The sequence below is a fragment of the Chenopodium album genome, chromosome 23 (assembly GCF_948465745.1).
Source record: "Chenopodium album chromosome 23, dcCheAlbu1.1, whole genome shotgun sequence".
Lineage (NCBI taxonomy): Eukaryota > Viridiplantae > Streptophyta > Magnoliopsida > Caryophyllales > Amaranthaceae > Chenopodium > Chenopodium album.
The window spans coordinates 11,997,285-12,069,373 of NC_137856.1; the positions used below are offsets into that span (position 1 = coordinate 11,997,285).

Sequence of the window (72,089 nt, forward strand, 5' to 3'; positions counted from 1 at the left end):
GTACTTGAAATCACGCTTAATAAGATAATTATTAATTTGGTTTAGGCTAATGTGATTTTAACTCAAGTGATCGCCAATAATAGTATTATTTGTGCATTAATATTCAACCAACATAGGTTAAACAGGGTAGGTTCAATATGATGTTTGTATGTTATTCGAAAAGCGCACATGAATACGAGCAGAACAAAGTAGAGGCCTATTTTATAGGGCGGGTCCTTTCTTTTGTAGATTGGATTCGTACCCTCATCCCCGGACCCTATTTGGTTCAAGACCTTATGGAGTAGTTGATGGTCCTTTTGGATTGTCTTTTGGGTTTACAAGTTCCTAAAACTTGTTGGCGACTCTTTTTGCTCTTTGTCTTTCCCTTTGGAACGCCACCGTACTTTAGTGTATGATCACAGTGGGGTTCAAGTTTGGGGTTATCGTAATGCTTGAAATATTCCCTACAGTTGGGCATGCCTCTTGGCAAAAAGCACTTCTCTTTCTTCTACCTCGCCCGGTCGGACGCGCCTCAGGGCGAGGGCCTACCCGGTCCGGCGAGCTCTTCGGGCAACCAAGGATCTTCGATTGGGCCATATAGTTGGCCTAATATGGATTCCCTCTTTGGGGCCTTGAATACTTGGTCTATTGCCTCGAACTCTTCTTCGCCGAGCCCTTAACGCATATTAGTAATAAAATTGGCTCTAAATTAAAGAGCCAAAAATACTCCTAATTAAATATGACCAAGGGACGGGGGCCGGTAAAGCACTATATAAAATGGACATAGCAGCCCGGGGTCGTGGGTAGGTAAGGGTTGGGCTGGTTGGGGGAGGGCCGGGGGAAGAAGTGGGCGGGTTTTTTTTTTCAAATAGGGGTATTTTAGACATTTTTTTTTACCTCCGTTTAAATTATAATGGTTAATGTTAATTAAAATACTTAACTAATGTTACCGCTGAATTAGTTTTACAAATTATAGATTGCCGAAATAATTTGATATTTTAGTATTTACCATTGAGAAAAAAAGAAAAGTGGAGAGTACCATTGAGAATTTCCCAAAATATTAAGATTATTTATCTTGTATTTATTAAAAAAAAATCTACAACTGAAACAAGCAAAATATAGAACAATAAGAACTACTCTAAATAAATATTTTTTTCCTTTGCTTTAAATAAATAAGAAAAGCAAGATAACTGATAAAAAATCAAAAACAACAAGTAGAGTCATTGTAAATTAGTGATATTTTACCCTGTAAATTTATTAATCAATTCAACTGAAGTTTATTGGTCTAAAGGGAAAATTATCACTGAAAAACTTATTTTTATATATTAAGATCAGAAAATTTTCTAATTCCCTTGAATCTTCATCGTTAATCTATAAAATGGATTGTTTGTTTTCAACTAAAAACGGATTCCAACTCAATTTAAAATTGTCAACAAACTACAAAAATAGAGATAATCTATATTAACGTGTCTCATCTATTATATTTGAATAACGTAAATAGATTTTTTGTTTGAATGGGGACGTAAATAAATATTTAAATGTGTACAAAACCTATAAACAAATACAAGCTTAGCGTAATTTATAAAAATATTCTCATTTGAATATCTGAGCGTTGCTTTGGCAAAGAATAGAGATTTTTTTTTTATTATTTTTATTTTAGACAATTATCATTTCAAATGAGAATATTTATTATTTTTATTTTAGACAATTATTATTTCAAGTAGTTGACACGTTAATTTTTTTTTTTTTATTTTTTACTATTTACGTTGTAACTTTGACCATAGATTTTTAATAAGGTGAAATAAATTTAATTACTTCATCCGTTACATATTAGTTGCAAGTTTGGAATATTTTAAGAGCGGCGGGGGGGGGGGGGGGGAGTATGAAATATGTTGTTAAATAGGTATTAATGCAAAATTTTGTAATATATATCAACCTTGTATATTTAACTACAAATTAATTGGTTGTGTTCACCTTTTGGGGTTTGGTTGGCTAATTTTATTTCTTGTTACTCTTCGTCTGGTTCGGAAAACAAGGCTATGGCTTTATTTGCTATTCTTTGGGCTATTTGGCTTTTTAGGAACCAACTGATGAGGTTCAGGCAAGCAGTCTGGTCACTTGGTACAATTGAGAGTCTGGCTAAGGACTGGTATTATCGGTGTATTCAGCTCAGGAGCTGAAGAACTCTTTAATTTGTTCTCGTTCGGCTGCTGGTCCGGGTTTGTCGGCTGTCCCGTGGCTTTGCTTGCAGGGGTTACCTAATATTTTTCCCACATTGTGCTTGACTGTGGATGGGGCTTGGGATAGTTCTACATATAGAGCAGGGGCAGGCTGGGTTATCCGTGACCTTTGCTCGTTGGAGGTCCTGGGTGGTGGGAGTCCGGCTTTTATGGCGAGTTTTGCTTTACATTCTGAGTTACAGGCCTGTTTATGGGGGTTCAGTATGCAGTGCGCAAGGGTTTCTTGAAAATCCGGATTCATACGGATTGCGCTGTTGTCCTTTCTTTTCTCTCGTATCGAGGGTCTTTAGACATTTCGGTTTGGTGGCTCATTCAAGACTTGCGAGACGCCGTTCGTTCCCTGTTGGCGTGTCAGATTTGGAAAGTTTCTCGGGATTGGGTTTCACCAATTCACTGGTTGGCTTGGTGTGCTCGTCGTAGGCAATTGTTGAAATTTCAATATTAGCTTTCTTTCCTAGTTCTTTTGTAAAAATAAAAAAATAAAAAAAATAAATAAATAAAAATTGAAAAACTTCAAATTAATTCATTGACATGTACTCCCTCCGTCCCATAATTACAGGCAAATATATTATTTTGGGTGTCCCAAAATGATCCTCCTATTATTAAAAATAACACCCAATTATTACTTACTTTTTACCTTTTTCCATACAAATTACACACTTACCTAAAAAATCATTACTTACTTTTTCACTTTTTCATACAATATACACATATACCTAAAAAATCATTACCTATCTTTTAACTTTTCCATACAATATTCTCTACTTTTTATCAACATTCTTCACTCTTTAGCTTTTCCATACAATATTCTTCTACTTTTTCCATCATCCTTAAAAACCGCACTTTTTAGAATCATTTGCCTGTAATTATGGGACGGAGGGAGTATATCAAGTTTTACCGTATCAATGATTCTGGACGGATAGAGTATATTATAGACAAGGATATCTTGTTGACGACTTGACGTTAAAAAACGCAGCCAAGTTGAGCAATAACACAACAACTTGGACAGTACTAGTGTGACTTGCACATCCTTTTACCCAATAAATCAATTCCATACTAATTTATATATTCCCTCATTTGTTTTATTTACTCTTATCATTAATTATTGCCTTCTCTAGGCTGTAGTAGTCACTTCTTTATCTTCGGTTATCAGCAGTCTCTGTTTTCTCTATAAATAAACAAACCTCTGCACCTTTTATCCCTCTCTTTCTCTTCATATCTACTTCAGCAAACCCAACCTTAGAAAAAAGTAGTTGAATGTTGAAGATTAGGTGTTGAACATAATGTGTGGTGGCGCTATTATCTCCGACCTTATCGCCGCCAAGCGCGGCCGTAATCTTACCACTCACGATCTCTGGTCCGAGCTCGATGCCGACCTTCTTACCTCTTTTCCTCCTAAATCCAACTCATCGTGCTCTTCTCAACCAGCTCTTACCCCTCAACAAGGTAAGGCTTTTTTTTTTTTTTGTTTTTCTTTTTCATCGAGTTTATATTGTTTTTTAGTTTAACTTTTGTTTTGTAACATAAAATTAAAATATCAAAAAACAAAAGTATGAAAGAAATTAGAGGATTATAATGAGCTATAGTAGTTAATAAAGATAGTTTGTATTGCACCCAAAAAAAAAAAAAAAAATAAATAAATAAATAGTTTGTGAGTTTCATTACTCCGTATGTGTTAATGGATGTTATTTTATGTCTTATGTTATACGGATTTAATAACCTATCCTATTTCTATTTCGTTTGTATTGGTTGTTAGATTAATTTTGTGTTACAAAATGCAAACATTTTTATTATTGTATAAACTATAAAGCATTATACAGCCTAAGTGCAATGTTATTAGCTTCATATAATCATTTTTTTTCCACTAACCCGGGTCGGGAAGATTTGTGAGAGCTTTTAGCCCGGTAGGAACCTTTTCCTTACCAAAAAAAAAAAAAAAAAAAAAAAAAAAAAAAAAATACATATATATATATATATATATATATATATATATATATATATATATATATATATATATATATATATATATATATATATATATTTGTAAAATGTTATCACGTATAAATTTGAGAATTTTATGAAAAAATCACATAATTGGATTGATTAATGATCCAGTATAATTTTTAGAATTTGTAAGAAAAGTACACCTAGATTGGTGTTATTACTTACGTAGTTTTAATGTTACTTCTTTTTAGTATTTAATTTTTTAGCTCGTATATGTAGTACTTCAAATAATTTTCTATTTAAATACCCTTAAAGTAATTCGTTCTAGGTGCAAATTGCACAAGAATTAAGTTGAATAAACATTTTTTATGTGAATTTTTTTTTTTTTTTTTTTTTTGCGAAATAAATACTCCCTTTGTTCTAAAACAATAGCTCTTTTGGCCAAATTTTAGTTCCAAAATATTTATCCTATTTTTGCATTAAATAGCCTCCTATTTGCAATAATATTTGTGTAAAATTTCCTTCCTCATTTAAATATTTATCCTATTTTTGCATTAAATAGCCTCCCATTCTACTATACTACTTTCTCCCTCTACTTTTTTGAAAACCTGATATAAATTTATTTTTTCAATATACTTTTATTAGTTTTTCCTACATTTATACTTCTAAATTAAATTTCTTAATACCCATGAAAACTCCCAAAAAAGTCGTCGTTTTAGGGATGGAGGAATTACATTATTTCAACATCATGTCGACACAACTTTGGACAACCGAGATAAATTGAATAATAATTGATAAACAGTAAATGCCATTGAGTTGATAAGATAAATAAAATACATTATCATTATTTGTTTTTTGTTTACAACAAACAAAAAGAGAGCACCTTAATATGTTTGATTCTTGTTCATGCATTGATGCATGAACTTCAATTCATGTCAGAAGATAGCAGAATTAAGGAATCAACAAAATATTTGATCAACTAATACTCCGTATTACTTATATAAATAAAATGAAGTCATATTATAGAAATGGACAAATTTAATTTATTAATAAGGATCTAATATGATATAAGATGTTGTCATGTTGGTAATAGTTTTGTCTTGAATTCGTTAGGTTCGCCGTATGCCGATGGGGTGAACGCTCATCAAGAGGATGTCAACCGAGTGGAGCGAGTTGCAAACCCGAGTCAAATTCGGCGAACTCGGAAGAATATATACCGAGGTATAAGGCGGCGTCCGTGGGGTAAATGGGCGGCCGAGATCCGAGACCCACGGCAAGGCGTTCGGGTCTGGCTCGGCACCTTCAACTCCCCTGAAGATGCTGCCCGTGCCTATGATGTCGCGGCGAAGAAGATTCGCGGCGACAAGGCCAAGCTCAACTTCCCAGACACCCCACCACCACCACCGTCTCCATCGCCGACGGCACCGTTGGAGGAGATCTTCCTACCTGCTGCAAAGAGGCATTGCAGGTCGGATTTCACCGAGTCGTCAACCCTTAGCATTGAGTCGGCTCAGCTGAGTAGTGAGTCGACTCAGATGCCGGTGATGAGTATGGGATTCTACGGAGATGGGGTGGACCATCTTACTTCAGAAGAGGGTTTTGTGAATGGGTTGAATAATAATGAGCTGAGTCAGCAAATATTAGACCTTGAATCTTTACTTGGTCTGGACCACGGGGCTGAACTCGCTGAGTCGGACTCAGCGAGATTGCCCTGGGTCATGGATGAGTTTCCTATGATAAATGGTTATGATCAATTTAACTATAAGTTTGTTTTTTAATTTAGATGCTACTTTACTTTTATTAATGTGACGTATAGACGGGTTAATGTAATGTTTAAGACCTTTTACTTTGATACTTTCTACATGGTACATAAAGTTAGTATAGTATCTTGAGATAGTTGCTACTTTGCCCAAATTAAACTACTCGTAATACACTTTTGTTCAAAATTAATTATCACGTTAGTAATCAAAATTATACTAATAATGGCATCTTATATACTGGACCATTCACGGGAGTGTATAAAATATGAACTCTGAATTGAAAGTTAGCGTTAGTGCTAAATAAAAATAGTGAAATATGCATGTTTCAGTAATTCTGTTTGGAGTAATTGCATGCATGTGTAAAGATATGTACTCCGTATTACGGTGTTGCTTAAAAAAAAATAGGGTGCAGTTATCAAATTGTGTTTGATTTTGTTTTGAGTTAATTGAAGCAAGCGGCTTTTGTCATTTCGTACACCTGTCCTCACTCCTCACACTATGATGGTTGGCTGGCTAACATAGTTCACAAGTCTTATCTTTATTTATTTATTTTTTTTTTAGAAAAAAACTTTGAAAATTTTTGAGCTTATCATGCTTTTGATTTTACAAAATAAAAACTAAAAATACTCCGTAAAATGCGAAGCACTATTTTGTCAACTAAAATTTGAGTTATTAATTTTTTTTTCAATTGTTGTATTAGTTTTTGCATGTACAATGAATCCATCCTTTGATGACAGATGACTTGACTTTGTTTTCGTAGGAATATCGAAGAGATTGGTTGGAGTCTATAGGCGGACAATCTCTTTACTCCCTCCGTGTTTTTTTTAAGTGATACATATTGACCGGCACGTAGTTTTAGGCAATTTAATTGACTTAAATAAAATAAGAGGTAAGTAAGGTAGTGGAGTATTAAAAAATTATTAAAGAAAGATAGTGGGGTTAATAGTTTATTGAAAAGTAATATATGTGAGAGGAAAGATATAATAAAAAAGTAGTAATGGGTTTGGATGGGGACCATGAGAGGAGAGAGATATAATATTTTAATGTATTGATTTACCAAAAAAGGAAATGTATCACTTAAAAAAACACGGGCGGAAATGGAAAATGTATCACTTAAAAAAAAACACGAAGGGAGTATTATAAGTTTCTTAATTTTTTTTTTTTTTTTTTGGTGGAATAATACAAGTCGTACATGGTACATCTATAACTCTACGTACTCCAGGATCCGCCGACCCATATCGATTATATGTACAAAATTATTTTTTTTTTTTTTGGTGAAGTATTGTACAAAATTATAAAATAAAGGAAATTTTGTGTAGAACTACCCAAAAGATAGGGTCATTTGTGAACAACTATCCATTTTTTTTATTTGTTTAGAACTACCCACAAGTTTGAAAAAGTTTGAGTAGCACTACCCATGAACATTTTCCGTCCAATTAAGACGTTATTGTAGCCCACTTTTTTCACTTTTGCCACCCAATTAACTCTCCGAGTTTGTTTAAAGGTTTTAATTCACCTTAATTAACCTAATTAGGGTTTTAATTAGAATTCATTTTAGGGTTCATGAGTTTTAAATTCTTTGGGAATTTTGATTTCTAAGGTTTGGGGTTTTAATTGAATTGGGGTTTTGGCTTATTTTAGCATTAATTGGCCATTGTAATTGAGAAAAGTGAAAAATTGGGTCAATATAACATTTTAATTGGACGGAAAACATTAGTGGATAGTGCTACCCAAACGTTTCCAAACTTGTGGGTAGTTCTAAACAAATAAAAAAAATTTGGGTAGTTGTTCACAAATAACCCTATCTTTAGGGTAGTTTTACACAAAATTTCCTAAAATAAAGATAAAGTTGATATTTGTTCACTAAAGTCCCAACTTACAATGTTACAAGATTACAACTATTGGAAATGCTCTCGCTCCATAATTATTTCGATGCAGTGCGAAATCAACATCACTACGATCATAAAGTACAAGAAATAACGTACAAGAAATAAACATTAGTTAAGATCACGAAATAATATATACTTCCTCTGTTTCCTTTTAGTTGACACGTTTCTTTAGTCACGTTTGCCAATGCACTTATTCAATCATCAATATCTTTAATAATCGATAAGCAAAAATTATGAAAAGTTGATACTTTGAAAGTACATAACGTGACGAATCTAACAAGATCCCACATGACTATATTTTTGATTACGTATAGAGCACAAAATACGGTCAAAGGGAGGTAGATGAATAGTGCTAAAGTCAAAACGTGTCAACTAAAAAGAAACGGAGGTAGTACGTGATAGTACTTAATTGACAATTGACATACAACTGAATTTACACAATTTGCGCAATTGCTCAATTTTATATTCGGCTATTTCACCAAATGCCACTGACAAATTTAAAAATTCACCAAATGCCATCAGACTTTTCAGAATTCACCAAATGCCACCGAGTTTTTAAAAAATTCACCCAGTGCCATTAATGACTTACGACAGTTAACTCTGTTAGTCATTAAGGCTAATTATGCCATGTGGTGGCTTATGATTGGTTCACTTTATTATTATTTTATTTATCAAAAAAATTAAAATAAGAAGTTTTCAAAAAAAATAAATAAATAAATAAAAAAATTAAAATCAGAAAATAAAAAAAAAAACAACTAAACCCCACCCACTCTTCCCACCGCACCACCGCCCCTACGCCAGCCCAACCCCTTTCCCCCACCCCCACCGGCGACAACATCCTCTTTGTTGTCAGCGGCCACCCTTCCCCCTCCCCCTACCATCTCCATCCACTTCCCCCCATTAAACCACCATCCTCGACACCCTAAAACCCCAAAATTGAAATCTCCAAAAACGAAACCCTAAATTTCGTATTTAAGGTTTTTCGATTTTGGGGTTTAAGCGAGGTGGTTCAGGGTTTGGAGATGGGGGGGAGGGGCGGTTTTGGTTTTCCAGCGGGGAGGGATCATGGACGCCAGTAGTGGAGAGTGGAGGAGTTTTCGAATTCGGGATTTAAGGTGTCAAAACCCTAGATTTCGATTTTGGGGATTTTAATTTAGGGTTCCGGCGTGGTGGTTGAAAGGGTAGAGCTCGGAGGGGATGAACTTATTTGAGTTCTCCGGCGTGGGGAGGGGAGGGGGGTTTGGTCGTCGGCGGTGGGGAGGGGAGGGATTTTCGAGGGAGAAAGAGGGTTTGCGAATCGCGGGAATGGTGGCTGGATTGTGTCGTCGGTGCGGGCTGGCTAGCCTGGGTGGCCGGCGCGGTTCTTCAGGGATGGCCGCCGCCGCGGTGGGGACTGGCTGGAGGCGGGGATATGGTGGTGGCAGTGAAAGACGGTGGTTGGGGCTGAGTCATGGTGGGTGGTTTTTTTTTAAGTCTTTTATTAAGTAATTAATTTACTAATTTAATAAGCAACCAATCATAAGCCACCACGTGGCATAATTAGCCTTAATGACTAACGAAGTTAACTGCCGTTAGTCATTAATGGCACTGGGTGAATTTTTTAAAAACTCGGTGGCATTTGGTGAATTCTGAAAAGTCCGATGGCATTTGGTGAATTATTAAATTTGTCAGTGGCATTTGGTAAAATAGCCGTTTTATATTAATAGAACTTCCTTTAATCAGGTTGTTATAAAGGGGACAAAATTGGTGACCCAACATATAAAAAAAAATAAGGAAAATAAAAATCATGTATATAAGTATATTAGCTTATGGAAAGATGCATGAACCAAATGATTGAAATTTTTGTAGTGGAGCTTTCAACATCAGCTTTCAACATCAGCAACTAGTCCATATATTACGATAATTCGTCATGTATTAGTAGTTTACTCAATCATTCATATTATGGATTATTTTGTTAAAAAAAAAATTTCTTGATTATTTTTCTTCACATCTTTTATACTGTAATTGAAAGAGATCAAATTTTTGGGCAAATAGTCGTTGATTGTTAGATTCTTAATAAGCATATGTCAATAAACAAAAAATTATTAAAGATGTTAACGTTTTCAATCCTATTGTTGTAGACTTGTAGTTGGTGAAAGATCTAATACATTGTAGTCATGCTGTTTTGATTACATTTGAAAGATTAACAATGGAATTCGATCAATGTCTGTTTTTAATGTACTCCCTCCGTCCCAAAAAGAACGACCCATTTGGCCAAAACTTTGTCCCAAAAAGAATGACTCATTTGCATTAAAACACCCACCAATTTGCTACAATATTGGGAAGAAGTAGGGGTACACTTGGTGTACCAAAGAATATTGTACACAAGTCTCCTATTGGTTGATAAGGAATTTTTTTATTTTATGGACCATACAACTTTTCATTTAAATTTCAAAGTCATTTTCTGAAAAATTTGAAATTTGAATTTCAAATAAAACCCCAACCCTTCAAATACCCATTTTAAATAGTATATAATCCCATAAAAAAAAGGCCCTAATATTTTTTCTCTCTCCATCATTGATAGAGAGCAAATATAATTGAAGGCCAAGATTTTTGTACTACGTTTATCTTATATGTGAACAGATTTCCGAATTCTTATTTGTTGAACAAGATTTCTGTATTTCTTATATGAAGACCAAGGTTTGCCGTTGCAGTGTTGTCCCATCTTTGATGTTGCCGGTGTTTTTCTACTGTCGTGCCGACGTGTGGTGACCCATTGCCGTTGTTTATAATTAATACGATTAATTTGATGTTAATAATTTTTTGGAAATTTTGACTTTTGCTGCCTCACAAACACCTCGATTTCACTTTTGCTACCTCGGAAAAATTTTATTTTATTTTGCTACCTAACACTTGCCCTTTTTTTAAATTTTGCTACCTCTGAACGGAATCCGTTAAGGAATCCGTTAAGTGGGTCCATAACGACACGTGTCGTGTTATTATTGGCCCAAAAAAATTAAAAAAAAAATAAAAATAAAAATAAAATTAAAAAAAAAAGGAAAAACCTAAACTACCCAGCCACCACCCCCTTCCCCCCACCTCACCGCACCCCTCCCCGAAGCCACCAGCCGCGTCGCACCACCACCCCTTACCCACCGGAACCCTTCCCTTCCCTTTCCCGCAACCGCCTCGCCCCCAAAAACCACCAAACCCAAATACGCACCACCACCCCCTACCCAAAAACGACCACGAATTTGGCCTTAAAAGGCCGAAATCGGCCGATCAAGGCCACTGAGCCCCAAAATCGGCCATTTGTGGCCAAATTCGGGCCATTTCGGGATCTAGGGTTTTTGGGTTTGGTGGTTTTTGGGGCGAGGCGGTTGCGGGAAAGGGAGGGGAAGGGTACCGGTGGGTAGGGGGTGGTGGTGCGACATGGCTGGTGGTTTCGGGGAGGGGTGCGGTGAGGTGGGGGGAAGGGGGTGGTGGCGCGGGGGTGGTGGCTGGTAGTTTAGGTTTTTTTTATTTATTTTTTAAAATTTTTTTTTAAATTTTTTTTTTATTTTTTTTTATTTTTTTGGGCCAATAATAACGCGACACGTGTCGTTATGGATTCACTTAACGGATTCCTTAATGGATTCCGTTAAGTGGTAGCAAAACTTAAAAAAAGAGTAACTGTCAGGTAGCAAAATAAAATAAAATTTTTCCGAGGTAGCAAAAGTGAAATCGATGTGTTTGTGAGGTAGCAAAAGTCAAATTTCCCTAATTTTTTATAAAAATATGAACTTGTTAAATTATAATATTGTTGAACTTGTATAAATTTCGTTGAATTTGTTCATATTTCTTTGACTTTATTGTTGAAATTTGGTTGAATTTGTTGCCGGAATTGTAATTGGACAAACCACTCCGTTCAGGAAAAATAATTTCAAAATCAAAACAACCTAAGGTGAGAGATAAATAAATTAATTGAAACTGATAGTAGTAAGCTGTACTTTAATCTCTCAATCATAGTAAGGTGATCTATGTTTTCTTCTTTTTAAAAAAAAAAATAATTTGTAACTTACCCATATTTCTATATTCCCCTCCTAAAAAACGTTGTAAATTCTATAATGAATTCATACATATCACATGTACGATGTACCCCGCCCCACTTAAACTTAACTCAATTATCTAATGAATATAAACCATGTTTATGGATATGATTCTATAAATACATGAATAACTACATAAAACAATCATTTTAGTGAATGTTTGATACTTTAAATACATTAATGATTACAAACAATACTTTAGGTTAGAGTTAATCAAACATATATAGCAAGTTACACTAACTAAGGGTATGTTTCGATTTACAAAAAATAACTGAACTGAATTGAACAGAGGTGAAATGAATTGTTTATGAGAGAAGAAAATTAGAAACTGAACTGAACTGAACTAAACTGAAATTAAATGTAAATGGCAAGATACACTAACTATAGTAATGTTTTTTGTTTTTAAAATTAAAGTTCTATTTCAAAATTTACTACAAACACATATAATGTAAAAATAATTACAATTTGACCTCCCTACCAATAAATAACCGTTACTATTTCATATTATAATAGATTTAAAATTAACTCAGTTCAGTTTAGCGCAGTGTAGCTCTAATCAGTTCAGTACTATTCAATTCTGTTTAGTTCAGCTCAAATTAATTCAGTCAAGTTTTGTTATGCTCCTATATAATTTCCTTCTCTCATAAAATATTCATTTCAGCTCTATTCAGTTCAGCTCATCTCCAATTAGTTTAGTTCAGTTCCAATCACTTCAGTTCAGTCCAGTTCAGTAAATATAAACAGGCCCTTAGACACAATTTTTTAAGACATGGAAATAGACAAATATTATCGATCATGTAGTCAAATTCGATAATATGTAGAAGAAATCATTATAGAATTTATAAACGAAAGTGATACACTTAGAAACTTTTCCATTTGGAAAGTTGTACATCTAAAAAAACACAAGAATTCTATGTAGATTTTTGTTAATACATATTATTAAGTTATATAACCATAACAAAGTTCAATACCATTATAATCTAACTACAACAAATTTAAATACCTTTATCATCCTATTATATTTAACACCCTAAACCCTTAATCCTAAACCCTTACTACAATAATTTGCACTAATAAAAGATCATATTATATTTAACGATATCATACAGGATTTTAACGGTGTAATGAAATTCATTTGACATCCGCACACATGGTGTCATACATAAAAATATATATTTCATTCACAATACGTGTTATACCCAGTACATGGTTGGTTTATAGAATTATTGTTTGCTACGTGATCCAAGATCGAATCCAATCCAAATTAAAGCTATATTCATAGTTTTTTCATGACCATTTACTTTAGGCCTAAGCGCTATAAAAATTGAAGCCTTGAAAACAAATTCCCAAGGCATGTAATTTGAACGAGACAAATGTGATAGTTCATATTAATTTACATTTATTTTTTTTATATAAAAATAAATTAATATATCATACTCGTATTTGCGGAATCATTTTAACCTTTAAGTTTGTTTCCTTAAAAGTAGGGTGTTGTATAAGTTTACATTATATGTAGAGACTGTTCCTCATTGGCCAATTAATTGCCACAAATTTCATCTCCTTCAAATAATGTAATTATGATACTACAAAAAACATAAAAACCCTATTAAAAATAAATACTTCGATTATTCATTTTTTTTTTAACGAAAACCTAGGGAGGTATATTAATTACAAGCAGTAGACAAATTGTCCACGAGTACATACAGAGTAATATTGCAACAATGGACTCCGTTCTAGTAATATTGCAACAATGGACTTTTTGCACGATTCATCACTCTTGTTTGACCATATAATATGATTTATACGTTAAACAAAATATAGTCATGTGAGATCTTGTTAGATTCGTCTCATAAAATACTTTCACAGTATCAATTTTTTATAATTTTTACTCTTACACAATCATACGTATTTAGCATATAAAATGTGCTTTGGGATGCGTAATTTCCTCCTTGTTGCAATATTAACAGAACGGAGGGAGTATTCATTTCAGCTCTATTCTCAGTTCAGTTCAATTCAGCTCCTAATTTCTTTATCTTATAAATTAATATTCATTTCAGCTCTATTCTCAGTTCAGTTCAGCTCAGCTCCTAACAGTTCAATATAATTCAGTTCAGTTCACCTCCAATCAGTTCATTCAAGTTCACTTCAGTAAATGTGAACATGCCCTTATTAAATGTGAAATAAGTAAAAATAAGATGAACAGAAAAGACCATTTTAAGACTTGATTATAACTTATTGAAACTTGTTAGACCTTATTTAGCTTAATGAAACATATTAAGGCTTATTTAACTTATTTAGGGTGAGTTTTATTCACCTGATTTTTACTTATCTGAATTTATTTGATCTTATCTGAACTTATCTTAACTTATTTGAACTTATTTGATATTATCTGAACTTATTAGCCCTTATTAAAACTTATTATAGTTATAAATTAAACTTGGGTAACCCTGATTAACTCTTATCACAACTTATCTGAACTTATTTTTCCAAAACTTGCTTATCTTATTTGAATTTTTTTTAACTTATCAACCCTTATATGAACTTATTAACCCTGAAATAAGTAGAAATAAGGTAAACAGAACAAGGCCTTAATTAACCTAATTATAAATTATATGAACTGATTCGAACTCATCTGAACTTATTAGACTTGAAGCTTATTTTTATAAAGTGAAGAAAACAAACCCTTTAGTGAATGACGGTATGCAATTGAAATAGTTTTAAATTTGACCGCCTATTAAAATATCCCACTTTGATTAATGTAGTTAATTCATGAAAAATGAATTCAGGATCGTAACACTTTTATTAGTATCAAATCATATTCCAATCCTAAACTTTTAACCTAATTCTACATTATTTTGCATTAACGAAAGATCATATTATATTTTACGGTATCATATTCTGTTTAAAGGCATCATGAAATTCATTTGACATCCACACATGTCATACAAAATAATATATATTTCATTTATGAACATGTTGATACCCCCTGCTTGGTTGGTTTACAGAATTGTTGTTGCTACTATACCTCACCCAAGTTTGAATCTAATCCAAAGCTATTTTGAAAACAAATTCCCAAGTCATCTAATTTGGGAAAGACAAATGTACATAATTATGATAATATAACATTTACATTTTTTAAAAAAAATTTAATGTATCAAACTCGTATTTGCAAAATCATAAATAATATTCGTATACAATATATATTTAGTTACAAACGAACAAGTGTTTTGATACTTCCTATCTTTTGTACCCATATCTTACAAACCAATTTGATACAAGACATCATATGCAAATACGAGTTTTAAAATAACCAGAACGTTGAAAACAATATATACCAGAACAATCTAAAAAAAATAACCAAAACACTTCTTCCCCTAATTAACCAGTACACGTCAAATCAAAACAACTCTAGCTAGTGATCAACACCAATCCTGCAAGCCACTCTGATGATAAAAAATGAAACCAAATAAAAAACCCCAAATTTAAGAATGTGATAATCAATCGGTGCGGTGGATCAAACCTCAATCAACCCAAACCTTTTTATTCAGGCAACTTGAGCACCAATTATTCAACACCTAATAAGCAATTGCATGCTTAACAAGAATCCAAAAAAAAAAAACCTTTATATTCAGCCAACTTGATTATTTTCAACCAAAAAAAAAAAATTATTGTTGATGAATCAAACTGATTAATGAAAGTTTCAATTTAATCAAATATAAATTTATTGACAAGGATTAATTACCCACAAATCCTTGCTTGAAGGATGTACTTATTCACAAACACTTTCTTCCCACTTTGTATAATTGAAATTCAAATAGCTATGTTCATTGTAAATATTTTTGGGGAAGAAGATAAATATGCCTAAGAATTAATAATATTGTCTAGGAAATGAATTTTGTATTATACATTAATTGCCTACCTACAGTTTGGCGCCCAAGTGAAAAGAATCCCACCAATTCCCCTCCTAGGCGGTGAATGGCGAAATTTTTTCCCGCCGACGCTTCCCTCCTCTATTTTCACTTTCCCTCTTAAACTAGTTGAGTTGCAATGATTATATTGGTGGTGTACAAAAGAATATTGTACACTAAGTGTACCCCTAGCCTTTTACTACAATATTTGTGCAAAATTAGCTTCCCTATATCAAAATTTGATTTTCCATGTTATTTTATTACTTTCGCTCTCTATTTTTTTACAAACCCCATGTAAATTTATCTTTCCAATATACTTTTACTTCTTTTTACTTAACTTCCTTAATACCCGCGTAATCAACCCAAATGGGTCGTTCTTTTTGGGACAGAGAGAGTAGTACTTCATCTGTTTTATATTAGTTATACTTATGTTTACACTTAGTTTTATACTTCGTAATACATTGTGGCCTTTGTGGGTAATAGATGGAAACTAATAAATTACTGCACAAATGGAGTTAAAAAGAGATATATTTGATGTTTGTGGGAGAGTCCGAGAGTGCAACAATAAACAATTAATTCATATGGTATTAATAAAAGAGCTAAACAATATTTTTTTTTCCAAAAAAAAAAAAAAAAAAAAAGCTAAACAACAATAAATTAGTGTAGATGTGTTTGTGAAAAAGATGTAAATTGTAAATACTAGAGCGAAATTAGCACGGTATATTTGAGCATGGATATTTAGAAAGAAAAACAATCGGAGATGTGAAAGTTATTATAAATTTTTTTTTTTTTAAAAAAGTGGAAATTTAATGGAAAAAAAAGGGCTTTTAAAAGTTGTGGTTAACTTACTCTTTTATTTTTCTAAAGAGAAAATGGTGCAATATTTGTGAAACTTCCTAAAAAGGCAAGTGGTGCAATAATAAAAGAACGGAGGAAGTAAAAGATATGAAGTATTTTTTTGGACAAATTGTAAATTGTAAATTGTAAGTATTCAATTATGGACAAACTGTCCATCGATTAATAAAGGCACTATTCTTTTTCCCTCTGATAAAAACTACACATAAAGATAAAATAAAATAAAATAAATATAAATATAACAAATAGATCAATAAATAAAAGGTCTACCATTTAATCAGAGAGATACAGCAATGGGTATGAAGTTGGATAAAGGGATAAAATACCAATTATTACATACTAACCTCATACAAATGTCGGTGCAACCAAGTTCCTAGTTTAGGTTTTCAACTATGTAAAATAACAGAAGCTATTACGACTCTACAATGAAATTCTAATGTAGCGGAGATTTACAAGCTGAGAAAAACGGGTATTGCATATGAGGATGGCATGTACAATTCAGTTTACATGCTGGATGCTTGAGGCATTAGTATGGCCGAATCACTTGTACCAAAATTTCGTAGTTGAATGGAACAGAAGTATCAACACCTTGCCTTCGCAAACCAATACAGAAAATTCAACTACATGGAGCAACCTGGAATAACAAGCTGGCTTAATAAAAGGCGAACTTGAAGTCCCTTTTCAATCTCAATGTAGCTTCTAATTTGTTTAAACTTCAGCTTCGCAGTGGTTACTCATCTTCTGGCTTTAGTCTTAGGTGAGCTCACAATTTTGGTCCATTTGAGGTGAATCCAGATGGATTGATTTATCCTAATTAGCAGCTATGTTAGTTGATGTTTATGCTGTAACACCATTACACAAAAAAGAGCATAAGCCACATGCTAATGAAGGGTATGGATTTTAAATAAAAAAATAAAAAAATAAATAAAAAGAAAAAAAAAATCAAGTGGATACCTGAAATATGTATAGTATACACATGATCACAAGCCATACCGCCTTAGAACTTTACTCAAAGTTGGCATCACATTGTAGGCCTGGTAGGACCTTCTCAGATCAATAATAGAACCCACCTACATCACAATAGCAGCTACATATTAAAACTTGTGGAAATATCCAAAAATGTACTGATGCATGAAAAATTGCAAACTATGAACACTACTAATTAATACAGGAATATGAAAATTTCCAAACAAAATGGCTACAATGGAGAAGATGTACGAGAGGAGAGAGATTTCAGATGCTATATTTCTTGAAAAATGATAGCCTTCATCTTCCTGTACCAGATTAATAATTTTTCACAATTTAGTCCTATAAAACAATATAGGCCAATTGTGTGATTTTCTTCTGCATGATTTACAGGTGTTCAACAAGCAACACAGAGATCATGATGCTGTTTAGGAGTCTTAGGAGATTAATGCATTTGTACATCCTAATCTCATAACAAGCACATCCATCTGAAGTAAAAGGAAATGATATGTATCAAACTTACAATGATAAGAACTGATGTGAATCCAATAGCATAACTCTCATTGATGCGTCTCAAATGATGATCAAGGATACTTGAGCCAGTGGCTAAGATACTCAACAACATGCCTCCTACAAAATTCAAAATAAGAGATAATACATGCGAAAAGAGAGGATTACTAAACAAGAAAACTAATAACTTACCCCAAAAACGTGTTGATGCTTGAATCTTAGTCAAATATTCAATAGTTGCCTTCCCTGGTTTTATGTTTGGAATTCTAGCACCAATCTTGTTCAAGTACTCAGCAATTTCCTTTGGCATGTTGGCCTGGAGGATTTTCAGTAAAAATGTTTACAGATGCTGCTAATTAAACATATGCACACTCTTTCTCACAGCCAGCAATTAGTAATATGTAGGAAATGACAAAATGCACAAGCACGTCCTTCCATCATACATCGACCTTAACAATTCATTTTGGTTTGTTTCTAATGGTTCTTTACACTTCCAATTTATTCTATTTTTGGCAAACCCCTTTCACTACATTACCCCCCTCTTACCCCAAGTATTTTATCATATCATCTTTTCTTACACTCACCCACTTATTTTTACATTCTATCTCACTTTAACCATATTTTTCGTACACCTACCTATCCACTCAAATAAATTCTTAAAATTTGTGCAAATTATTAAATTTAGCTCAAATGGAAATGGCCTAATGCAATAACAGGAACATGTTTGATAGAAATTTTGGAACATGAGTAGCGAGAAAGCATAAAATCACAAGTCCAGAAATTAAAAATAAGTTGGTAAACTTACAATATCAAATATATTGAAAACGAAAACAAAGAACGCATAAATTGTGTAATAAACCCAGGGTGCTGCACCAATTGATGTTTCAGGGTTCAAAATCTCTTTCACATGTTCCCAGAATCGTGAGCCGATCAGACTGCAAATAACACTTAATGTTAAAGAACTAATCTGAATACAATAGATCTTACAAGAACTGATGAAAAAAAGGAGCCAGTAAGGCACTTATAGTTCTTATACATATACAATAAATATATGATGTGGTTAAAGACAATTAACCTAATGATACTAAATTTCCTTTCCCCTCTCCCTCTATTTATACTAGGGTTAAAGACAACTAACCTAATGATACTAAACTTCCCAAAGTGCCCCTCCTAAAACTAATCTATTACACATACTGTATGTGGATGAACATACGGCTCACATTGATATGTGTGTATTTTTATTTTTCAAAGAAAACTTGGGGAGCCCTTCTTTCAAGTCAGATACATACATACGTTAACAAACACATTACAATGAACTAGATATATAAAAACAGGGCAGAGATTATGACCTTGCAAGTATACTAGGAAATGCCAAGAGATATGATGTGGTGAGAACAGGCTGCATTCCAGATGGATTTATATTGAACGGAATGTATGGCTCCACCTCGGTAACAGGAGATGCATCTCTGTGCAAGAAATAAGATTGATTGTAAAGCTTCAAATAAAAACATGCATATAGTATAGACAGTTAGACACCATTCATTTCTGCTTCACACTTTACCTATATTTGAACATTTCTTTACAGAGAAACTACTAACTTTATGTCAAATTACATCCTTATTTAGTCAAAATATGCTCAAATCCGTTTTTCCTAAAATGACTATTACAGTGAATAAAAGTAATACAGCTACGATGGTTTCATAGAGGATATAATCTGAGGAGCAATATTAAGTCCACATATTTGCTTGAACTTTATTTTATCATGGGGGCAAATGCAGTTATTGCCTTCTACCTTTTCTTTTTCCCCCTTTTCACTTGGAAATAAGCTGATTGTATATGGTATTTGTCTTACAAACTATTGGAGAAACCACCAAATCAAATCCCTATAACAGAAACAGAAGTTACCTGGCTGTGGAAGCAAGCTTGAAACCATAGTACTGCAGCTTGACTTTCCTACAGCCTTGAGTCACAACAACTGCCCACATGGTCACAGCCGTAAATATACCTAGTAAAGCAAGTGCATAAGGCGACCAATTTAAAGCGCTTCCTGCAAAACAGCAAAGAAAAGAGCTTCAGTTTCACAACATACACTTCATATTATGCCTACATTGCCAAACTCGTCGCATTAATATAATTAGTTGATTAGGCAGCATAATCCTTCTTCATGAACAGTGTGAGTCAAGCAAATTATGTCAAGAGAGAGTAGACTTTTGCATCAGAATATAAAATTTTCTATAGTTTTTCTTACCTGAAAACTGAGACAGCATCTTGTATAGTGTACTGGTGTAGCTGGTCAATATTCCAACACAGATAACCAGAGAAGATCCTTGACCTGAATATAGTCATAAGTCGAAACTGAATAACTGTTTGGGTGAATCTTGAATCAACTCAATCACTAATTTCTTATCATAAAATTTCAATTGATGGGAACCAAATGGTCAAAGCATAACTAAATAGTAAACTTCTAGAGGACGTCTCTGACTGAGCATAATCAAAATAATGTGCCTTCTTATGAGCCCATTAAAATTCATTTGATCACCTAGCACTTTGGATCAGCCTCTCATGGCAAGTCAAGCTTTGTAACATTTGTGACTTGGATTGAAAACTATAAATGGGCTTCATAACAATTTTCAATTGCTTTTAAGAGCGACACAGGTTTTCCAAGCTCTTAAAGTATGGGTTTACATGTTGGCCTTGTTGGGCCATTAATCATCTTAATTAGTTAAATTATGTGTATGGCCTGAATCCTAAAGCCTTGGATTTTTTTATTAGGCCAAGGGTTCAGTCGATAAATTAGGGGCTGTTTGGTTGACAAAAGAAAATGGGGGAAGTGAAAATTCATGGGATTTTGTAATTTGAGTAGTTGTTTGGTTGACACTAAAAATCAAAAATGGGGAAAATTAGAAATCATGGGAATTTCTACTTCCCATTGTCACAGCCAAACAACTTAGAGAAATTCCTAGGAATTTCATTTGGGAAATAGTTTCCCATGAAATATAACTTCCTATGGGAATTTATTTGCCTTATCAACCAAACAAGGCCTTAGTTTATTTTCTATAGCTTTTAGGATACCTAAGTCTAGTAAGTGCCAATGCTTTATTATTTAAGCCCCTTCTTAAATAACCACCAGGGTCCACCACAGATGAGCACAATTGCTGCAAAAAACTTGACACTCATTCTCAATTTTGATAAAGAATTCTAGAAAACTGCTAATCGATTGTAACTACAGCAACTACTCATTCTCAACCTTGCTTTTCTTAAAGGTTAGGAAATGGAAATTAGGAATTCAAAGATGGTACACAAGAGACATACATCAAAGTTGTGCAAAAAAAAATGCTAAATGAATAGGTCAAGATCAAATAAATTTTAAATTGACGAATAATTGACTAAAAGCATACCAAAACCAGCTTCTGAAATCTTATCACATATCCATGTCATTGTCATAGCACCGCAGACCAGCAAGAGAGATGTTATCATCACATGCTTAACCCTGGAAAGATTATGAATAAGAATAAGCCATTTTAATGTGACACTCATTGTTATAGACCATAAACATATAAACCAAAACTCGTGTAATTCTCATTTATGCCTCACCAACCAGCTTACGTACAAACTTCAGCCTTAGAAGGGTTAAGGGCATCAAAAAAAAATTAGCCTTTTTTAGACTAAACTAAAATGCAAAAGGGCAATGATACCCAAAAAAGAATAAATTTTCCTATGCAAATGAAGTTTAATTCTCAACGGTGACCCCCAACTTTTGCTACGCACCAATGGTGACCTTTTTTTTTTTTTTTTTTTTTTATATATATCATACAAAATGACCTTAGTTAAAAATTTCATATCACTCATGACCTTATTTCACTAAATATTAACTATGGTTAGATTTCTATTTTAAAAAACAAAAAAGAAAAATTAAAAAAAAAGTAACCCCTACCACCAAAAACCAGCCACCATCTCCCTTCCAGAACCACTACCCCAGGTTCCATCGATCGCCGCGGACACTACCTAGATTCCCCCGACCGCCGGTGACACTGCGCCAACTCCACCTTCACCTTGACTACGCCAAGCAAGATTCCCAAATCCCCGCCCACAACCCTCCCTCTCGTCTTTCTCACCGTCACCACCACTAGGTCGCCGAACTCAAAACCCCGACTACCCCCAGACCGCCGAACCCAAACACGAATTGGATTTTGTAGATCGAACTAGGAGCGACCGCTTCAATGGAATGAGCGCCCGCTCTGAAGGGTCTGATTCATTGGCTGAATTGGAGCATTAGGCATGGCTTCTTGTGGTTGCTTTGCTGTGGACCGAGTACGATGGTGGCTGTTGTGGTCGAATTGGAGGTGTTGGTGGTTAAATCGGCGGCTGACGGTGGTTGTCTCGTGGGAAGCGGTGCTGGTTGGTTGCGGGCTGCTGTGCGAGGGAGTTGTTGCGCTGGGATGAGCGGTGATAGGTTAAAGGTGGAGGTAGGGAGGTGGCTGGAATTGCTAGCATTAGGAAGCAGGGGAAGGTAGGTGGTGGTTGTTGGGAATTGATGTTGATTGTATTGGTGAATTGTTGTTGTTTTGTTGCTATTATTGTTTTGATGAATTGTGAAAGCAAGGGATTGCGAGTGATTTGCGTGGTTGGTTTGGGTGGTGGTTGCAACACTAAGGTAAGGTGGAGATGGTGGCTCCAGTGAGGGTGGAGGTAGTGCTAAGACTGCTAACTGCATCTGGTGGGGTGGGGATGAGGAAGCAGGTGGTGGCTGGGTTGGTGGTTTTTATTTTTTAGGTTTCTTTTAAAGCCAACCATAGTTAGTTTTTTGTTTTTTTAAATCAATAACACTCATTAATGTCAGATGTGAGATAAATTTCTTAATTAGGGTCATTTTGTATAATAAAAAAAAAAAAAAAAAAAAAAAGGTCACCATTGGTGCGTAGTAGAAGTTGGGGGTCACCGTTGAAAATTTCCATATTTTTCAACAAATTATTTAGAAAAAGGGACATTCAAGTACTAGCGCAATACAATATTCAATTTTAACATACAAGGTACCATTGTGTACAATCTTATGACTTTTATTATTCTAATAAGTTTAACTCTTCAATAAATGCTAATGACCAATATCTAGAAACGAAATTTATATGGAAGTGTAAGGATCAATATTGAGTACCTATGACTGGCAGCATAGATGGAATACTGAAGTGAATGACAGGCAACTATCACAGCTTCCAATATGGCAAAGCCAAGAGAGGTCCACCATCTGTGATTTAATTAGGATAATCACAAAAGCTTTAGCAGTTAATTATGACTATATCTTAACAATAAAATATCAACCAAAGTCATATTAAGGACTAACTGTGCACACACACATATAACCCTTGATCTTCTCATGGCCATCTAAGCCTTCTTTGCGCAGCTTAACCAAGGCAGGAACAACATAACAAAGTATCTGCATAGAGTACGCAAGCCTCACATCATTATGAATATGAAACAAAAATAGATGGCAAACTAACAATATTAAGAATTGCAGCCACAGAAGAAAAAAAAAATGGAAAGCAAGAGCTAATGAACCACTCGATCATTCCTATTGAAGCAAAAATAATGAGTTCAGGAAGTAGACCATCAGGTTAAAATACACATCATTACAAGCATGTATAAGAATGAAAGAATATACAAAAAGGTCCAGGACAGATGATCAAAAGTTAATCAGGACTGAAACAAAAACATAAGTGGAAGAGGTTCACATTTACATCATAAACAACTGCTCCACCAATAGAATATCCAACAACTCAAAAAGTGTTTAGCTACTAAAAAGAAAATATCAGTTGGTGAAACTTGTCAAACACAAATGTAGCAGCCCTCTAACCAATCATGAGCAAGTAAAGCACCCATAGAGTAGTAATTTAAATAAGTTACCTCTACTTACCTCCTTTTCATCTTTATACATTTCACGGCTAATTTATCATAATTAGTACTTCATTCTTTAATATTGCAACATAAGGAAAAAAAGAAACAAAGAGAAGCAGATTTACAAACTTGTCCACGTGGTTGCAAGTACTAACTAAAAGCAAAAAGTATTGATAAGTAATGGTATTATTGTGTATTAGCAATGTGAAAAGGGATGTTTGATTTCCTAAAATGGATATGTTGCAGATATTTGTGGAACATTAGAAGAGGTAAAAATTGCAATGTTCAAGGAACATAACAAATAGGTTTTGTGCATTATTAGCTTATTTTCAATAATATAATATGTAATGTTTATTTGTTTATTTTTTGGCTAAATTGATTTACTCCCTCCATTACAGTATAAATACCCCATTGAGATGGGCACATAGTTTTAGGCAAATTGTTTAAATTAATTAAAAAAATATGTAAGTGGATATATTTATTAATTAAACATTCTGATAAAGTTAAAGTGAGAGAGAGAGAAATAATAGAATATGTAGGTGAGGGCCGTTAGGGAATAGATAGATAATACATAATGGTGAAAGAGTTCTTATGGGAACTGGTCAACTGGCACATTTCTTAACTTTGATTTTATCATTTTATTTAATTATTGTTAATTCTTTAATTTTTCATCGCCAACACCACTTACCATCAGCAACTACAATAACTTCTTACCTCCAACCACACCAAAGCAGCCCCTATTCAGATCTTGCCACCACCTACAATCAAAAAATGACAGCAACACCTTATTCTGCACTACAATAGCAACGTCAACAATGCAAAGGCAGCAGCATCATCCCATCATCATCACGTTATCTCAGCACTGAAACACAAGGTCGTTTTTGCTCCGAGTTTCATCTCCTTTTCCAGAGACTTCACACCGTGTGGGGAATTCAAGTGCCCCACCAGGGGAGAGATGGGGTGATTCACCCTGCTTAGGGTAGGGTTTGGGAAAAAAAAACCAAACCATGATTAATTTGGGTGTTATGAGTTCAAATATGGGGTTTAATTAGGCTAATCGATTGATTAATGGCATAAGTACTATTTGCTTGTATTTTTGTTGATCTCTTGAGAGCTTGTTATATTAAATTATTAATTACCTAGTCATATTAGATAAGAGACCAAGGTTGACTTCATTTATTGGGTTGCTTGATTTCTCATGAGTAGGAGTTAAGTGTGGATTTATGGATTGACATTGAGCCAATTACTTCTTTCTATATTTGAGGGCATGAGAGTGTCCTAATTATGTAAATCAAGTAGTTATGTTTCTACGGCTATTTTAAAGCCAATCATCTCAATTAGTTGCTTATCCACCTTTACCCTTTATTCTATCCCTTCATGGGCCAATTTATGAATTGGCTATGCTTAGCCCTTTTCTTTAATCCTGTCTACCTAGTCTTTGTCACATTTGTTAGCTTAGTTTACTCGATTCCATTCACTTTCTAATGGGTAAAATGACCGCTCCAACTTGTCTAATCTCTTTAAGGTGATACAAGTAGCTAACTAACTAACACCGAGAATAAACATATCATCCAGCAATGTCCTGATGACCAAGAATATACTATATAATCTGTGTGTGTTTCCTCTCCCTGATTGTTTTAGTTTTGTCCGTGAAAATCCCCCAATCCCCCATTGCAGTTGACTCTCTCTCCTAAATTACCCTCCGCTTTATTTTCCTAATCTGTCTTCCTCTCTCTGATTATTTTAGTTATGTCCATAGAAACAAAACTCGGTCATTCCGTTATGGAACGAGCGTTTTGTAACGGGTTTCAGAGAGACAGAATCGAAAAACCCATTTTATAACGACGAGTCAAAAATCGTACCCAACGCAGCGCATCTCCCGTCCCATAATGGTGGAACGGCGTTTTGGAACCGTTATAGGCATTTAACGGCCGTTAAATTTCAAAAATTCATACTACTCTTTTTATGCTTTTGTGATTTCATGGCTTCAAGCTTTTGGAGTTTCATAAATGGCGGAGAAGGAGGTTGAGGATGGGTGACGAGGTTTTCTTGGTCTCTAATTAGTAGAGTCCACTTGGTCTCTGCCCACCAAACTTTTTTGGCGGTATTCGACCAACCTTTTTGGCGGTATTCATTTGGTATTGTTTTTAATTTTTAAAGTCATACCACCAACAACCAAGACAAGCCTAGTTGGTACTCTTCTTTGATACCAATGAACAACTGATAGGTATTTCTTTTGATACCAACGAACGTTTATATAATACTATATATATTAATATTGATTAATGTCCACTTATTTCTCAATTAATGATTTTTAACGGTACTAATTATCACAACTCTACTACTTATATATCGAAATAAACTATTTTAACAGTTTGACAGCCCACCATGCTTCGCAATAACAATTCTTTGACTAGAAAGTTTTGATCAATACCTGAACTTAGTCGACAATGGAACCTTCAGTTCTTAGCTTCCGGCTTTACTAAGGTAGCTAACCCCAACACTAGCTTCCTTAGATCAAGCACAGCACAAATCTATTTCGTTTCCTACCTTAGACCGTAATCTCTAATCAAACAATTCTTACTGTGTTTATGATGGAACTTCTTAAGCAAAAAGATAACCCATTTTATATATAAGGTTTAAGGGGATAACGTTCCCTTCTTGAACGAAACTTTTATTTAACTTGAAAAGATTACAATACTCATATACTACAACAAACAAACTGAAAGCTTAAACAAACATAAGCTGAACTAGTGTTTTCTCTACTTTAAGAGAGATGGAGAACCAATTTGTCTCTTAAGGAGAGTATTTTCTCTAAAGGACTCTCTAATGTTTTCAGAGGAATTCTCTAGCTAACCCTTCCAACTCTGCCTTGCCTTCACTTGTTGCTCTACCATCCTTTATTCTCATTAATGAAACGGAAAAAAGCAATGGAGCGGGTTTCACCCTCGAGTTGGGCCTTAATGCAAGGCTTGATCATTTCAGTAAAACAACGATCACGAGATGGTTTAATTAACGGTTGCCATCGAGCAGTCTAAGTTTGAAGTAACAATCATGATATGTCAACTCAACCCTAATATACAAAATACAATACTAGATAAAATAAGATATAATGATTTCAGAGCATGGTACGAGTAGTAGTAACAAGATCCAGTCGATTCTTTGATGTTTGAGACCTATGGGGAGAACGAGTAGAGTTTCCTAAAAACTCTAAAGATGCATCATTACGCATCAATGCAGATACTCTTAATCTGGATGCTTAAAGCTTAAGATTATGGAATGGTACATGCCTTTTATGAATTCCCTACTCCTTATGACTCGTTCTTTCCAAAGCTTACAAAGTTTTAGCAGTACGCATTCAATAAGGTTTGAGAGGCAGTGTGCGAATATTGAAGTTGTAGGAGGAAAAGTCAGTCCACCACATTATTTGATAATGTTTGGGAAAATGGGATTTAGTTGCTGTTAAAAATCCTACTAAAGCAAGAGCGTTGGGATTTTTCTACATGTCACAATATCTCAATGATTTTATAAAGATAACTAAAAATCCTCCTGTTATATTTCATGTTGGTAATACAACAATTGTGGCACCAAACGAGATGAAATTAAATTTAGTAGATAGCATAACAATACTGAGTCAATCTACAAATATTTAGAAGATGTTGAAAGTGCTATCATTTGAAGGCCACGAGTATGTGTTTGAAGTGTTCATGACAAGGGATGAATCATACACAACCAAATGTGTTATAGACCTTGGCATAGAAGAAGAGAATCCTACGTATGTTCATTACGAAGACAGCAAAGATAGTGAAGGTGGCCTACAAGAGATGATGATTGACGAGATAATGGATTCCTGACCCCACGAAAATATACATGTAGCCACGTTTTTATCTTTTGTAAAATATATTTGTAAAAAAGCGGTGGTTCTTATGAACTTGCTGAGTCATGAGTGCATAAAGATCCTTTAAGAGCAAAAGTGAAGGCATAGTTGGAAGAGTTAGCTAGAGAATTCCTCTGAAAGCACTAAAGAGTCCTCCAGAGAAAATTACTCACCTTAAGAGACAGATTGGTTCTTCATCTCTCTTCATCTTTCTTAAAGTAGAGAAAACTCTAGTTCAGCTTATGTTTGTTTAAGCTATCAGTTTGTTTGTTGTAGTATATGAGAAGTTAAATAAAAGTTTCGTTTGAGAAGGGAATGTTATTCCCTTAAACCTTATATATCAAATGGGTAATCTTTCTGTTTAAGAAGACATAGTAAGAATTGTTTGATTAGAGATTACGGTCTCAGGTAAGAAACGAAACAGATATGTGATGTGCTTGATCTAAGGAAGACAAGGTTGGGGTTACCTACTTTGGTAAAGCCGGAAGCTTAAAACGTCAGAGGTTTCATTGTCGACTAAGTTTAGGTATTGGTCAAAACTCTCTAGTTAAAAAATTATTATTGCGAAGCATGGTGGCTGTTAAACTGTTAAAATAATTTATTTCGGTATATAAGTAGTAGAGTTGTGATAACTAGTACCGTTAAAAGTCATTAATCGAGAAACAAGTGGACATTAATCGATACTAATATATATATATATAGCATTATATAAAGGTTCGTTGGTATCAAAGAAGAGTACCAACTAGGCTTGTCTTGGTTGTTAGTGGTACACCAACGACATTAAAAACAATACCAAACGAAAACTGCCAAAAAGGTTGGTCAAATACAGCCAAAAAAGGTTGGTGGATAGAGACCTAGTGGACTCTACTAAATAGAGACCAAAAAAACCTCACTTAGACACTTACATTTTGGGAAAGATTGTGTATTTGCCCAAGAAAAGTGTCAAAATGTCACATCAAATGTCTCAAAATTGGAGTGACATCTAACCATAGGCACTTGCAGCGAAATGTAGAATTGGAGTGACATCTGACAAGAAGTATGACTAATTCCAAAGTTTTAAATGGCCTATTGACTAAGAAAAATGTCAATATTGATTCTCCTCCTCTTCTTCTTCTTCTTCGCCCAGAACGCCTTAATCCCATTAGTGGGGTCGACTACATGAACCAACATGAGGACTTCCTAGGAGGTCACCCATCCTAGTATACTCTCAATCATTGTGGCTCACGCCAAGAGATGTGACAAAGTTTTGCACTAGTTGTCAGTGGCCTACCAAAACCCTCCTCCTTTATCCAGGCTTGGGACTGCAGCGGAAAACCCACTGGCGGAGTTCAAGCAACAAAATAAATGAAGCTAAAAAGGTCTGTCTTTGACTAGAGCTTTAATCCATTGTTTATATAACCACCAATCTGATGATAAATTTCATAAGTGGAACATTTGTAGAATCAAAAATATGTTCACAAAAAGCATATGATGTTCTAATCTTGTAGTACACCATGCATGTCTCACCTAATATATAGGCAAACTCATCATGAATATGGAGGTGATAGAGTTTCTATTTCTATATCATTAGAATGTCCCAAACTGCGAGGATCAGGATTAGATAATATTGATAGTCTTTCTCTTTTTTTGATAAATCTATTGAAAAAGATTGGATTTGTCTTAACAAAGTATGTTAGTAATAAGGATCGGCATTTAGCAAGGTATGTAATGCATCATCATACATCAATATGCTTTAACAGGTACTAGTTTTGATCAAGTGACAGACTTCAGCATATTCTTTATTGCTAAAACAAAAATTGGAACTTAGAATTTTTGTTTGCATTGTCTACTTATCACCTTATCTACACCAACTAGAAGATGGAAGTTCCCTATTTTAATCAACTTCAACAATCCTAGTATTTTACAGTCATTGTGAACTTTCATCATATATCACTAATATCAGTAATATTACCATGTAAGCATATTAAAACATTAAGCAGCAGAAAACTGGTAAGAAGAACTGCAAACCAGGGAAAAAGCATGTGTTCATGCATAGTTCAGGATAACCAACCTGCATAAGAATAGATGCTGCTATCTGCGGGCTAATTCCCAACTGGAAAAGAGACATCTTAAGTTCTGGACCATAATCACCAAGGTCATCTGGAAGAAAACACAGTTAGTCACCACAAATTCTTTTATGATCTGATTTTGCAAGTCTGGAGAAATTATAATTCATTCATCAACAGCAAAACTATAGTCATTTGCCAGCAATACTTCTCAAAAGCAAAGCCAGGAGTAAGTTAGGAGAAACAAAAACCAAATTTTATCTCAAAATCAGCAGTGCTGACTGCTGAGTATGGAGTCCACATCAGAACTTTCATATTCTATCAATTAAGAGACAGCATAGAATTTCTTACTAAAGATCTCAATTGCTACTTCATAACTACAATGTAAACAATGTATTCACTGTGTTTTGCAATGAAGACTCTTAGAGTCATAGGCATTCTTAGTTTCGAAAAAGAACAAATTACAGTTACGAAAACAGAGTTAAAGCATTAGAGATTGTTACTAAGATGGTAGTTAAGACCTTTTATCAGATACTTGGAGAAATTATTCAGTGAAAGCCATAGCATATCAGAATTTACAGAATATACAAAGAAAGTGTTAACCAATTCACATACCAGCAGCTCCGGAAACAAAGCTCAGGTAGGCTTGAGGTATCAGTCGTCTATCAAAACCAGGCACAGGGATAAAATATCCAACACGGCTAATAACTAGCAAAGCAGCAGTAACAAACAACCTACGCCGAATCTCACTCTTAAAAAACGATTCAGCTGCTTCATTGATGACTGATCCAAACCGTAAAAAGTTCAGAAACCTATTCTTAAATGTTTTCTTTTCGGGAGGTAAACCCTCCCCATCATTATCGATATAATTCAATGGAGTTGAAAATTCTGCATCATCTAACTCTGACAATGGTAATTCTTGTGAAAAAGGATGTGTAGACATAGCCTCTACATACTGAAACCTTCGAGAAGATCTCAACAACAAGTTTCTATTCAGCTTAGAGATACAAGGAACACTCAAAGAGATAGCATGTCTTTGGACATGTCTTTGAACGCGTAGTAAGCAAACATGATTAGTAGTATGGGAGGTAATTCGCCGTAATTTAAGACTAGGAACAGTGTAAACACCTGTACAATGGAGACAGAATTGAGATCAGTTGCATACTAAGTCTTTATCTTTATCATATAAATAATAATTAAAAAAATCTAAGGGTTTTAGTGTCCAAATTATGGATTAACAATAATGCCTTTCTTCCCTATTTTAACCAAGTTAGGCAATAGTTAAGACTTAAGAGGAATAAAAACTTTATTGACTTCATTTCTCTATAGCATAAATGACGATACACGGAGATTTACATGTAGACATGCTATAATCTACTTCCTCAGTTGCAACACAGCACACACTTCATCACAATATTTAAGAAAAGTGGACCTCACATGAGATAATACACTTAAAATGAGGTTAAGAGGAAATTAGGAGTACAATCAAGTGGGCCATGAGCTTTCAATAAAGGTAATAAAACAATCATAAAACCTTCATTTTATAGTGTGTTGCAACTATAATGACATTTCCATTTTAGAGAAGTGTTGCAACTATAAAGAATGGAGGAAGTATACTTTAATACTCTCTCCGCTCACAATTATCTGCAACATTTGCCATAAATGGGTGCTCTCTAAGATGTGCAACAATTTTTTATCTTTCCTCTTTCAGTAAATTTTTAAATGTAAAAAGACCATCTTACCAAACTTAAACATATGGGACCACTTTCTCTCTCCTATTTCCCACTCACTTTAACCCACTAACAAACTTAAACATATGGGACCACTTTCTCTCTCCAGTTTCCCTTCTTTTTACAACTTAATTAAACCCACCTAAACTTAATTAAACTACATTAAAAGTTTTGCCTAGGAGTCCGCAAAAAGGACGTTTGGTGCAGATAATTGTGGGCGGAGAGAGTTTGAATCCAAAACCCTTTGGATTGTATATAAATGCATGTTTTAAGAAATGGGGTTTTATATTGATTACTAATATTAATCTGTTAAATAAAAATAAAATAAATAAAAAAAAAATTATCATTGCAATACACAAATTGGGCATTTGACATATTCCCATATCATGTGCTTGTATTTTACACATATTCCACACACTTATATTTTTTGGAACAATATTGCAAATGTTATATTGCCTTATGTTAATTAAAAGTACAAAGAATATTACAATGGAAAAATGGAAATTAAAAATCCAACCTTTGCACTATCTTCTCTAAAAAATTCAACCTTCATTTAATCCCACAAAATCCGACCTTCATTTAATCCCACAAAAATCCAACCTTTATACCCCACCTTCACCAACAAATCCATGTTGATGACTGGTTTTTGTAAATTATATGCCACGCGTCAGTATTAATAGGTCAATTACTTTTTTAATTATTAAAAAACAAAAAAAATTTAAAAACAAAAAAATTCAGAATACCCAACCCCATGGAACCTTCCCCTCTCCACCGAAAAACCCACACCACCCCTCCCGCCGGCCAGCCACCCCTGCACTGCAGCAACACACACTAAGCTCCTTGCTCGCCTAAACAATTGCACGCACAACCCACAACACCAAACAACCACCAGCCTAAACTGTGGGAGCACCCATCTCCACCTCATCACCAAACAACCACCATCACCACCAACCTAAACTTCGAATTACGCTTCAATTAGAATATAGGGATGGTGAGTTCACGAGGGTGGTGGTTCAAGGGGGAGGGGGAGGGGGAAGGGAAAGGGCTGACGGGACGGGAGGAGAGGTGGCTGAACGGAGAGAGGATTAGAGTGGGTCGGGGCTAGGGGTGTGATTTTCGGTGAATGGACGGTGAATTGGTGGTGAATCAAACAAGGTTGTAATAGGGGTGAATTCGTATTGCATGGACTGTCGGAGGTGTGTGCTGGTCGCGGCGGAGCGGCAAAGGAGAATTGTTGCGGTTGCTGCCGGTATGTCAGTGTGTGTAAGCTGGTCGCAGTGGAGCTGGCAGAGGAGAATTTTTGCGGTTGCTGCCGGTATGTCAGTGTGTGTAAGCTGGTCGCAGTGGAGCTGGCAGAGGAGAATTTTTGCGGTTGCTGCCGGTATGTCAGTGTGTAAGCTGGTTGTTGTTGATAAGTTTTGGAGGCATGGAGGCAAGCAGGGGGCTCGAGGTGCTGATGCGGCTGTGATGGAAGTAGGTGACAGATTGATGACAGTGGCAGCAATTGGCTTTTGTTGTGGTGGGTTGTTGTGTGGTGGCGGAATTGGTGGCGAGGCTAGCTGCTGATTGTTTCCGTTTTTGAGGAGCAAGGAGAGAGAAAGAGGAGTGAGAAGGAAAATTGAGAGAATTGAAAAAAAAAAAAAAAAATATGTTGGTGAAGGTGGGGTATAAAGGTTGGATTTTTGTAGGATTAAACGAAGGTTGGATTTTTAGAGAAGAAAGTGCAAAGGATTTTTAATTTCCATTTTTCCTATTAAAATTATCTATTTTACAAAATTCTATAACATTATTTTGAAATAGATAATCTAGAATACGCAAAATCAATCATAAGAATCATAAGATTGTCATTCTTTTTTTTTTTATACATTAGTCTCTATTATATAAGCCAATTCTTAAAGTGGTTTTTATTCACCAACAATGCCTAAAACGTCCTTACTTTGTTGTACTCACATACTTTTTAATATTTTAACATTTCAAAGTTAGGAAAAAACGAGTTGCCATACATGTTTTTTCGAATGTGAAACACGTATCATGTATTCACATACATCTAGAACTAGTATTCTTACAGCAAGCAAGCAAATAAATATAAGACATACAAAAATAATAAAATAAAAAATAAAATAAACTTCAATAAGCTATTTATTCATCTTCTAACACTTGATTGTAAGGCATGCTTCTATATATATATCATGCTACAAATCTTATGCAATTTGATTCCATAATCATGCACTATCAAATTCCTGCAAATTTTATAGTTCGCCAATCAGCCTCATTGATTACCATCATGGATTGTCTTTCAATTACAAAGGTATGTTTTCATTAAGTATTGGAAGCATATCTTGAAACAATACTATAGTACATATCGAACCATTATTCGGGATCAATGGTCATAGTGTTGTGACAAAGCTACATTATAAAACTGAGAAACACTCACAATAGCGGCATATAAGTAGAGATGGCCATAGGATTTAGTGAGCGTGTGAGCAGTCGGCTATTTGCATGGGAAAGAATAAGCCAACACACTTTACTCAAGATTTTCCTTCATTCAATATAGAGAAGTTAGGATATTTTCATAACTAGTGGGCCAGGGAAATTCATCTACTACCTCCATTACATATTATTTGCAGCTTTGGAAGGCCGCACGGAATCCTACGCAAAATTTATTTGCGAGTGTAAAATGGAGATAGAAAAAAATGGATGCATGTGAAGAGAAAAAAGATACACATAAATGACAACCTAAAAAGGAAAGAAAACATTTGTTTCAAATAATATGTAGCATCCATTTTTGTCAAAAGTTGCAAATAATATGAAATAGAGGGACTACTTCCTATCAAAGGGGTTTTAACGTTTGAATATATTATGTACTACCTCCATTTTGCAACTGTAACGATGCAAAACAAGGAAAACTAAAAATGGGGATTGTATAGGTGGGTACTTTTGTATTAAGGAGGAGAGAGAGATTGAGAGTAAGAGATTTATTCAACAAAATTGGGTCCACAAAGTGGAGTTAAGGATGATAAATAATGATTAAAAAGTTGTCATAAAAAATTAAAGTAAAAGTGAGTAGAACTAATGGTTGAAAACGGAAAGTGAGTAAGACTTAGGAAAACGGAGGTACTACAGGATAAAAGCAGAGTAAAAGAGAGTTAAGTCTCTCATTGCAATTCGATCATACGTTTGCATATCATTAGAGAAACTCAAATTGTGGTTCCACTTTCAACCAGCTAGAAGATTCACACATCAAAAGATAATTCATGTTTTGTGCATCAGATTCAAGCTAATTATATACATGACATCCTTTATTAATATGATATTTCCCTGAATTGATTTCATTAAACCTAACATTAATCCCCTAAATTCTTTATATGCAACAAAGAGTTTTTGAGCACTCCTAGCCAATCTTACGGGTTTTTGCCTCTCAAGATTGCTTTTCTTTTATTACGGCTTTCGTTCTAGTTACTATGTCTTCCATTAAGTTAGTAGGTCAATAGGTGAACATAGATAGGTTGCTTCGTAAGGAGTTAACCAAGCCATCGTAAGGAGTTAACCAAGCCAGTTCTTTTTCAGGCCTCAAAGCTGGTGAGATAAATAAAAAAGATCAGGAGCAGGATGTATATAATCGCTTATTAGAAGCTTAAGGAAAGAGCAAATCAAATGAATGGGAAAGGTAAGATAACGGATTAGATCTTGTCGACCAAGCTAGCAAACTAGATTTTCTCTCTTGAATGGAAGAACAGCAAGAGGTAGGGCTAACAGTGATTTCCGTACAGATATGACTTCCGATCGATAGGCAGCTAGGATTTAGAAGTTCTAGTTGCTGAAGTGGGTCTGTAACGGGGATTTTGCCTTAAACTCTCTATCATACCCCGATTCGCATATTGATTCGAGAATGATTATCATATATGATTTAATTAGAATTTGTGTTTTATCATGATTTCTATATGCCATTCAACCAATGACTTTCTCAATAATTACTCGTAATGGGAATATAATATGGACATGTCAATTTAAAAAAAAAAAAAAAAAAAAACTACTTCCTTTGCCCTTTTTTTTACACATTTTTTTTTAACAAGTTTGTCAACGCACGAGATTAATGCTTAATATCTCTAACTATCAACAAGTGAAAAAATTTTGCTATTAAAAAATATACATTGAGACAATTTAAACAAGATCTCACATGACTGTTTTTTATCATAACTATAAAACAAACTAAAGTTTGTGAATAGTGTTAAAAGTCAAAATATGTCCGCTAAAAATGAATAAAGGATGTTTTACTTAAGTCATTTACCCCTATGTATCAATCCAAAAGCAAATGATACATTGAAAAAAAAAAAACAAAAAAAAAAAAAAAAAAAAAAAAAAAGAAGATTTTCTAATACTTCTAAATAATTCATTTCTTTGACAATACCTTAAGCATTAAGTGAGAAAAGTTTGGAGAAAGTTTAAGCATTAAACGAGACGTTAGTCTGAAATAAATTAAAACAACACTAATTCTTTTCCTTTTTGCATTTGGTATCATATTTTTCTAGGTAACTCCACGAGTAAACAAAAGCAAATACTCTATTACTTTTACCTTTTGGCAAATTTTTGAAAGAACAAAAAAGGCAAAGCGGATTGCATACCTCTTCAAAACGGTAATATTATAATACTTTATACTCTCCTGCTTTTCTTTTTGGGTGTTTCAAAATTACATTTGTACTTTCGCTTTTTAGTAAGTGAATTTTTACCAAATATCCCTAAATTATCCCTAAATAGTTGTGATGTGGCGTTACTTTAATTATTTTTCTATTTTGCAATTAATGGTTGCTTAGAAACCATAATTTTCTCACTCATATTTGAACATTCTGAATCCATTTGTAGCACTATAATTGAATATGATTAGTCCTTTTATTTTTCATAAACACATGTGATTGGTCCTTTTTCTTTTCAAAGAATTGATGACATGTGCTTTATTTAATATCATTCTATCTTTGTTTTATTCAAAGACAGTAATAAATGTATTGTAATTCCCATTGTACTTTTTTATCATGGGTTTTAAGGTTACTTTATGTTCCTTAATTCCCATGTAAATTTAGAAATAGGAATATAATTAAGAGACGGAGGGAAGAATATATTTGAATATACTTCACAAATTTGAATGCGAGATTCAATTAGCTCATAATTTTAAGTTAATAGAAATTCAAAAAGGTAAAAAAAAATAAATAAATAAATAAACAATCATAATACTAATAATAATTAAATTTAATTTAAAAGCAAAAATAAAAATAGCTCTATTTATCAAATAGAGACATGATTGATACAACAACATCATTGTGACACTTTATGTTTCACGGTAACCTTGATTCTTTGTTGTAAAACTAGGACTAAGTCTCCTCAGTTTTACCACAATTTCAGTTCAAGTTGATGGTTCACAGGTTCATGGCTGCGAATAATAATTTTAAGGGTAGCAGTGCACATTGCTTAATTACCATATTCTACGCTCAAAAGTAAGAACCACTAGCTTGTCTACATGTTATACAATAGGCTCTTTCCAAACCGATCACTAAATGTTTCAACTGACACAAAACCAAGCATTTAAGTTTAAGTTGATCGTTCATGGCAGGATTGGCAGCGAATAATAATTTTAAGAGGAGCAGGGCACATTGCTTACTTACCATATTCTACACTCGGCTTGTCTACATGTTATACGATAGGCTTTTTCCAAACAGTTCACTAAATGTTTCAACTGACACAAAACCATGCATTTCAGTACAAGTTGATGGCTCATGGCAGCGAATAATAATTTTAAAGGTGGCAGAGCACATTGCTTACTTACCATATTCTACGCCCACTAGCTTGTCTACATGTTATACAACAGGCTCTTTCCAAACAGTTCACTAAATGTCACAATTGACACAAAACCATGAAGTCTTTGCAAGAAAGTCATAGAGCTATCCTATGAACAATCATAAATACCAGCAAATACATAAACAGCTCAATTGTGGGCGGTTGGGCGCACATATCAAGTTTAATCAGCTCATAATGTTGCTAATATCTGTCAACCCATCTGATTCCTTTTTAAGTAGCAAATTGGTAGCAATATATTACTTTCTTTTTTCCATATAGAAAAGAATAATTCAAGAGGATGTGATTCACAGAAAATGTGGATTTCATAGGTCTTCGAATAAATTTTATGTTACAGAACATGGAAGAACTTCAAGAACTTCGAATAAATTCCTCTGAAATTGGTTTTTCTACTAAACAAATCAACATTCTATAGTGTCATCATTTATACTTCCTCCATATCAATATAATCACACCATTCTAAAATGGCAAATAATTTAAGAAAGAGAAAAGAGACAACACGAAATTGAGGAACAATACAGTCTTTGTCATAATATACCCTACTAAATAATGAAATGATGCAACATTTTTGACAAAGGAATGCGGCGCAATTATATTGAAACGAAGTAAGTATTTAATCAACTAGCAATCTCAGCATTTCAATATTTCAATACAAAATCAAAAATTAAAGTAATTAAGTATTCCATACAACAAATAAATAATACCGTTGGTAGCGTCAGGCACGTCCCTGAGGCAGGACAGGAGGGGCGGCAGCCCTGGGCCTAGGGAAAAGAGCTCTGATTTCATAGTTGAAACCTAAAATTAAAGTGTTGTACAATACATTAGCAACCAAATTTGATTCATAATTTTAGGGTTATATAGTTCAATTATCTCATAATTTTAGGGATATTTGATATGATGATAACAAATACAAACAACTTACCTCAGAATTGAAGCTGCTTCAATGGGGGATACAAGTACTAGATTCAACGGAGAACGTCAACTGCGCTTCAATGGAGAACGTTGAATGCGCTTCAATGGATATCTGAGACTCTGAGAGAGAGCAATTCAATGGGTTGGACGCCTTGAACACCTACGACCCGCCACAGCCATTAAGAGTAGTTCTCAGCCCTGCACCGTGTTGTAAATAGCACGGGGGCATTTTGGGGTTTTCACGTTTAATGAGTGCATTTTAATACTTCATACGTACAGAAGTACGAATATAAAACACAACATACCCGTTTGAATGCGAATTTCCGTTTCATCATCTCCAACATTGCTTAATTTTTCCCGCTTGTGATTTGTTAGTGCAGAGTCTTGTTTTTCACCATTCTTCACCATTTTCGAACACGGGAGGAGGCTTATTGATCAGGGTAGCTTTTGCATTTCCAATGAAGGGACGAGGTAAGCTTCAATTGGTAGTAGTTATACTTTAGGGTTTTATTTTGCGATTTTGCGACATGGGTTAAATAGTAGATTGAATTATTAGCGAATTTTTGTTTAAGGGCTTCAGTTGATATTAATCACTAATGTAATTGGTAATGCAATTCTGAATTAAGAAGTAATTTTGAAATTAGGGTTTGCGGTTTTGCGAAATTGGTTACTGAATTAATCAAATAATCGCATGATTGTGATATTTAGTGTGTGAACTAAATTATTAGTTTGAAATTAATGGTGATTTGATTTTTTGATGTTGTTTGAGTAGCCGCATGTAGAGAATTGTCTGAGTATTAGCTGTTGTGAAGGTGTAATGTAGAGCTGTATGTGTGGCCATTTTTTTGAAGTCCTGTTGTTAATTTTGTGCAGTTTGGTAATAGATATTCATGCATGCAGTTTCGTAGATGATTTTTATTTGGTGAATTGTGAAGTGTGTAGTTGCAAATTGAATATTTGATGGGTATTTTAGTGAGTATTTGTTGATTTTGTGCAGTTTGGTAATAGATATGCATGCAGTTTCGTAGTTGATTGTTATTTGGTTGAATTGTGAAGTGTGTAGTTGCAAATTGAATATTTGATGGGTTTTTGACTGAATATTTGATTGAATATTTGATTGAATAATTCATGAATTTGCATAGTGAATTGAAAGGTTTAATTTGATTGAGTATTCATGAACTGTGATTGTTGAGGGGCATTATATGAAGTGGGTTAGTCCTTTGATATTCAGGTCTAGGGAAGGCCATGAAGGATAGTGGTAAAGGTGGTAAAGGGAAAGGAGGGAAAGGTCGTAGTAAAGGAAGAGAAGGTACGAGAGTAGGGGGTTGCAGCAGGAAAAAAGTGATTGAGTATCAGGGAGAATCATGTGATGAAGCATACTATGAAGCATCGTCAAGTGGGTCGATGGCAGAATCTGATTATGAGTATGAACCTGAACCAGAAGTTGATCCAGTTATGCAATATAGTGCTGTGTGTAGTGATGATGTTAGTCAATGTTACAACAGTGGTGATGAGGTAAGAGTTAAATTTGTAGTAGGAATTGTAATCTAAGGTAAGGCATGATAACATGTATGTGGAATGATGTATATGTGTTGATATGCAGGTTAGGAAGGCACAACGCAAAGCTAGAAGGAAAAGGAAGATAGATCCGAAGGTGTTTGTGGTGAGTTGGTTTGTCTATAAGAATGCAGGCATCCTATTTCCTATAGTTGTGGGGGTATTTATGTTTTTTCTGGTGCAGGACAATTCCAAAACCTTAGGAGGAATGGTGAAGGAGGCTGGGATTGTCATTACTTCTTTTAAGAGCAAGAAAAAGGTATTAAATCCAATCCCTTGGTGTGTTTTGAGAATAGTATCAAAATGCTAGATATTGCATTACTTTGTTATCAAAATGGCGCCATTGCCAGGGACTGGTGTCGTGATTGTGTATTGTTGTTGAGTCTATTCCATCTATTTCAAAAACACAAAAAGATTTTATTTCTTTCTTTTAGGCTACACTTGTAGCCGTGTTACTAACAATTTCTTTTGAGGTTTTGCATGCAAAGTAGGACTCGAGATAGGCCCTTAGTTCCTTTGGATCCGGAAATTGAAAGAACTCTTTCACGAAGAAAGATAGCCAATCGATCTTTGAGCCTAAGTTCCTCAAGTGAAGAAGAGTTTTAGGAAGAAGAGCAAGAGCAAGGCATGGGAGAGATTCCAAGAGTAGCTTTGAAGGAGTTGGGAATTCCCGGTGCTTATAGGTTTGAGAGTGGCATTGCTCCACCTACAACACCGGCGAACGATTTTGAGATAAGACCGGCCATGATCACTTTGATAGAATGGAGGCAATTTAGTGGAGCCAAGAGTGAGAGCCCGTTGAATCACCTAAAGGAATTTGAGAAGTATTGTAATACCATTAAGGTGAACGACATTTCTCAAGAGTTCATTCGGCTAAAGTTGTTTCCCTTTTCTCTTTTTGGTCGTGCTTTGGAGTGGTTGGATAAAGAGGTTAAGCCAAATTCGCTTAGAACATGGGATGATGTCACTAGAGCTTTCTTGTCTCGCTTTTACCCTCAAAAGAAGACGGCGGAGGCTAGGGCATTGATCCAAGGATTTAAGCAAAAACCTAATGAGAATCTCTATGAAGCATGAGAGAGATACAAGGAGTACCAAAGAGAGTGTCCACATCATGGGATTCCTACCTATCAAGTGATACAAATTTCCTATGGAGGTTTGAGTGCTCAAGGCAAGTCATGCCTAGATGGAGGAGCCGGTGGTCCTATATTGAATAGGACGGAAGAAGAGGTAGTTGACATAATTGAGGATGTTGTGACATACTATTGAGATTGGCAAGAAGGAGAGAGAGAGTCTACGAGTAAGAGTGGCTCAACAGTTTATTCCGTGGATCATCTCAACGCAATTAACAACTTGTCATCCCAAATTTCAAATCTAGAGAAAGAGATGACATTGATCAAAGCGAAGCTTGAGAGTGATTCTTCGAATTCTTTGAGTCTTCTCTCCCAACCCAAAGGGAGAGGTACAATTTCTAACTCTTCTCCTTCTACTTCCAATAATATGCCAAGTGGATGTCTATGTTGTGATTCTTGTGGATCTTATAATCGTGTTCTTCCATGTGTTCACAAGCTTTTGTTGATGGATGTGATGATGTTGAAAACAATGAATGTGAACATGTGAACTTTGTGTCTAATGCTAATGGTTGTCAAACGTTTGATGGACCTAAGAATTTTGGCAATAGGAATTCTCACCCTCAAGGTGGTTTCGATAGTTATAACAATGAAGGCTATAGGAACCAAGGAAACCAAGGTTTCCGAGGGAACTATAACAACCAAGGTTATAGTAATCAAAACTCAAGCTGTTTAGGGTAATTACCCCAAAAACTTGGCCCAATCTCATAGCGACACGTGGCCCAATAAGAAGGCGACACATGTCCCTATGAGAGGGCAACACGTGTCCTCCTGATAGGGTGACACGTGTCAGCTACCCTAAGCATATATTGGAACATCAGCAAGAGAAAAGGCCTTTATTACATCAGGCCCAAATCCCGAGAAAAACCCTTCAAAGCCGCAAAACGGCGCCCCCCTATGACACGTGGCGGTCTCTGATTGCGCAGCCAATCATGTCACGGAATTCTAGGGTACAAACCCTAGAGGGGCACATGTTCCCACCCCTATAAATACCCCAATCATTTATGATGGGAGGGGTGGATTGTGACATAACATTAAAAGAGCACTAAAAGAGATCCAACTTCTCTCTACTTTCTCTCTCTAGCTTTTTCGATTATCGACCTCTAACTTGATCGTCGAAGGCGAATATTCCAATAAAGGAATATTCGTTGTTTTGCAGGTGTCCGCGTCTCGTTGCCGGAAGAGCGTGACCAGTATCCAAGGAGTTCACAAAATACCCCGAAACACAAGCCATGGGTATGGAAATCAAGGTCAATCTCAAGGCTTTGGTAACCATTACCATAATGGTGGCAATAGTCAAGGCCGAGGGAATTGGAACAATAACCAAAGTCGGGGAAATTTTCAAAACATCAACCAAAGGGGACCCCCTCCCGGTTTTGCTCCAAAGCCCCAAGCCAATGGTGAAAATTCTTATTCCCAACCATCATCATTTAAGTCAAATTTGGAAGAGTTGATTGATAATCAAACCAAAATCATTAACACCTATATGGCGGTGAGTGGCAAGAAATTTAATGAGATGATGACTCATAACAAAATGCTTGAGACACAAATAACCCAACTTACAAACACTCTTAAGGATTATACTAGTCCTTCCTCTTTGCCTTCTCAAGGAGTGGAACCCAAGAAACCCGTGTATTCCGTCACCACTAGGAGTGGGAGAGTTCTTAATGAGGGTGTTTCTAGGTCCATTGAGGAGGATGAGGAGAGAAGTGTTTTGAGAGAGGAAGATGAGAAGGGTGTGTCCAAAAGTGTTAGTTGTGAGGAGGAGCAAGAGAAAAAGAAGGATGATGAGAAAGAGCGTGAGGAAGTGAGAATACCCGATCTAACATATCCACAAAAGTTCTTGAGGCACAAAATGGATGAGCAATTTGGTAAGTTTCTTGAGATGCTCAAGGAAGTTCATTTTTCTATTCCCTTCACCGATGCTATCCCCCAAATGCCTAGGTACTCTAAGTTCCTCAAGGAGATTCTAGATGGGAAGAGAGAGTGCAATGAGGTTGACTCGGTTGAAGTTGGAAAGTGCTTTAGTGCCCTAATTCATAAGGAGTTGCCCAAAAAGATAGAAGATCCGGGGAATTTCTCTGTTCCATGCAAAATCAAAGAAATGATGTTTGAAAATGCTCTTTGCGATCTTGGTGCTAGTGTAAGTATCATGCCTTATTCGGTTTTCAAGAAACTCAAGCCAGGTGAGCTTCTTCCATCCAATATAACCCTTCAATTGGCTGATCGATCTATTAAGTTTCCTAAGGGGAGAGTTGAGGATGTTCCTCTCAAGATAGGAGAGTTCACTATTCCCATTGATTTTATTGTGCTAGAAATTGAGGAAGATGAACATATTCCTATCATTCTAGGAAGACCTTTCTTAGCCACTTCGGGAGCTTTGATAGATGTGAAAGGAGGCCGCATTACCTTGAGAGTTGGTAAGAAGGAGGAAAGCTTTAAGTTGAAACCAATGCATGAGTCTTTGTCTCTTGTGCAAGGAATTATGTGTGCTAATTCCCCTCGTTCTATTGATAATGTGTGTATGATTGACTCTTCAACTAACGATGTTCTTGAGAATTTTGATGATGTTCTTTCAAGTTTTGATAGCATGAAGGTTAGTGAAGAGAAAATGATGATTCCCAAGCTTGTAGACGAGGAGGAAGTTGAGATTCCTATTTCGTTTGAGCTCTTTACTCAAGATGAAGGGGATGTTTCTATGATTATGGATGTTGAGCATCCATCTACATTGAGCAACAAGCCAAAGAAGAAGGCTCGTGATCCTAAGAAGTTGAGAAAGATAAAGAAGTTAAGAAAAGAAAAATTCGCAATTGAGAAGTCTTTGAAGGAAGTTTCGCCAAGCAACAATGAAAGGTTGCTAAAGATTGAAGAGGATTTTGCTCTTTTCGCTACCTTGAAGAAGGTGGTGTTCTTTGACCCTCCGTGATTTGGAGGAAGGGTCGAGCTTAGGACCTTAAGCAAGCGCTTCCCGAGAGGAAACCCGAAGTTTCTAACTTTTCTTTTTTATTTTGAATTTTTCTTATTTTTCCCTCTTTTATTTCCTTTTCTTTTCTTTTACTTTTCTACTTGATTGGATTTGTAGGATGTATTTTCGGGATTGGATTTCACCAAGTGAGCATGAAGAATGAGAAGGTGTTTTGCGGTATTTGACATGATTATGTTCGATTTTATCGAAATTTGAGTTAAAAGGGGAAAAAATTTTAGTGAAGTAAGTTAGGGATTTTATGTTTTAAAGTTGAAGGAAGTTTGTGCTTGGTGGGTTCTTATGGTGGGTTCAAGAATTTCTAGCTTTAAACTCACTAAAATTAGATTTTGCTACTGCCTATGTTGGTGTTTATCACCATCATAATTCATGTACCCACCATAGAACGCATTAAGAACTTAGAAAATTAAAAAAAAAAAAGAGAAGAAGAGGTGGCTTCCAGGTGCGGGCGCGCACGCACCCAGTGCGGCTGCGCATCATGCTGGTGCGGGCGCACTAGCCCAGCTGTAGCCCCCTTTCTCCTTTTCCTTTCCTTCCTTCTTTCTTTTCCTCATTTCCCCTTACTTCCTTTTACTTGCATCGACCCCCATCACCCTCATCCCCCATAACCACCCTCAAACACTACTAAAATTCGGCCGTTTTGCGATCGTTTTTCTACGACCGTCATGGAAACGGTCGCAAAATATGATATTTGTGACCGTTTTTTACACGGTCGCAAATTTGCGACCGTTTTTGGGTTATAAAATGGTCGCAAAGGTATTTAAATATATTTTAAAAATAAAATACATATAAAAAATAATTCAAAATTAAATTAATTTGGTTGCGACCGTTAGTAGTGGTCGCAAAATGTGACAATGCGCAAAATTACGACCGCTAATGCCGGTCGCAAAAGTGTTTTTTATTTATTTTAAAAAAAAAGGTATAAAAGAGCTCCACTCTTAACCCTAATCTATTGATAGCCGCTCAACCTCACAATCTCACGTTCCTCCTCTTTCTTCTCTCTCATTTCTCTTTCTACTTTTTCCTTTCTCACAATCTCAAGTTCCTCCTCCTTCTCTTTCTTTCCTCCTTCTCTTTCCTTACTCCTTCCTCTTTCATCCATCTCACGACACTCCTTTTTTCTCTCTTTTTTTTTCCTTCATTCTTTTCAGATCTTGAGTTTTGGTGTTATGGAAAAGGGTTTATCTTCAACAAACAAGTTATGGAAAAGGTTTTATCTTCAACAAACAACTTATGGGTTTCATGCTCAAATTCGCCCATAAAAATTCCAGATCTGGAGTTTTGATAGTCGAATTTGACCATGTAAACCCAAAGAGGAAGAAATATTGGGAAAGGTATGTTGGTTTTTCTGAAATTTTTGTTTGTTTTTGTTTATTTTCTATTTTGTGGTTTTGTTTCGTTTTTAATCGATTTTTGTAATTTTTGTTGTAGTTTGTATTCGAATTTCTTTGATTTGGGTTTGATTCTGATTTTTTGTTAATTTTGTTCGAATTTTCATGAATTTTGTACATATATTATTCGAATTTCTTTGATTTGGGTTTGATTATATTTTTTGTTAATTTTGTTCGATTTTCATGAATTTTGTTCATATATTGTTCGAATTTCGTTGATATTTTGTTTGATTTTCAATTTCATTCATGTTCGAATTTTGTTGATTTTGAGTTTGATTTTAGTTTTCGTATACTTTGTAAATTTTTTCATATTTTGTTGATTTTTTTTCGTTAATTTTGTTTGCTTATCATTAAATTTTTGGAGTTTGATAATTCTGTGGCGTTTGGTGGTGGTGGAGTTAGTTTGGGTGGGTGGGAATGGTGGTGGGGCTGTGTGAAAAGTACAGGCATGGGGCTATTTTTTTTTGTTTTTTTAATACATTTAGCGACCGCCTAAAGCCGTCGCTAAATTCAATATTTGCGACCGGCAGATACGGCAGTCACAATTCTGAACATTTGCGACCGTTTTTTATTTGGTCGTTGAAAATAATAAAAACGGTCGCAATAAATCTGCGACCGCTTACCGGTCGCAATAAATCTGCGACCGCTTACCGGTCGCAAAAATCATTTTTGCGACTAAGTGAATAACGACTTACCTATTACGACCGTCAACGGTCGCAATTCGTTTTAGCGATCGTTTTTGCTATTATCTGCGACCGTCTCTGATGGTCGCAATTTGGCCGAATTTTAGTAGTGAAACCCTCCTCTTCATCATCAATTTTCATCAATTTTCCACAAATCTTCACTCCAAATTCATCAAAATCATCTACATTTTCATCTAAATCATCAAAAACATACTCTTTCACCAAATTAAACCCTTAATCTCTCTCCTCCATGTTTGGGAAAAATTTGGGGTTTTTGAATTTGCTTGAAATTGGTGGCTCAAATTGGTTCAATCTTGCTTCATATATGGTATAATCATCTTCTCTAGCTTCAATTTGTTTAATTATATCATATATATGCATGTCTTGAATTTTTCATGAGCATGAATAGTAGTAGTATGGGTTTTGTTGATTTTGATGATTGATTTTGATTTTAGGATGATTATTTGAGTTGTTTGTTGCTTGATTTCACCTTACATTGTGTTGTTTGTTAATTTTGTAGCAATTTTGAGCAATTTGGTTGAATATTGTGGAATTTGAAATTTGGTAGTGTTGGTAGTAAGGAGAAATTGTTGTTTTTGGTGGTGTTCTTGAATATTGGGTTGAATGTGGAGAATTTCTTGATTGTTTAGTGTTGTGTGGTTATTTGGATTGAATTTCAGTATTGGTGGAAGTTGTATTTCTTGGATTGGTGAATCTTGTGGATTGGTGTTGGTATTCTTGTGATTGTTTTTGGTGATCAAAGCTTGCTTCAACATGTCAAACCTAATCAAAAAGTTTACCAAGAAACGAAAAAACCAACATTTCCATCGAAGAGCCTACCCCTAGCACTTCTACCTCACAAAAACGACCACCCACTCCACTTCCAAAAAGAAAAATCCTCGATCCAAAACAAAAGACCCGCTACCACAAACTAAAAGACCAACGATCCCTTAAACCCACAAGGCATTATTTCCAGCATGACATGACAAAGTTGGGAATTGACGAAGATGTAAGGGAGTTGTTGTTGAATCTAAGAATGGGTTCCTTCATTGCCGACGCCTACCGCACCTACCAGGAGCCTACATTGGAATTTATGGCTACGGTTGAACTTGTGCCCGTAGAAGGGCAATATAGGGTGCAATTCCAGATTTTCAACGAATTCTTTGACCACTCCTTGGAAGAATTCAATGTTGCTCTAGACTTTGATCCACATGGGGACATTTTGGATCTAGAGCCCTACATCTTGCCGGAGTATGATCAAGATCAATGGTGGGAAGATATCTCCGGGTTTGGTGAGTTCATCACCAAAGATGCCAAGATTAGTAGTGTGTACCAACCTTGTCTTCGGGTGGTACACCATCTTTTGGGATATGCGGTGTTCCCTAAGCAAGATTTGGGGAAAATGAGCAAGCTAGAGCTCAAGATTCTTTTGTTGGCCACACATGGAGATTATCGTGGCCGGTTGAACTAGGGATATGTCTTCGCCACATATTGTGTTGCCTTGAGAAACCGGAGCACCAGGGAGATACTATGTGAGGGTATGGTCACTAGGCTTTTCACGCACCTCAACCTTGATCACTATTTGCCTTATTGCAAGGCGGTTGGAGATGCCTCCTCTTGATACCTCGACATGAGACAATTGGGGCAAGTTCAGTTTATCTCCAAACAATATGAAGAGGGGAGGTATGAGTGGCTACGGGACAACAAGCATTGGTGCTTTCTTCCCAACCCTTCCTTGACTTCTCTCCACCGGATTGACACCGCCAATGCGGGCATGTTCCCAAGAGCTACCGACGACCCTATTTTGACTCTGACGAGGAGGAGGAAGAAGAAGAAGAAGAAGAAGAACAAAATCAACAACAACAACATCAACTTCAACAACAAAAACAACAAGTTCCACAACAACAGCAACAACAAGGGCAACAATCTTCCTTTGCTAATGCCGATTTGGGGGCACTTAGCAACCAAATGAGCGGATTGCAAATCCGCTTGGAGGGGATGTACGACCAAGACTTCGAGGCCATCTACATCCAAATGAGAGGTATATCCGAGATGCAACAAGGTATGTTTATACAACAACAACAATTGTATGATGCGGAAGTTAACCGCGGGAACATTGTTCCCCCGGTTAACTATCCTTACTTTCCGCCCCAACAAGGTCCTCTACCTTCGTATGTGCATCCGTATAGGCAAGGGCCTCTAGAGCCCGATTCCGAGCGTCGATCCTACCCGGACGAGCAAGGTAACTATGATTACCGTGCTCCTGGTGGGTGTGACTATAGGGGTGATCCTAACTACCCCTATGTACACCCTAACCATCCACTCGAGCTTGCTTTTCCCGAGAACTTCACTCCTCTTGCCCCTTGGCAACAAGATAACTTCAAGGGGCATTATGGGTGGCCTGAGGGTTCACCGGAGGTTGGGCTCCACATTCACCCCCAACCTTCAATGACCACATGGGCAACAATGACCCCAATTGGGCTAGGCCGAGTGGTAGTGGTGGTGGTGATCATTAGTTCCCTCGCTTTTTGTGCTTTTTGCCTCCATCCCTTATGTTTTATGTACTTGTTTTATATTGTTGGGATGTTGAGATGTTCATTATTTAGCTTGGGGGAACTTCTTTTATGACTCGGTTGCCAATACTTGTTGTTGTTGCATGCCTTGTTTGCTTGTATGATTTTTATTGCCTCTTGTTTGATTGGTTTTCTTTTCTTGGTCTCTTGTCCTCTTGTTGCTTGATTGCTAGCCCTGTGTGCTTGATTTGCCGTTGTTGTGATGCTTTGATTATGATGATGTTGTTGTGCTCTCACTCCCTTGAATCCAAATCCCTAAAATCCAAAACCCTTTGATCCAAATCCCATGAATCCAAATCTTGTAGTTTAGTTTCTTTAGTTAGATATTTGTTTAGTTGTTTTCTTAGTTTTTCTTTCCTTTATTTCTTTTATTCTTAGTTAGTTTAGTTCTAACTTTACTTAGTTGTTTATAGTCTTTGTTAGCTTAGTTTACTTTTATTTTGCAGCTTCTTTCTTTTGTTTTGAAGTTACTAACCATTTTCTTTGTTTATAGCTTCTTTTATTTTTTTTTCTTTTCTCACATGGCTTTTTGATGATGCTTATGATCTTGGAATGCAATGAAGGTGGTTCTTTCTATCTCTTTTGTTTATTATGCTAAGCATGGATAGCCCGGTGAGATCTTTCTAATTTTTCTTTTTATTTTCTTTGGTTGCATAGATTAGGATTAGTTTAGGGAAGTTGAATGGTTCAAGGATGATTGCTTGTTAACACGTAACGTGTTTGGGATCGATGACAATGTTGACTTGTTTGTCGATTGGGATATATGTGTTTAAATTGCTTTCTAGTTCTTTTCTCATTTTTCACCTTTTCCTTTTAATCTATGACTTTCCTTTTCTTTTCTTTTCTTTTCTTTTTCTTTTTCTTTTTCTTTTTCTTTCCTTTTTTTTTTCTTTTTTTTATTTTTCCTTTGTTCTTATTTTGGTTTGTGGTTTGATTTTGAGGGTTATTTTTCCTTTTTGTTTTCCTTATGAGTTGGACTTTGTACATTGGACTTTGTCTTTTGCATAACTTTCTTCCTAGGTTGTAAAGGTATGCACGGTTTGAGACTATGTTTGGTTGACTCTAGGGTAGGTGTATGCTAGGGTAGTTGGTTTGAACTAGGAGGATCATGAAGCCGGATTCTACTTGTTTGTGGCATGCTTGGTAGTTGCTCCCTATAGTCGATTTGGCACAACAAGTGAGTTTTTGCTACATCCGTGTGAGGTTCATCGTTTTTCAAGCCTTCAACCTATTTTGTATGAGTGGCGTGGATCCTTGACTTTGGAAACCTAATCTATAAAGCTTGATGTATATTTCTTAAACCTGAGATCGAGCTATCTAGGGAGGACAAAGGCACCTTTTTCGGGGTGGTATTTTTTTCTATTTTTAGGATAGTTTGCTTCATATTTGTTTTTGGGTTTACATTTGCCTTCTTGCAACCATTTGAGCCTATTTCCTTCTTTTTCAAGCCACACTTTAGATCTTTGGCCTTTTGTTTCATTTTCTTTCTTTTCTCATTTTTGTGAAGCAATTGATCATTCTTGAAGAGTTGTGGTGATATAGTTGAGATATATGGTTCCATTGATGCAAGATTGTGATTTTGATCTACTTTGTGAATAATGGCAAATGTATATGAGTAAAAGCCGTCCTACATTATAAAAGGCATGGAAAAATAAGTGCAATATTGAAAGTGCCGTCCGAATTCAGAAAAAGGCAAGGACAAAACATGTTAAATATTAAAAAAAAAACCATAAAAATTGAAAAAGTGAAAATTCAAAAATATTTTGATGTATTCTTTTCTCCTTCTACGCATTGAGGACAATGCTTCATTTAAGCTTGGGGGAGAAGCGTTTACGCTTTTTGTATATATTTCTTGTGAGTATAGCTTTGAATAAGCTAGGGGGTGTTGTTTTTGTTTGGTGACTTCTTGATCGTGTTGTTAAGGATTGATCACCCTTTTGCTTCACTTTTTAGGAAAACCGCCAAATTTTAAATTTTAGCCTACCTTCACCCTTTATGCCTTACGTTACCACCTTGGGGAAGGACCTTTCGACCTAGAAAGTTGAGTCATTATTCGGGGGAGGGAATCATGGGTCATTGCCTAAGGAAAGGGGATGCATAGTCAAGATTGTCGAGTAGCCTAAATAAATCTCTTTTTCCGGTTCCTTCGAGGAATCACTGGGATGCTCACTAAGGGGAGATTTGAGACTAGTGGGGAGAACGCGGTAAGATCGTTAGGGATGAACGTGGATTGTGATGTCTAGTTCCTATGCCTAGCATACCCTATGTTTCAATCAACCTTAGATATTTTGAAAAGTGCATACCATGACTACTTGAGAAAGATTTTCATTCATTTACGTTGTTGTCTCTTTGTAAGTCCATTTTGCAAAGTTTTTGTTTCTTTTTTTCCTTTTCTTTTCTTTTTATGGTTTTGCCTCTTTAATGTTGGTGGAGAGTTGTGGGTAAACTTTTAGGATACCCTTACGAGACTTCACTCGTCCTCATAAGCGACTTTGGGGTTTAAAGGGCTTGTTGTAGCTAAAAACAACCGTGATTCCTACGACAGTGAGTCTTAGTGTATATTCCCGTCTTGAGTTTTTCTTTTTCTTTTTGAATAAGTTTTTCATCCTTATTCTTTCTTGCTTTGTTTTGCTCGAGGACGAGCAAAAGTTTAGCTTGGGGGAATTTGATGAGTGTCATTTATGGCACTCATTTGATCTCTTTTAGGATGATTTTCATTCTATTTTATAGCTCTTTTCCTTAGTTTTTCTTAATTTTGTTCTTTATTTCGTTAGTTTGTGCTTTTCGTAGTTAGTTTCCTTGTTTTGTGCATTTCTTTGTTTATTTGTTCTTTTTCCCTTTTATTTGTTTGTTTTCGTTTGTTTTTAGGTTATGATCGTGTTTCCAAAGATTCCCGAGCCTTCCTCTTACATTTATCATCAAATTGGATGCCTCATGTTCGCCTTTTGGAGCTTCAAGTTTAAAGGAACGCAAGGAGCAAGTCAAGAGATCGGTGCACGTATGCGGTGGGGGCATCATCTTTGCCACAAACCCACCAAAATATCCATTTCAAGAATGCCTACCTTAGTGTTCGTCATCATCACCAAGACGAGCGCATGAGGTTGAGCTAGGACGAAGAAGGGGAGATGAGTGCTGCTGCCAGGTGCGGGCGCGCACGAGCAGGGTGCGGCCGCGCACCTGGTTGGTGCGACCGCACCTGCCTGGGTCCCTATTTCCGTACCCTTTTTCGTGCGCCCGCACCTCCTGGGGCCTCTTTTTGGACAATCTAACCAACTCTTCTTTTGTATATATCCTATATATAGTATTTTCTTCTATTTTTAGAGAGAGAATCAATTGAGAAATAATTTGAGAACTTTTGAGATCATATTTTAGAGAGAGAAACTCTAGGTTTTTAGAGAGAGAAATTCATGGTTAATTGTTGATGATTCAAGATTTCTTCATTTCCATTTGAACTTTGATCAAGTATTGTAGCGATTACTCTTCTTTGATTCAATCTATAGTTTGATTTTAGTTGATGTCATTTGTTTTCATATGCTTGGTTAATTGTTTTAATTTGATTGATATTTGATTGATTTTTGTATTGATTTTAGATTGCTTAATATGATTATGATAAGTGTGTTGATTAGTTTTGTAATCTTAATTACCATGATTAGTGAGTAGATTACTTGCTAGGGCAATGGTGAAGCATGTATGAGTAATGGATTAGTGCTAATTGGGGATAATTGATGGAGTTGATAGTGTGATTAAATTTGGTTGATGATCATGTGCATGTGTGTGATTGATTGAAGATTGGCCAACTTTGATTGTGGCACTAGATTGCATTGTAAGTTCACATTTATATGGACCATTGATTTGTGGCTTGCATTTACACGATTGAGGTGTCTTGTGTTGTTTCCTAGCTAGAGTTTATCGTAGTTGACGCTAGTTAGATCTCTAGGAGAATAGCTTGATATGCTCTATTGGTTGCATGATTGATCTTCCCTTACATAGTTTGACTTAGCCAGTTAGACCTCCCAATTAGTCAATTCCATTATGAATGCATGTGGATCCTAGCCCTAGTGCTTATTACATTTGATTTCTTAAAGTTTATTTGCCGCGTTTGTCCTAGTTTAGAATTCACAACCCTACTTATAGACTTCGGAATAGCTTGACTATAGACGATAGATAATAGCCCACCATTCCTTTGGGTTCAATCCTTGACTTACCATATACTAGTATAGGGTTGGTTAAGTGTTTATAAATTTTGTTTGACCTTGGGAAGGGGTTGGCCCCAACGACCTAGCTTCGACCCTCGTCACTAGAAGAGGAACCTGTAGTCCATATCCTGAGTGGATTGATAGGATGTATCCATTCCCAAGAGGATTCAAAGTTCCTGAATTTTCCCCTCTTTTTTCTAGAGATAATATTATATCTGCTGACACTTGGTTGGATTCAATTGCTAGTGTAGAGAGGCGGCATATAACGAATTTCTTAAGCTTAGATAGTTTTCCAGTTCTCATACTAGTACTGTACTATCTTGGATCACTCACTTACCACCTAATTCAATTCAAAGTTAGCAAGATATGCAAACTTTTTTTCTTCGCCATTTCACTAGAGTTGAGGCAGAGGTCACTATAGGTGATTTGTCCAAGATAGTGCAGGAAAAAGGGGAATTTGTAGAAGATTACATTCACAAATTTAAGAATTCTAAGATTAGATGTCACTTATATATACTCGAATAAGAGTTTGTGCCTATTGTCCAAAAGGGTTTATCCTTTCCTTTTTGGAAAAAGTTCAAAGGACAATACTTCCTTGATTTCGTTGCATTGTCTAGCGCTATGAAGGCTTAATAAAGGTGATTAGAAGAAGAATCTAGGTCTAAACATAAGAATTATGGTAGCATGACTGAAGAATGTGATCAGGAAGATGATATGTATGAAGCAGCGATAGCTGAGTTTACACAGGGTCCTTAGTTTAAGTGTCCACCTCTAACTACTAGAAGTTTACTTATAAGAAAGATTTAAATTTTGATCAAAAGAGGAAATATACCATTGACTTGAAATCTTTGATTGGCTTTTAAGTCATAAAAAGATTAAGTTATCAGGGAGACATAAGACTAGAAGTCCTAATAAGGTTAAGGAAAGAATTATGGTAAATGCCATGATGCTTTTACTCATAAAACTAGCGATTGCATAATATTTAGAAATAAGATTCAAGATGAAATAGATAAAAAGCACATAAATTTCCCTCTTGTAGGGTCTAAAGTCTATGAAATGAATTGTTTTATGGTAAGTGCTAACATGGATTTTATGTAGGATAACATACAAAAACTGAAAGAAAATATAGTTGCAGTCAGATTGTATAAAAGGTTGGCCAAAGAAGGAGTAATTGTGTTACCACAATGCTAGGATGATGACTATGAAGACATGATGATATGCAGATGGAACTTTAGTTTTGTTTTTGCTACCAATATAATGAGTGTTTGGCTTTCAAGGGGTTTTTGAACAAGAAGATTAAAATAAATGCAGTATGAATTAAATTGCCAGGAATTCAAATTTTGATGAATTTGAAAGTGTAAAGTCCTTGGTTTAAAAGGGCCTTAGGCAACGAGACAATGAGTTCCCTAATAACACGCCATCCCCTTACTATATGCTCTGGTCATATTGACACTATATGGTCTGGGTTTGAACCAAATCACTAGTGGGTGAAGCCTATTACAGGTAGAAATGGCTCAGGTCAAAACCAGAGCATAAAGTGACTTAAGGCTCTAGTTCAAACTTTGAACAAGAGCATAAAACCTCTTTATGACCTGGTTCAGGGCTAAAAAACCGGAGCATTAAGTGGTTATGTGCCCAGTGTTTTTGCCTAAATCGGAGCATATAGTGTTCCAAATTAATATATTTTTTTTTCCCAAAACAATGTTAAGATTGAAACATAAACAAAAGTACCAATACTATTCCTATTTGATAAACAGAATAGTTGCATTGTATAGATCAAACAAATAAAAATAGTAACTAATCTCAAATTTACAATTCCTATCTACAAAATTATTTTCCTACTACCAACAAAAATATTCATATATATTATCCAACATTCACTAAATGCATTACTACCTGATATGTACGTCACATAATCTTTGCTATAAAATATCTTATTTTCCATAAATAACCGTATTAAATAACCAAATCATATACTCGATATGTATGCAATCCTTTTTTGTATAATGTTAAGTTGTCTTAAGCACCATTTAGACCAAACATTCTAGCATCTAACATACTATTAACGCCGCTTTTTGTAATTAGAGATTTATATTTTTTGGAACACTTTTCAAAATATATAATACCTCCGTTTTTATTTAGTTGACACGTTTTGACTTTAGCACTATTCACACACCTCCCTTTGACCGTGTTTTGTGCTTTATACGTAATGAAAAATATAGTCATGTGGGATCTTGTTAGATTCGTCATGTTATACACTTTCAAAATATCAACTTTTCATAATTTTTGCTTATCGATAATTACAAATATTAATGATTGAATAAGTGCATTGGCAAACGTGACTAAAGAAACGTGTCAACTAAAAAGAAACGGAGGAAGTATTTCTATAATGATTAGTAATTATTAAATAAAAAGATGTTAACATTGTCTTAATAATGATCAGTAACTATCAAACAACATAAAATATTATGATCATACATATATGATAGCGTTATGAGAAAGAGAATTATATTCCATGAATTAATAATATTAATAAATATTATAATAGGCTTACAAAGATTTATATGAAAATCGTACATATAGTAAAAAATTACAAAAAATATGTCAAATAAAGATTAATAATATGATATCTTAACATACTAAAGATAATAAGATATGATATTAACAATGATACCAAGAAACATATGATATCTTTTTTGATATTTTTATCTTTATATACTAAATATAACAAGATATGATATTATTAACAATGATATCAAGATGTGCATGATATCTTTTTTGATATCTTAATATACTAAAGATAACAAGATATGGTATCAATAAAACAGCGTTATGAGAAAGAGAATTATATTTAATTTCATGAATTAATAATAGTAATAAAATATTTTAATAGGCTCACAAATATTTATATGAAAATCGTAAGGATACTAAAGGATTGTAAAGGAAAAAAAATAAAATAAACAAATCAAGATAAATAACATGACATCTTAATATACCAAAGATGACAAAGTATGATATCAACACTGATACCAAGAAATATATGAGATCTTTATTTTTTGATATCTTTATATACTAAAGATAAAAAGATGTGATAACAACGATAATACCAAGAAGTATATGGTATTCTTTTTGATATCTTAATTTACTAAAGATAACAAGATATGATATCAACAATGATACCAAGAAATATATGATATGATTTTTGATATCTTAATATGTTAAAGATAATAAGATATGACATCAACAATGATACCAAGGAATATATAGTATATGATATTTTTTTTGATATCTTAATATACTAAAGATATTATATCAACAATGATACCAAGAAATATATTATATCTCTAATATTAATATATATAGGACACACATGAATAAAAAAATCATACTCATTTGTTTGTAAACATAAACCTTCTAAAAACCAGCCTCCAAAACTTCACCATAGTACTTAAAATGACTATCCAAATTGAGAACGTTAAGCACCTTCAAGTAGTAGTGGTAATAGTTCCACTACCAGCTCAAGGCCATCTAAACCAACTCCTCCACCTCTCCAACCTTATAACCTCCTATGGAATCCCAGTCCATTATGCTGGTTCCACCTCACACAATCGACAAGCAAAGCTCCGACTCCATGGGTGGAACTCGGAAACCTTAACAAAAATTCATTTCAACGATTTCGAACTCCCTCCTTTTGACTCACCTCCTCCAAAAATCGATGACCCTTTCCCACATCACGTGCAACCCCTTTTGGAGGCTGTGATGCATCTTCGACAACCCATGTTTCAACTTATGGAACAACTCTCAATGAAGTATAACAGAGTTGTAATCATTTATGACAATACGATGAGCTATATTGTCCAAGATATTAAGCTCATTCCTAATGGTGAAGCGTATGCCTTCCTTCCCATTTGTGCTTTTACCTATTTTGCTATGCTGTGGGAAAGCATGCCCGAGGAAGCTAAACCCTTTCAGGTAGATCCAAATTATATTCCGGATTGTATTCCTTCTGAAGAGGGTTGCACTCCTAAAAAGATGTTAGAATTTCTTGAGAATTTCAATAAATCATCGGGGTTCGAAGTAGGGTGGCTCTACAACAGCTCAAGAGTAATAGACGGAAAATATGTCGAATTGTTGGGGAAGATGATATCCTCAAAAAAGGGCAATGATGTTAAGAATTTTGCATTAGGACCATTAAATCCAGTTAATATTCAAAGCACTAGCAAAAATAGACATCAATCCCTTGAATGGCTAGATGAACAAGAGAAGGATTCAGTTTTATACGTGTCTTTTGGGACGATGACATCACTGACAAATGATCAAATTGAAGAGTTGGCATTGGGGTTGGAAAGATGTGGTGAGAAATTTGTTTGGGTGCTTCGACAGGCAGATCCAAATGATGTTTTTGCAGAAGCACAAAAAGTGAAAATGCTTCAACTTCCTGATAATTTTGAGCAAAGAGTGAAAGATAGAGGTATAGTAGTAAAAGATTGGGCGCCTCAGCTTGAAATATTGGCTCATCCATCAGTAGGAGGGTTCATGAGTCATTGTGGTTGAAAATCATGTATAGAAAGTATTACTATGGGTGTGCCAATCGCAGCGTGCCCTATGCATTCTGATCAACCAAAGAACGCGTTTTATATTAGTAATGTGCTCAAAATTGGTGTAATAGTGCGAGATTGGGAGCTCCGTGGAGAGATTGTAAAGTCAATTACAATTGAGCATGCTGTAAATAGAACTGTTCAACGGGCCGGACCCGGGCTGGACAGGGCCTTAGTTAAATGGGCCGGGCTGGGCTAGGGTCAAGGCTGATTTGAAATGGGCCGGTTTGGGTCTTGGATTATTGGGCCAGGGCTTTTAATGGGCCCTCTGTCCATTGAACAGCTCTAGTGACATGTAACTTGAGAAAGTGAAAATTAGTTTATAGTGACCCCAAAGAAATGTACAAAGTCAGCAGTGGAAATTCCTCGGTATAATCTTGCAAGTTTTGATAATCATAGGGAAATTCAAGAATAAATTGAGATCTTACAAAAACTAGATTGTTGAATTAACACGATGAATGTTCATAATTGAAAGAGCCAAAGAGGAGAGAGAAAGTATCTTTAAAGAGTTTGGGCAACCGATTGAAGACGATAATCGGCAATGGTTAAGCGACGGCAGTAAAAATTAACTTAGGAAGAGGGGGAAATTTGGAGAATATTTTTAGGGTTTATAATTTGGGGGAAATTTTCTTGCATTTTCAGATGAAGTGAAGTCACGTACAAGGTACAAAGGAGGAAATTTCTTTGGAAATTTGTTTTTGATTTTAATACTAGTAATTATAGACCCTATAAGAGTAAAAAAAAAATAGACCCTATAAGAGTCCAGCCAAAAAATTATAAACCCTATAAGAGCCCAGCCCAGCCCTGCAAGGATCCATGGTTAGCTGACCCTATAAGGACCCGGCCTGTTTAATTATTGGACGGGCCTGGCCCGCTTATAATTGGGCTGGGTCAGGGCTTTTGATGGACCCTCTGTCCATTGAACAGCTCTAGCTGTAAAGACATTAATGGCATCACAAGAAGGAAAGGAAATGAAGAATAGGGCTAAAGAATTGGGTGAAGCTGTGAGAGGAACAATTACTAAATGTGGTGTTTCTAGTTTAGAAAGGGATGCTTTTATAGCTCATATCACTAGATAAAATATTGTTATTTAATCAAATTTGATTCATTTTGTATGATAACATTTGAATAATTGTCGAGTTTGCATTATGGTTAGCAGTTTCGAGTACAAAGTAACCATAAATGCTTCTACTAGTACATCTAGTTGTTAAAAAGATTTTCGCTTGATTTCATGAATTCCAAATCTTAATTAATCAATTTTAGAGTTGAAAAATAAAATGTCACTTTTATTTGTAAGGTTGGTTGATTTCAAATCGGGGTAATATCAATTTAAATTATAAATTACTTACTGTATTTTAAAAATTACTTATATATAATCATTAAAGTGTGCGTGCATGAGTTCATCTTGATTTATTCTAATACTAACTACCCATATGTTTGTTTTTTTTCATTTATTAAGATGACTTTTAAATAAGACCGTCCTGGAGTATAGATTACAATTTGGATCAGATTTAGGACCTAAATTGGACTTGACTGAAGGAATTGTTATGTTTGATTTTGTATAATATATGATGCTCATATTTAGAATTTTTGTGTTTGTAGATGATTTATTTTTTATTATTACTAGTTGTAACGCGCGCGGTTCCCCAAGTTATATCGGTATTGCTTTGAAGATGATAGGTTGGAAAGTTTGTTTTTGTTGGGGCAGTGAAGATACTATGTGTACTATGGCTTTTACTTGTGGTGTGTATCATATACATAGAAGGTAAGAAACAAAGTTGTAAAAAAAGTTCAAACAAATGAGGTAATTATGATAATTATTTGGAAGGTTGTTGGAGAGAATTGTATAGCAATCTTGAAAATGTAGGTGACTTGAACTTGGATGATACTAATTATGCAGAAGCTAGTTTGTTTGGTGCTTTGATATTTTAGCTTAAGTAAATGGTTGGAATTTATGAAAATCTTGGACTATTTATAATGCAGTAGAGTTATGTGCATGTTGAGCTTTGAAGCTTAATGATTTTGTAAACAAAGCAGTTAACCACCTCTTTTGTCAAAACACGTATAAAGTTTACAAAGAAAATCTTATATAAGAAGGTTTAAAAATTTAAAGCATTAGCTTCCTAGAGCATAAACCTGGTATATGAAGGATGGTACATCAGTACATTTTTATTGAAAGGGTGAAAGACGGATTGAGAAAGTGTGAGGTGGAAACTTATTCCAAATTTGCTAATTCAGGATCACAATGAGGATTTCTGTCATCACAAATTGGAAAAGGTATCAGCAAAAATTGTTAGGCATAGGTTAATAATGGTTGGTTAGCTGAGTTGATTTCATATCATTAACTCCTTGAGAGCCAAAATAGAATTCGTTTCATATTAGAAGGTAACAAAAACAAAATAGAAAATTCAGGTATGTAAACTTGACAAACTGAGGCTTCACCAACAATATTCTCTTAACTAATGCTGTTAGTTGCAATTTGTAGAGATGCAATTGTATACATTTCTATATTCACCAAAAATAAACCAGTTTGAATCTTATTTTGGACAATGGTGAGACTCATGGGGGATATGGTGTTGGGATATTTTAACCTTAGAGTCATAAGGATAATTTTCTTGGTTTATAGTTGTAGACACCCAAATATGTCTCCCAAAAAACCAAACCTAGTGATGAATACCTCTCACGTCATTTGATTATCAAACGAAGTGAAAGTGTGAAAAGTAATGTAGTTGTTTTTATTAAAATTTCTTCTTTCTGTTTTTGAAAATGTACTCTATTTATGAAAATAGCCGGTCCAATTTTAGTTTGGTCCATGGTATGGGTCCAGTAATAGAGTAGCTAGATGGGGCTTGAAAAGAACTTTCCAGCGATATATTATAAGCCCAATTCCGATGAATAATGAGGAAGTTATGGCTACAATTGGTCCTGGCATAGCTAAAACAAGTGAGGCCCAAAACGTGCGGCCCAAATAAAAATGAACACTTAGTTAAAAAAATATGAACATGAAAAACGAAATGAACATTTAATAACAAAAAATGAACACGTAAAAAAAAAGAACATTTAATACTAAAAAGTTTACATGTTATAAGGAAATGATCATTTATTAAAAATGAATCTGATTATCATATAATCATAAATTTGCTAAACCACAACCATAAAAATGAACATTTAGTTAGAAAAATGAACACATAAAAAAAAAAAGAATATTCAGTAATTAAAAATGAACACGTAAAAAAATGAATATTCAGTAATAAAAAGTGAACATGTAAAAAAAATAAAAAATAAATAAATAAATGAACATTTAGTATATTAGAAATGAACCTTTTGAAGGAGTTATGTCTTCGTCGTGTGCAATTACTAGATATATAATTGGATCAAATTATGGAGATAATTAAGTCCGGACATTTGGGTCGTCGTTTTGCCATAGCTAGAGGTACTTACGATCTTTGGACTAGTAAAATAGGCCAAAGCCCAATTGGACGGATCCTATAAGGTCACACAAAGGGGCTAGATCGAGCATTAGAGGAAGAAGCCCATCATGGGCCTCATCACTCTAGGTGGCCGGCCATATGGGGCTTTGAGAGGCTATCGGGCTTCGTGCCCTAGTCTAATTATAATAAGATTATAAATAGACTAGGTGCCTAGGTTTGCAAAAAAGAAGTTTACTGATCATTTTAGATCAAACCCTAATTAGCAAACACGAAACCAACCCCCTCTCATACTCCATCTCTCACGTCACTCTCCTCCTCCCGGCGCACGGTGGTGTCTCGTGGTGGTGGTGGTTCGTGCGGTGGTTGGTTGTCCGAAAAGGTGGTGATCGTGGTTTTCCTCAATCACTCGACCAATCTAGTATTGGTGGACGGCTCGTTCGAATCTCGTGGACTAAGTAGAGGAGCAACACTTGGGGCTCTATTCTCTCCCTGATTTGCCTGTCGAATAGCTTCGTGGAATTCACGCTTCAAAGGTATGATTATGTGTCTTGTGTGTTATGCATGTGATCCTTGGATTAGGTACTTTATTGAATATGATTCATATATGTTATTTCCGCTGCGTAGTACCTATAAACTCCTACAGTGGTATCAGTTAGCCTCTTGCATTAACGCGCTAGATCATAATAATACGATTATTTGATGTCCACGTTAATTTTATAATCAATTAAGAGGGAGAAATTAATTTAATTATGGTTCGATTATTACGTTTAATGTGATTAAACTTTTGGAATCGATTAATTGTGATTTAATTATGCTCATATAGCCATAAAGAGGACCGAATTATGCCCTAGTATGTTCGAAAATTTCGAAACCCCTAACCCTAATTTCGAAAATTCCAAGCCCTAAAATATGATTTTTATGCTTGATTTTGTTTTAATTCGAATTGTTTTATGTTTCATAATTTTAATTGGATTGATTTATGCATAAAAATGTTTTATGTATGATCATAGATTTAATTTTAAATGTTAGAATTAAATTGGGATTAATTTTATGATGAACCCTAATTTTAAAGTTGAATGTGATTTAATTTTAATCTTATGGACTAATTAATTTAATAAGGATAAATGTTATTTTAATTAAATTGAAAACTATAAAAAAAAAATTTCTTTTAAGGTCTGCAACCGCGGCTGGGTGGCGCAGCCACGGCGGCTGCCGACCAGGTGGCGGTCCAAGAGGGAGGGGAGGGAGGGCGGTGGTCCATGGTGGCTGTGGGCAGCAGCGTGCGACCGTTGCACGGCTGCTGCCGCGGCTGCCAGCTCGGGGATGCTGCTGCCTTGCGCGGCAGTGGCTGCTGCAAGGCTGCCAGCCACCGTGGCTAGCCTCGGCTGGCCACGCACGGTGGCCTGCAGCCCCAGCAGTAGCAGCTGCCACGCTGCTGCTCTTGCGGCAGTGGCTGCTGTCACGGCAGCCAGCCACCGTGGCTAGCTTCGGCTAGCCAACTACGGTGGCCGGCGTTGGTGGTTGCGGTATTTTCTCAAAAAAAAAAAAAATTTATTTCTGTTATAAAAAAAATTATTCCAGGATAATTACGAATTATTTTGGGATAAAATCGGTTTTATTTTGGATAAGTTGAAATATTTTCAAAATATGATCTTTTATTTTAAAAGATAAAATTGGTTTTATTTGGATAAGATCTTTTATTTTAGGATAAAATCAAATATTCAAAAGTTGTTATATTTGATATTATCCATATTTAGTTTGTTATTTTAGTAATTATCCTAAATTAAAGTGGTTAATTATGGATAAGATTGATTAGGATATTCTGAGCATATTCTAAAAGGATAATAATTGATTTAAATAATTAGATTAGGATGTAATTGATTTTAAAATTATTTGATTGGCTAGTAATTAGGATAGAATCTCCTAAATTAGTTAGGATAATCATGGAAGATTAAATATGATTTATCTTTCTAGATTAAAATATGATTTGATTTTATCTCATGACTAAATTAAATATATGATATTTTATGAACCGTCATGCATAATATATGATATTATCTAATTATGATTAAAATATAAGATATTTTAGGAAATGCGTTGACTTTATTATGAACATTCGATGTTGTAGTTTAGACAAGCATGTTGAGTGATTTATTATATGGCACTTTTCTAATATATGATATTATGTTGCTATATATAGACTAGTATGGCCCATAGATTCTTAAATACGATCTGCGTATTGTGATGTATTTTTGTAATCTAAATACGGTCTGCGTACCGTTGAGTATTTTTTATAACTTTTGTTTAATGTAAATAGAATAGTTATTTAAATGGTGTTAGCCCAAAAGAAGCCCATGAAGTGTAGGCCCAAAGGAGCAAGGTGGATGAAGATCCATGATGATTCAAGTGGGAGAATTTTCATTTTTAGTTTTCTTAGGACTAAGGGGCCATACTACGTCATGTTTATTTTATTGCATTAGTAGATTATGCATGTTTAGGTTTATTTATGTTGTTTGATGATGCGCTAGAGTTCACTAAATAATCATAACATAATGAATCTAGATCCCAGTAATATTGATGCAGCTTTTCCAATTGAAAACCCGACGAAAACCTTGATCGTTTATGATGGGTCGGCCTCAGCAGAGCGTCATAATATATCTTGGGGAAGTGGGGGTAGATCACGTTCTACACTTTTAATTGGTTAGATTCAACAAGGTTACCTAAAGATCAGTTTAGAACCTTGAAGCTAAGGGTAATAATTAAACATGTGATGGTTAATTATTCAACCAAGAATTACAAGAGTTGTAATCAGTAAAGAGTTTACTCACCTTGAAAATGTAATGGTTGATGGCAGGGCCTCAGTCCGGTTAATTATTGCACAAATAAAGGATCTTGGAATCATTTTATTCAATAGGGATCATTTAAAATTGAATAAATGCTTTAAAGTTACCAAATGAATGTTTTATGGTACTTTAATCTTATTAAACATAATTATTAAACTTTGCCTTATTTTGACATAAATGGGTAGCCGTAATAACAATGACAGCAACATTTACAACTTGCGACCATTCCTTGAGAAGGATAGGTTGACAGGGGAAAACTTTTCCAACTGGGAAAGAATGCTAAGGCTTGTTCTGAAATCTGAAGGTAAGGAGGATGTCATTGATAACCCATTACCAGGACCTCTGTCAGAAAATCCAACTGCGGCAGAGATCAAGAAGCATAAGGAAGCTCATGATAGAGCTATTCCTATCACTTGCTTAATGATTGCTACCATGGAACCTAGTCTTCAAAAACGTTTTGAGGACCAGGATGCCTACTCAATCATGGAAGAGCTCAAAGTTTTGTTTAAGAAACAAGCTAGAGTTGAAAGGTATGAGCTTCATCGTGAGATTATGGATTGTAGAATGGAGAAGGGTGCCACAGTTCATGATCATGTTTTCAAAATGATCGACCTAATTCAAAGTATGGAGAAACTGGGGTACCCAATAAGTGATGATTTGGCAACAGACATCATTCTCCACTCACTTCCAGAGAGTTTCAACCAGTTTATCATGAACTTTAACATGACTGCGAATGCAAAGACTATGAATCAATTGCATGCAATGCTGGTTAGTGTTGAGAAACAAATCCCTAAGGAACCTAAGAAGGAAGTTCTTATGATTCAAAAGGGAAAGGGGTTCAAGAAGAAGGGGCAAAAGGCTAGTGCCAAGAGCAAGGGCAAACAAGTTGCCAAGGCTCCTGAAAAGCCTAAGGCGAATCCAAAACCCAAGGTTGCAAGTGAGAGTGAATGCTTTTACTGCAAGAAGAAAGGGCATTGGAAACGCAATTGCTAGAAATACCTTGATTTCCTCAAGAAGAAGAATGGAGCATCAACCTCAGGTATTATGTTATAAACATTTTAAATTTCACTAAGGTATGTGATACCAAGTTGCAGAGCTTAACATTATGATGTTATGCAGGAACTGCAAACAAGTGAAGCTAGCATGGAGATGGAGCTTGAAGGTGCACTAGGAGTATTTAAGTGGCCAGAGATAGCTTCATAGTTTTATTTTCTGATTATTTTATCATGACATTTAGAACTAATTCCAGTTTTTGATGAGACAATATTTCGGTTTTCTTGTTTTGAATACTGATTTGGTTTTACTTGGCTTGGACAAATGTTGATCCATGATCAAGGTAATAAATTGTTTTCATTTTGCTAGATATGAGTTAATTTTATTTATGACATTGATATAAGTAGATCAAAAAAGTAAATTTAGATGATTCAAAGTAAACTTACTTATAAATAAAGTAAGGTTAGGTCACATAAACCATTTGCACATCCAAAGTTATGGATGGACTCTTACTATTATATGATTATGAATCACTTAAGAATAGAAGTCATGCTTGATAAGTTAAAATGACCAAGTTACCTTTTAGTTGAAAGGGTAAAAGAGCTTAAATGACCTTTTGGAACACAAACATATGATGTGTGTGTACCATAAGTTCAAGATATATCAAAAAGATTAAACTATTTCATTGCTCTTATTAACGATTTAAGTAACTATGTCAATGATTACTTAATGAAATAAAAGCTGGAATCATTGAAATGTTCAAAATTCCAAAATGAAATGTAAAATCAAGTTTGCGATAAACAATTTAGCAACACAATATGATTGTTGTAATAAATATTCATCTAAAGGAATTGTTGAATTTGTTCACAATCCAGGAACATTACAATTAAAATGTATGTATAAAACAGGAATCAAACTTTGCTTGCCATGGTTCGATCCAAGATTTAATGATTTACAAATATCGTTTTGAGGATATGCATTAGAACAACAACAATTGCGAATATACTAAACAGAAACTTAACCAAAGCAGTAGAAAGATGTCATAAGAGTTATGGATTGGAAATGTTACAAAGTTATCTTTTCTAACAGGATTCAAGGGTTATGAAATCTATGTAAACTGTTTACAAAGATGACATAATAGTCCCTAAATCAGAGGTATTATTCCTACAATCGCGTAGAAACAAAATGTTTGTTGCTCGCGATAGTGTCTTTATAGAAAGAAATGTCTTCCTACAAAGCCAAGTGGGAGTAAAGTTAGATCTCGATGAGATTCGAGACGAGCAACAAATGGATGTAGATAACACTACATTAGAGACGAATGCGCATGAAAATCAGCTAATTTGATAAAACATGTGTCGAAGCAAGCTAATTCAACTAGCGAGACTTCTATCGTCCTACTAGAATGAAAGACTTCAAAGGGTTGAAGAGAATAATTCTATTGTCGTTCATACCTATCGTAGGTTACTTAGGATTAAAACAAACAGTTTATTGGAATTCTAGTAAAAGGTGGATTCTAAAATTTTCCTATTGGAATTGTTGGAATCCATACCTACAAGCAAGCTTTGCACAAGTGCCAACTCAGGAAATGGCTTAAAGCCAAGAAATCCAGAATGGACTCCATGTCTGTAAAGATGTGCTAGTCCATGACAGTCTTACAAATAGGGTCAAACCTATTAGTCATGTAAGCCTATTTGGATTATTTCTAGTTTTGGAAATCAAAATCACCTTCATGAAATGTTCTTGATGGATGGCAATGTATATGATACAACCTAAGATTTTTGAAATCCAGAAAGTTCCTAGAAAGTTTTGCAAACTTCAGAAATTCATTTGTGGATTGAAGTAAGCATCAGGGAGTTGGAACATTCATTAGGAAATCAAACGGTTTGATTACCTTAGAAGAATGGAAAAGAAATCTTGTAGAGACAAGAAGTTTAGTGGGAGCAATTGGTCTTCTTAGTCTAGTATGTAGTTGACATACATTTCATATGAAATGATATATCAATGCTTGAATAAGTCAAGCAATGGTTAGAAGGATTGTTTATATATGGGAGACTTAGGAGATGTTGAGTACATATTGGGAATCAAAATCCACAAAGTGAATCTTGAAGGATGACTGGATCTAATCAAGAAACTTATGTTGATAAGGTTCTTGACAAGTTCAAGATGCAAGGTTCTAAGAGAGGATCTCTTCCCATGTCTCATTGTTTTACACTCAGTAAAACTCAGTGCCTTAAAAGCTAGTAGATTTGAGTTGTGAAGGTAATGTACCTTATGCTTTTGCAAAAGGGGCCATTACATGTACCATGAAATGTACAAAGCAAGTTGTTACATATGACTTGTGCATGTGTAGCAAGTTTCAAGCAAATACAGAATAAGCATACGGAAAGTTACCAAGAACAAATCCTTGAGTACTTGAGAAGCGCTAAAGGAATTTTTCTAGTTTATAGTGTTAAAAGGTAAACAAGTTGTCAAAAGGTTTTACGAATGCAAGTTTTTCCAAACAAGCAAGATGATTCTAGAAGTTGATCTAGATGCACAATTTTGTTAGTATGGAGAAGTACAGTGAGCTTGAAGAGTTCAAAGCAGAGCACTATTGCGTGCTCAATGTCAGAATATGTGTATTAAGCTATAGTCGGATAGTTTTAGAGGAAGTTCGGATTAAAATGTCATATGACTAAAGGGTCACCTTTGCCCAAGGACAAAGGAGCCAGGGTCACATCACGAATCCAAACAAATGGATATGAGATATCGCCTCAGTTATGAGATCATTGACCAGCGGGAGGTCATGTTCTGCAAATTTTTATTATGAGTGAGAAATCACTAAACCCCTTCCATAGACAAAGGTATGAAAGTCATATTAAAGTCTTGGATTGAAGCAAATTATGTAAATTTAAGTTGTGTATGTTTGTGAAAACATATTACATAAGAAAATACATCAATTTGCAGAATTATGTTTAAAATAGAAATTGTTATTTCTCTTATTTAATTATGGTTTGAAATTAAATAAAATGTCCAAAATAATTATGAATTGATGGGCTCACTAGGTTGATGACCTTTTGAATGAAACCCCACAGGTGAACAAAATTCATATATTATTTAAGTTCCTAGTTCAAAATCATTAAAATGGACATAAATGATTTAAATGAATGGACTAGCATGTAAGATTGATTGGATAGGGCAGTTTCATGGGCTATAGGGGCATAGTGATGCTCGGTCAATCACTTGGATATGCATGAATGATGGATGATCGAACTATTGACCTACTTTGAAGTTCAAGTATAGAGCTTCCGTATATATTAGTGGATTCCTTTGACATGAGTGGAACATTGATTTCATTCAATGGATGTTATGGCTGTGGTACACTCAAACGTCTGCCCGTAACTGGAGATTATAAAGGGTGTTTCCCGGCCATTTCAGAAGTTGAGTGGGAGGCTTGTTGCCACAAGATTGGATAGAGTCTACCTATTAAATTAGGAAATGTGTCATGGCCGCTTGAAGAGGGAGAATTCAGAAAATACGTGGCCGCGTTCAAATGCATTACTCAGTAATCATTTGGTTTTGTAATTCTAACTCAGATTTCAAGAAACGATTTGTAGATTAATATGATCTCGACATGTGATGCAATCATATTATCAAATCGACATATACATCGACTTAAGGAATTTGAATATTGCACCCTTGTCTCAGACAAGTGGGAGATTGAAGGAGTTATGTCTTCGTCGTGTGCAATTACTAGATATATAATTGGATCAAATTATGGAGATAATTAAGTCAGGACATTTGGGTCGTCGTTTTGCCATAGCTAGAGGTACTTACGATCTTTGGACTAGTAAAATAGGCCAAAGCCCAATTGGACGGATCCTATAAGGTCACACAAAGGGGCTAGATCGAGCATTAGAGGAAGAGGCCCATCATGGGCCTCATCACTCTAGGTGGCCGGCCATATGGGGCTTTGAGAGGCTATCGGGCAACGTGCCCTAGTCTAATTATAATAAGATTATAAATAGACTAGGTGCCTAGGTTTGCAAAAAAGAAGTTTACTGATCATTTTAGATCAAACCCTAATTAGCAAACACGAAACCAACCCCCTCTCATACTCCATCTCTCACGTCACTCTCCTCCTCCCGGCGCACGGTGGTGTCTCGTGGTGGTGGTGGTTCGTGCGGTGGTCGGTTGTCCGAAAAGGTGGTGATCGCGGTTTTCCTCAATCACTCGACCAATCTAGTATTGGTGGACGGCTCGTTCGAATCTCGTGGACTAAGTAGAGGAGCAACACTTGGGGCTCTATTCTCTCCCTGATTTGCCTGTCGAATAGCTTCATGGAATTCACGCATCAAAGGTATGATTATGTGTCTTGTGTGTTATGCATGTGATCCTTGGATTAGGTAATTTATTGAATATGATTCATATATGTTATTTCCGCTGCGTAGTACCTATAAACTCCTACACCTTTATCATACAACCATAAAATTGGGCTCATATACATCGGAAATTCTCCAGCTTAAAGGCAAATTCGTTGTACATATCATACACTTCGTTCTTCATCACTTCTTACTTGTTTCTTCACTAATTCAGAGTCTTTGTCTTCCACAAATACAATTAATCTTTACTCACTAAAGTATAACAAATAATCAAAATTCATAATCATCACAACATATGTTCATAATAATTATTTAGAATGTTCATAATATATAATCATCAATACATTAGTTAAAAATATAAATAATTATCACTATATATGTCATATGTGTTCGTAATCAATAACAGATATGTTCATAATGAATAACGAAACATATATATGCATAATAAATTGTTCAGATTTTCAACACTAAATGTTTAGATAATTTAACTTTCAACGTATTATATTTTACTTTCAACATAATAAAAATAAACATTTAGTATTAAAAAATAAACACTTATAAAATAAACATGTAACAAAAAGTTATGAACATTTAGGATATTAAAATGAACATGATTTTCATAAAGGTTTAAATTCATTGTATATAATTATTAATGAAAAATAAAGATAAAATAAATGGTTGAAATATGTTCATTTTTATGTATTTAATATTCATTTTTGGTGTACTAAATGCTCATTTTGTAAAAGATGTTCATTTTTAAATTCCTACGTGTTCTTTTTTTTTTTACAGAAATTATATTCAAGATCGATTGTAATTATTGAAACTCTAAAAAATTGAATATACACCTTAAATCTAATCTTCTTGATTCATCATAGAGAAATTAATTATTGATTTGTAACATAATTAAAAATCAAAAGAAAAAAAAATCAAAAGAAAAAGAGAGATAGAGAGAGAGAGAGAGAGAGAGAGAGAGAGAGAGAGGGGGGGGGGGAGAGAGAGAAAATAACTACAAATTAAATAATACAATTGATATTCACTAACAATTAAGCAATTTAATTGATATTCATCACAAACTCATAATAATTTCAAACAATCAAACAATAAATCATCATGCATGATCAACGAAATCATACAAAATACAATTACAAATTGATAAAATCTAACCTCCATTGTTTTCTTTGACCTTTAACTTTCTCTCTCCTCCATTTTTTTTCTTTCCTCTTTGATAAAGTCAAATGATTGAATCTGAAACTCATAGATTTAGAACGAAAGAAGTATACCCATCAAAACACACATTAGTAACTCAAAAATTTATAAAAAGAAGAAGAAAACTTTAAAGATTGAAGGGAAATGAGGTAAAGAGGAGAGAGAAAATGTTAAATTGAGAAGAAAACTGAAGAGAGAGAAAAATAATAGAGCTAAGGAAGAAGAAGAAAGAGAATTAAGATATAAGGAAGAAAAAAAATGTATGTTCATTTTAACGTACTATATGTTCACATTTAATGGTGTTGCAGCTAGGGTGGCTGCACTAGAATGCAGCGAAGATTTAAAATACTAAATTGGGCCCAAAATGATTTTTATATGCGGCCCAATGATCTAGAGGAGGGCCTATTAATTATTAATCCTAAAGTTATAAGGATTGACTTTAGTCTTCTAGAATAATCTAGAAGGTTCTTTTAAATTCTAATGGAATTAGGATTGATAATTATATTTTAAAGAGTTTTATTTGGAATAAAATAAGTGTTTTATGATAAATCTGATCTTAAAACTGCTTAACACGGATTCTAACTACGTAATTATATTAGGAAAAGGATTCCGTACAAGCGCATTTTTATCTTTTAACCAGCGCCAGATGACAGGTTCTGTCGCACAGCGACAGCTTTGCGACAGAACTAATTTTATTCCGATTTAAATTCTAACTCTTTTTTATCGATTTCTGGACTATTTTTTCTATAAATAGCAGTTATATATATCTCCCTTTTTTCAAATCATCAACAAGCTTGATCCACAACCATCAAGTCTTTCTCTTCTCTTTTAAGCAATATAGCTTATTCTTTCTCCCTCATGCTTTCTAGCTAGCCTTTCACATACACCATACCGTACTCATTAGTTCTAGACACACCTTGCCAAGTTCGAAGTTGCCCTCACCCTAGACGTGAAAAGTTGATACTTTCTGAGGGTTTGGTCCCAAATCCCTATTTCAATTTCAAAACTCAAGCCCCTATCTGACCTAGGGCAGCCGGGGCAACCGCCCAGGGCCCACGGATGGGGAGGGCCCATTTTTCAGCTTTTAAGTTCAGTAAAATTACCGATATATTAAATTTAGAGATACATTTGTCATCATGTTTGTTTGTGTAGCTTAGTGGTTAGGGTAAATATTTAAGGTAAAAGTTTGTTTCTTGATCTGCAGTTAGATTACCATTAGCCACATTTTGCTCCTTTTTTTTTCCTTCCTTAAACTAGTATATATTGATGTATACAACTATATATAAACCACTTTTTAAAAGCTATATATAAACCACTTTATGTAACCATCTTTTTTTTTTTTAAGGAACTTTTTATTTCTTTGTTTATTTATAATTGTAGCCTAAATTCTTGTTATTTTTCATTTTATTTTTTTTGTAAAATTATAATTACAGCTTAAATTCTTGTTTCCAATATCTTTGCTATTATAATAAATTATGTCAAAAAATAAAATAAAATATAATAGTTATAGATTATGAACAAGAGCAATTTCATTCGCAAGAGAGAATCGATCATAACGTTATGTCCTTATCATACCATATAGTTGTAGAAGTACATTATATTTTACCATTGTTGCCATTGTCGCCATAGTATATAGTCTAATTATTATAAGGGTTTTTTTTAAACAGTATTCAAAACTAGATTATTTATTGAAAATGTTTTTTTTTTTTTTTTTTTTTTTTTTTTTGAAGAA

The 72,089-nt window shown here is 34.9% G+C and overlaps 2 protein-coding genes, 1 non-coding gene and 1 pseudogene across 4 annotated transcripts; 2 read left to right on the forward strand and 2 right to left on the reverse strand.

The window, feature by feature from the left end:
• Positions 1–3,403: 3,403 nt before the first annotated feature.
• Positions 3,404–6,017, forward strand: LOC145608168 (ethylene-responsive transcription factor RAP2-3-like). Its single transcript, XM_081663779.1, has 2 exons — positions 3,404–3,665; positions 5,277–6,017. The coding sequence occupies exons 1-2, from the start codon at positions 3,503–3,505 to the stop codon at positions 5,939–5,941; spliced, it is 828 nt and encodes a 275-aa protein (XP_081519905.1). The 5' UTR covers positions 3,404–3,502; the 3' UTR covers positions 5,942–6,017.
• Positions 6,018–16,894: 10,877 nt separating this feature from the next.
• Positions 16,895–38,597, reverse strand: LOC145608122 (preprotein translocase subunit SCY2, chloroplastic-like). Of its 2 annotated transcripts, none has more exons than XM_081663723.1 (15): positions 38,426–38,597; positions 38,208–38,298; positions 30,545–31,057; positions 29,935–30,023; positions 23,470–23,549; positions 23,271–23,360; positions 21,517–21,608; positions 20,367–20,450; positions 20,024–20,165; positions 19,468–19,584; positions 18,924–19,053; positions 18,311–18,434; positions 18,132–18,238; positions 17,597–17,712; positions 16,895–17,452 (listed from the first exon to the last, which is right to left on the reverse strand). In XM_081663723.1, exons 2-14 carry the CDS (start codon positions 38,287–38,289, stop codon positions 17,623–17,625), a joined length of 1,740 nt encoding a protein of 579 aa, XP_081519849.1. In that variant the 5' UTR covers positions 38,290–38,298; positions 38,426–38,597; the 3' UTR covers positions 16,895–17,452; positions 17,597–17,622. The 2 variants fall into 2 exon arrangements, with proteins under 2 accessions (XP_081519849.1, XP_081519848.1); XM_081663722.1 differs by having other exon boundaries at positions 16,895–17,484.
• A 2,387-nt stretch (positions 38,598–40,984) lies between these two features.
• On the reverse strand, positions 40,985–41,090 carry LOC145609761 (small nucleolar RNA R71). The gene has a single exon (XR_014106063.1). It is a non-coding gene; the product is annotated as a small nucleolar RNA R71 (small nucleolar RNA).
• A 15,288-nt stretch (positions 41,091–56,378) lies between these two features.
• Positions 56,379–58,602, forward strand: LOC145607039 (zeatin O-glucosyltransferase-like; annotated as a pseudogene).
• The last annotated feature ends 13,487 nt before the right edge of the window (positions 58,603–72,089 follow it).

Bases quoted from the DNA above. Each gene is read 5' to 3' on its own strand.
- LOC145608168 (XM_081663779.1), top strand. From the start codon at position 3,503: ATGTGTGGTGGCGCTATTATCTCCGACCTTATCGCCGCCAAGCGCGGC. The intron at 3,666-5,276 runs GTAAGGCTTTTT...TGAATTCGTTAG, and splicing joins AGCTCTTACCCCTCAACAAG to GTTCGCCGTATGCCGATGGG.
- LOC145608122 (XM_081663723.1), bottom strand. From the start codon at position 38,289: ATGAAATCAGAGCTCTTTTCCCTAGGCCCAGGGCTGCCGCCCCTCCTG. The intron at 23,550-29,934 runs GTTGGTTATCCT...TACTCTATGCAG, and splicing joins CAGCATCTATTCTTATGCAG to ATACTTTGTTATGTTGTTCC. The intron at 21,609-23,270 runs GTACTCAATATT...TAATCTTTCCAG, and splicing joins ATCTATGCTGCCAGTCATAG to GGTTAAGCATGTGATGATAA.